The 60,948-nt window shown below is 44.3% G+C and overlaps 3 protein-coding genes across 9 annotated transcripts; 2 read left to right on the top strand and 1 right to left on the bottom strand.

Annotated features, from left to right (window-relative positions):
- Positions 1–17,347: 17,347 nt before the first annotated feature.
- On the bottom strand, positions 17,348–27,363 carry ZNF596 (zinc finger protein 596). 6 transcript variants are annotated; one of them, XM_080660741.1, is made up of 9 exons: positions 27,142–27,360; positions 26,020–26,135; positions 25,462–25,556; positions 24,350–24,507; positions 23,063–23,150; positions 21,109–21,235; positions 19,847–19,942; positions 19,367–19,449; positions 17,348–18,923 (listed from the first exon to the last, which is right to left on the bottom strand). In XM_080660741.1, the coding sequence occupies exons 5-9, from the start codon at positions 23,072–23,074 to the stop codon at positions 18,276–18,278; spliced, it is 966 nt and encodes a 321-aa protein (XP_080516867.1). In that variant the 5' UTR covers positions 23,075–23,150; positions 24,350–24,507; positions 25,462–25,556; positions 26,020–26,135; positions 27,142–27,360; the 3' UTR covers positions 17,348–18,275. The 6 variants fall into 6 exon arrangements, with proteins under 6 accessions (XP_080516867.1, XP_080516871.1, XP_080516866.1 ...); XM_080660745.1 differs by having other exon boundaries at positions 17,348–18,920; positions 27,142–27,344; XM_080660740.1 differs by lacking the exon at positions 25,462–25,556 and having other exon boundaries at positions 27,142–27,349.
- Positions 27,364–27,512: 149 nt separating this feature from the next.
- Positions 27,513–38,175, top strand: DEFB108B (defensin beta 108B). Of its 2 annotated transcripts, none has more exons than XR_013960177.1 (3): positions 27,513–27,645; positions 34,747–34,977; positions 37,890–38,004. XR_013960177.1 is itself a non-coding variant. In XM_080661068.1 (3 exons), exons 2-3 carry the CDS (start codon positions 34,780–34,782, stop codon positions 38,051–38,053), a joined length of 333 nt encoding a protein of 110 aa, XP_080517194.1. In that variant the 5' UTR covers positions 27,513–27,645; positions 34,747–34,779; the 3' UTR covers positions 38,054–38,175. The 2 variants fall into 2 exon arrangements, 1 of the variants encoding a protein (XP_080517194.1); XM_080661068.1 differs by having other exon boundaries at positions 34,747–34,948; positions 37,890–38,175.
- Positions 38,176–48,537: 10,362 nt separating this feature from the next.
- On the top strand, positions 48,538–53,477 carry LOC308244804 (beta-defensin 109-like; the record flags this gene model as incomplete). Its single annotated transcript, XM_080661069.1, has 2 exons — positions 48,538–48,622; positions 53,272–53,477. The coding sequence occupies 2 exons, from the start codon at positions 48,538–48,540 to the stop codon at positions 53,475–53,477; spliced, it is 291 nt and encodes a 96-aa protein (XP_080517195.1).
- Positions 53,478–60,948: the final 7,471 nt, after the last annotated feature.

Genomic DNA, 60,948 nt, shown 5'->3' on the forward strand with positions numbered 1-60,948 from the left:
ATTTTCCAAAGGAATACTGTAACCCCACTTTTGCCTCATCCTGTATTGTTGGGACACATGAAAGTGTAGGCCAAATAAAAGGCACCAAGAAAAATGAATTATGAAATTACACTAGAGAAAGCATGTGAGTTCCTGTAGAACTTTCACCATTGCCTCAGAGAGAAGACAAGGAGGGAAGTAGGGTGACCCTGATGCAATGAAAAGCCCAGCACCTGGGGACACTCATGCTCACATCGTCACAGGGTTCTGTCTCTTCCTTCCAGTTTTGCTGGGGCCTGCGTGTGGGTCTCCAGGGAAGTCTCCAGCATGGATTCTGTCTCTGTTCTTCATGCCTGCAAGACAGAACATGATACATGAGACACTCCATTTCTTCTCTCCAATGAAGGCGATCCTTTCCTGGCCCACACCCCTTCCCACTTCTTGTGATCCAGGGAGCGCAGCCCAGTGCATTTACCATACTGGCCCCTGCCTCATCTCAGATTCCCTCCCCAAGGAACCCACCTGGGTTTTTCATGAAGGACTTTCCTTCATTCCGTTTCCTCTCTGCCTGACACCTTTATAGATTAAAGATGTTCCCAGCACCAACCCTACTACCATTCACCCTCATTGGTTGCCAGGAATTCTATGAAATTCAGAGTGTGACCGATGAAGACATGGGGATTTTTTCTCTGTGTATCTCTGACTTTGAATGGAGATGGCAAGGCATACAGTGTAGAGGTAAGGACACAGGCTTCATAGATTCTGCCCCAATGTTTTCTCCAGCCTCCCACAATGCTCACCATGCTCTCTGCTCAGTCTCCCTAGCAGCCCTGTTAAAGTGTCCTGGGTTCTGCTGGACCTGGGGATTCCATGGTTTCAGGTTCTCCTTCATCTTATTGGAGCCCATGGCTTGGGGGGCTAGGGCCCTATTCCTGCACTTCAGTGGACACCTGTGGCTGCTTGCCTTGTGCCCAAAGGACTTGCAGTTCCAGCATCTCACCTGCGGGGAGAGAAGGAGGTCAGTGAGTCAGCCCAAAGCAGGGACACATTTCCAAGCAAAGAGGGGGACAGATTTATGGAGGTGCAATATCGGTTGCAGAGACTGACATAAACACGGGGCTCACCTGGTGCCTGTTACTAAGATGTTGTGGTGCATGCCAAAGCCCATATTAGTTGGGCAGGAACATGGGGAGAAGGCATACACTTCTCAGCATGCATACATAGACCCACATGCAAAGACTTGGACACAAAACAGGCTGCACAGGACTCTCACTAGGGAGTGAGGGTTCTCTGAGTCCCAGGGGAAGTTTGTGACCCTGATGCAATACAAAGCCAAGAACCTGGGGTCACTTACCCTCACGTAGTCACCGGATTCTGTCTTGTCCTTCCAGTTGTGCTGGGGCCCTCCTGGGGCTCTCTGGCGTAATTTGTGGCGCAGATCCTGTCGCTGTTCTTCATGCCTGCCGGACAAAACATAGTATATGAGTCCCTCCATTCCTGTCCCCAATGAAACAAGCCTTCCCATATAGTCCAGTCCCTTTCCCTGTATCAGTGTGATCCAGGACGTGGGGTGTGTGCATTTACTAGACTTCTCCTTGTCTCATCTCAGATCTTCCCTTTCCTGTGGGCACTCAAGGATTTTTCACAAAGGACTTTCCTTTCCCTCCATTGTCTCTCTGCCTGTCTTTGGCAGAGATCCACCATGTCTCACCCCACCCCCACCATCATTCACTCTCAGTGACTCTCAGGAAGGGAATGAAACTCTGATGCACCCTTGGAGGCCACGGGCAGCTTTCTCAAACTCTCCAGGTCCCTGTCTTTGCTTGAAGGTGGCAATGCAGATATTGGAGTGGTAAGAGGTGTGGGCTCCAGAGATTTTCCCCAAAGTTTGGCTGCACTCACCCATGAAACTCACCGAACTCTCTGCTGGGTTAACCTAGCAGCCTTGTTGAAGGGCCCTCGGTTCCACAGGTCCCTGGGAGTACAAGGATTCCGGCTCTCCTTCATCTCATTGGAGCCCAGGGCATGGGGGGCTAGGGCCCCACTGCAACGCTTCATGGGACATCTGAGGCTGCTTGCCTTGTGCCCAAAGGCCCCACATTTCCAACATCTCACCTGGAGGAGATAAGGAGGTCAGAGAGTTAGCTCAAAACACAGGCACATTTCAAAGGGGAACAGCGGGACAGCTTGATGGAGGTCGAATATGGGTCACACCAGGGAGGGCTCACCAGGTAGCTATTGTTTAAGGTATTAGGGTGGATCCCAAAGCCCAGGTTAGTGTGGAAGGAACATAGGAGAAAGGACGGAAGGGATGAGCATTCATATACAGAACCAAATGGAAAGTTATGGACAAAAAAACAGGCTGCACAGGACACTATTAAGAAGGGAGAAGCTAGTTTGGCTCAATGACTAGAGCGTCGGCCTTTAGGCTGAAGGGTCCCAGAATTGATTCTGGCCAAAGGCACATGCCTAGGCTGTGGGCTCGGTCCCCAGAAGGGGGAGTGCAGGAGGCAGCCTATCCATGATTCTCTCTCATCATTGATGTTTTTATCTCTCTCTCCCAGTCCCTTCCTCTCTGAAATCAATAAAATATGTTAAAAAACAAAAAGACATAGGTTGTTCCTGCAAATACGAAGGGACCAGTCAGACAGGTGAGGGTGTCCTAGGTTAGGGGTCCAGTGCATGTCACAGGACACCCCAGTTATGGACACAGAACTTGCCTTGTCCAAACCCTGTCTCTGTCATCCAGGCCACCACTTTCCCAGGGTCCCCACAGAGCCAGGCTGCTACTCACCCCGGGATGCTCCTCCTCTGGTGGGGGAGCCTTGTGTGCCGCTGGGGCCCTCTGTGGCTGCTTCCCTTTCTGGGCCATAAGGTCTGAGGGCGCACGTTCTGGGTCACGACCTGCCTTCTGTCACACCACCTACGACCTTCACGTCTTTGTGTCTCAGCTATGGACTTGCGAATCTCCTGAGGAAAAAGGAAAGAGAAACGTTTCAAAATCCCACACAGAGCTACCTCCTCGGTCTGCTTCAAATCTGCTGAGGAGACCTCAGGACCTCAGGAAAAACATCTGCCTGCCCTGTGATCCCTCCTTCTGAGTCCTTTGTCTGTCCTGTCATGATTGCCTGTCCCCAGGACAGGACTCTAAGGCGACACAGCTGAGACTCAGCTGGTGAATTGGATGTGCATGCACAAAGGAGGGATTTCAAAGCGGAGATTGGGATTCATTCAACCCTCTGTGTCCTAGTAGGTGACAGAGAAAGACAGTATTTCTCGGGGCTCACACCACCATCAATGCATTGCGTATTGTGGGAGACTTACTAGAAAATCAAAGTAAAATATGCTCCCCTCTGGGAAATTCAAAGATCCCATTGGACAGAAGAGGAGGCAAATTTCAAATACAAATTCATCCAGACGAAAATATATTCTCCTCTGCTCACCTGGAAGCTTCACAGATGAGATTCTGGACTGTTTTTGTGTTTGTTTTCTTTATTTTGTCTTTTAAAATAATTTTATCTTCAGTTTCTTATAATTATATAGTTTCTAATAATTGTGAAATGAATATATTTGAACCAAGTCTGAATAAATCAAATATTGAAGTGCCCACAGCTCAATGTACCATGTTTCCATAACTGTTACCCAGCAGTGCCCACAAATTACATTGCTGTGGTACTTTTTTTTTTTTTTTAATTTATACCTGGCATAATAATGAGCATGGATAAGGTACAATTTGTCCATGTCTTACAGGATTAACTGTGATTAGGAAAGAATGCTGACCCACTGCCTAAAGTCCAATCACTTACAAGTTTTTTTTGTTTGTTTTGTTTTGTTATACTGTCTGTCTCTGTGACGGACAATCCGAATGAAAGGACGCAAGTGAAATGAAACCCGCCAAGCAGGTGTCGCTCCGTCGTTGAGCATCCAGCCAGGAACCAAGAGGTCACCTGTTCGATACCTGTCCTGGCACATACCCGTGTTGGGGGCTCGATCCCCAGAGGGAGGTGTGCTTGGAGGCGGCCAATAGATATTTCTCCATCATCAATGTTTCTGGATCTATCCCATCCCTCCCTCTCTCTCTAAATCCAAGAAAACCTACTTTTAGGAAAAGGAAAAGGAAGGAAACCCACCCGCAATCCCGCTTAGCTCCTCAGTCGGTGAGCAGATCCTCAGAACAGTGGGTGCTCGACCAGCGCTCCTGGGTCCGCTGCTGCTTCCAAGGTGCCTGTCTGAGGGAGACTGGCAGAATCACCAGTGCTCCTGGATATTTATGCTGGTTCAAGTTGACGTCACATGTAGGCGGAGACTATCAAATTAGCATAATCTCGCGGGGGGATACAGGTCTTGGAGGGGTGCACTGTTCTGGGCCCTTTAGCGTTTTCAGTCAGTTTTTACTTCGATCCGTTTCTTACACTTAGGAAGATGTAGCTTCTGTAAAAACCCAACATTTCCCCTTACCCTGCCACTTCCTTCTGCTCTTTGCCCTTTTTAATGTGATGACCTGCATGCGAGATAAATCAACTAGTGACACACCCAGCGTAGAGTTCTTTGGCATGAATTCCGCCCACAGTGTGTGCAACCAACGACCACCCCCACCTCCAGAGCTCTTCATGTTTCCAACTGAAGCTCCGATTCTGTGAAAATTCTTTCTTCTTCCTAGCCTCGCTGTAGACCTGATCCCACCATTGTTGCCTCTGTGTCTGGGAAGCCGACCCTCTAGGGAACTCACAGGAATGGAGCCCCCAGTTTTGTCCCTGTGGGACTAGCTCACTTTGCACTTTGCCTTTGACTCAAATCACTGTCCCTGAGTCATTCCATGTCGGCACAACGAGCTCTATATCCTCGCAGATCACCGTGTCTCCTGGGCGTGGATGCACATGAACTGGGACGTGTTCCTTTAGTCTCTTCTCCTTCTCCTTGATACTTGGCACTTTCTTCAGTTACTCTTCCACTGGCACCTGGCCATAGAGAGTTTGAGGCACATTCCTAGTGTTTACTAAGAGGCTTTGAGGAAGCAAAGGCAAATAATCCCATTTGGGCCTTTTGCCACTTCCTTCCCCAGAGAGTTGTGTTCAAAGCAAGTCAACCAATCAGGCCCAACTTTGCTCCAGCACAGGTCGGCCTGTCTGATTTCAAAATGTGGGCATTCTGGGTAGTTTCCCATTTTATAATTTGCATATATATATATGAATTCCCACTGACCTTCTCATTGATCTATCCTCTATTATTGATGAATGTGCCCCCATGGTGACCCTGGTCATGGACCTGGAACTGTGGCCCCACCCTTGATGTCCCTCCACCTGTGGCTCAGTCTGGACAACCAACTTCTTATGGGATCCTTGTCCCTGCTTGTCCTTGCATTGACCTTAAGTTACCCCTGACTGTGCTTGTTGGGAGGAGCACAGATCAGCCCAGTGGATCTGCTGAGGGCATCTCCCCTTGATGTTTATGTTCAATATGAATGTTTGGTGAAGGACCACATTCTTATCTGGGGGGACATCCTTTCATTTTGCCTTGAGACAGCAAATTTTGTTCATTATTAAAAACAACAAAAACAGTTTAAGAAGGAGTGGTAACAAGATTAGGTATTTTACCTGATTGCAGCTTTATTTCCTGGGCTGCTCCGGGGAGTCGGAGAGAATCAGCTAAGACCCAATCTGGAGTCAGTGTTGAGCGCAAATGTCAGGATTAACCCTTTCCTTCCTCCCTGCCCCCACCAACCTTTAGTTCAATTCAGAGCTTTTAGAACAAAAGTCAAAGAGTCCCCCACTTTATAATTTTCATATATTTTATCTCCCAGTGAGCTCCCTTGTCTTTTGTCTATAATTGATAAGTTCTCTTCCATTGTGTTTATGCTCAGGGCCCCACCCTTTGGGTCTCTGCACCTGGAGCTCAGCCTGGCCCCTGCACCTCCCAGGGTCTGCCTCTCCAGGCTGGTCCAGCCCATGACCTTAATTCTCTCCGGTCTGCCTCAGCCCAGAAGTTGTTGTTTTGTCCTCTCTTAGGTTCAGCCTCAGAAGTCGGAGTTAACTGTGTCATGTCTGAGAAATAAGTCCATTTTACTGGGGGAATTATATGGAGCAGCATACACCACCCTAGTCTAATTTTTTAAATTATTAATTGTTCAATTTGCTCCTTATCTCTTCTGATTGGAACCTGTTGGAATTTTGAATGCCATCAGAAGTATTTTCTCCTGAAAATCTTTGACTCTGAGTATGTGCTAACTACCCCGCATTTAATGTCCCGTATTTCAGTTATGGCTGTTTCCCATTTTTTCTAAAACACTGTACAATGGCGTTTCTAATTAAACACGATTTTCTAATATGACACCAATAACTTTCCAAGATCTTAAGGTTTCCCGCCATACACAAACAGAAACGAGTTTGAGGTGATGTGAAGGGATGGATGTATTAATGACCTTGATCCTGTGGGATCCTTTCCCAATGAATATGTAGAGCAAATCACCATATTGTGCATCTTAAGTTGTCCTATTTTATTTGTCAGACATAAAATCAAAATACCTGAAAAAATAGATTCTCTCATTTTGGAATAAGTCAACGGAAGCAATAAGGAAATTAAGAAAGTTTTCATGCCTGACTTATCCATTATTTTTTGCTGTTCCTTTGAATCTGGGCAAATTACTGAATGGGGATCTGGATAGATCTCTTGTATGTTGCCATCACGGTGAGATCTCATAAATCCACTGCTGCTGTCATTTAGATGGAAGATGTCTTGATTTGGTTCCTACATTCATAGGCAATATTGGGTTATATATTTTCCTTCAGCTGTACCCACCTCTTCCTGATGCTATGGAGAGTTTTATCCCTCTTTTCCCAAAGGAGCATTGAGGTGGCAGAAGTGTGCCCCTCAAAATGGTTCACATTCCTGGAGTACATTAATCTACACTTAAATTTTAAACTTTCAGTTTTCAGTGACAATTTCAAGAGTGACATTGTCTAAAGGTAGCCATCTTAAAATGGGTTGATTTTCTTTTGGTTGGCTCAGCTGCTGGGATCCTTTATCTGGAGCCCTTGGCGAGCCTTCCATCTCAGGTCATGGTGGGGGAAGAGACAGGATCCTGGGCAGGTTCTTAAGTCCTATGGGTCAGGATTGCTCCCTGGGGAGGGGGACAGGGACTCAGGGCACCTGGGAGAGGCACTGAGGCTGCTGAAGGATCCTGAAGGAGGGACACGTTTGGAGGGTAAAGCCCTAAAGGTTGTTAGTGCAACTTGGAGAGGGGATGTCCTTGATTAGTGGAAGGGAATATGCAGGGACCCACAGGTGGGGCTGAAGCTCTCAGGAGGGGGAGGGGAAGGGTCTCTTGATATTCACTTCTTCTCAGTCCCTCAGTAGGTAAACTAGGCAAGAAGAGCAGGGCCCTAGGGCAGGAGTCTGGATTTTGACCTGATCAGACAAGAGGGAGAGGGTCTGGGAAGGTTGGGAAACGAGAAGGAAGAAAGAACAGAAGGGTGCTGGGCCCAGGTGTGGAGGGGAGAAGGGGGCAGGATATGGGGGCCCTGGGCCTGGGTGAGGAAGAGGGAAACTGGTAAACTGTTGAGTAGGGACCATTTCTATTTCCCAGGAGAGATGGAAGTCCAGCAATGGTCTGTGAGGAGAGCATAGATCAAATTAGGGGGGAAACCAGTGCAGAGGAACCAAGGGACCGGGGGAGGGGGGTGGGGGGGGAGGTGGGGAAAAGCTGAGAGAAAAGAGGGTACAGAAGCTGACCCAGAGAAGAGCAACTCATGCAACTCATGGAATGACGGAGGCAAGGCAGGGACCCTGGGGACAGACAAGCTCCTGCTTTTAAACCACAAGACAGGCAGGATTCAGCTGTTGCCCGTGTCCCTTGTTACGGTGTCATAAATGTTGGGGTTCTTTTCCCAGCCTTACAAAGGGTTCAGCATTCTGGAGAAAGGGGCTGCGTGTAGATGATTAAAGAGTCTGGAGACGAAAGATAGTTTTGAAAGGCATTGGGGGTCAGAGGAGCTTCAGCTGAAGGAGCTAGAAGACTCTCCTTGTCTCAGGACCCCATGCTTTTATTAAACACAATTTGTCCTAAGGCAAGGTGGAAATATACACTTCAAAGGGTAAGTTATCAAAGGGTACAGAAGCATTATGGTTTTGGGAATAGCCTACAGCTGTTCAGGTGTTTGACCAACAGGAGGCAATAAAATGCCCTGAGCTGTCTGGCAGCTAACAATCCCATTCAGGTTTGGGGGAAGTGCCTTAGCCATTTCCAACAGGTAAATTACATATGTGGCTCACCCTTGTTGAGCCCCCCAAGCCCCATCAACCTTTTGACAGAACTCTTGTAATTATTACATGATGGAATTGGTTCTCAGCATCTCACCCTTTTTGATTTTTAAAATTTAACAAGAATGTATGTTTTAAGATTTTTTGTTATTATATGTTTATTTCTAGTCTGCAGAGGCAAGATTTTTTAAAGGAAAGAAAAGGGGAAAAAATAGATACAGAAGCAAAGAAGCATTGAACAGACTGTCAAACTACAGCAGGAAGGCAGAGAAGGTTTTGGGGTGGGGGGCTGTAAGAGATCAACTGAAGGACTTGTACGCATGCATATAAGCATAACCAATGGATAAAGGACACTGCGGGGGGGGGCAGGTAAAGGCATGTACTGGGGGGAAGGGGAGGGTGGGGGGAGGTCAATGGGGGAAAAAAAGAGACATATGTAATACTATTTTTAATACTTCACACAATTAAAAAAAAAGAATAAAAAAAAAGATGATTGATTGTTTACATGACATCTAGTCACAGGTTAAAACGCCAGATGAAAAGAGACATAACATAAAAAACCTATTTAGTGACTAAGTTAAATAATAAAAATAATTAATGTTTTAAAAAAAAGATTTTAAAATTCAATGGAAAGGACAGAGTTCTATCAAGTCCCTTTAAATTGCTGTCAGGCATTAAAGGAATTAGCTTGCAGTCAGTTTCTTTCTGGGACAACAGTTCTTTGAGTCCCAATTTCAATGTCCAACAGTTCCTTATGTGTACATGTCAGCAATGATATTTTAGTTCCGGATGGTGGACAAATGGTGGCAATGCAGGTCCAACCCTCTCTGGTTTGGTCCTGGGCAACCTGCAGCAATGCACAGCTGCTGACTGCTAGTCTTCACCATCTTCATTTCTGGACTGTTTCTCCTCTGTTCTTGGGGGCCACTGCTATCTCTGTGGCTGGAGCAGTCCTGTCAATTCCTCGTTGTTGCAGGAATCCACATGGTCTTGGAGTTGTTTTCTGGAAATATATAAACATATTCTCGACCAAAGTTTAATAAAGGAATCTTTTTCTATAAATTAGACTTGGGATCCTTTTTTATTTTTTGCCCAAACAATTTTCCTTTGGCTTATGTTGACACCATGTGATTTTTCATGGGTGTCTTGCTATTATCATTAAAATGAAAAATAATTTTCCAAAGTAAAAAATTTCTTGATGTAATTTTCCCACAATGTATTATTTTTCTTACAGGATATTATTCTACTATCCTCCCTTTTTTATTTAATTATAGGAGGCTTTTGGAAATTTTACAATGCAGTCTTGATAACTTTTAATTTTTCTCTTGCACCAAAATATGACTGCTTTGTATTAATTGCATGTTAAGCAATTTTATTATGAGATGAATTATCAATAAAAATTTTAGTTAATACTTCAGGAGTAGTTTTTGTCTAGTACAATTAAGTTTTCTTAAATATTCATTTGTTTCAATTAGCCAATTAAATTGATTTGAAATAAAGTTTATTTTTTTAACTTTACTTGTCCTAGGTTATGGACAACAAATGACATTAATTAAATCTCTGCAATTAGTTTTTAAATAACTTTAACATAAACTTTACCAGAGAGGCAAAAACACAAATTACTTACCTCAGTTTATGAGACCAAATTTGTTGACTTTTGATTACAGTTCTTCAGATGTTTGGAGAAAACCTCTCTTTATTTCCTTCCAAAATAACTTCCTGGTTACAGAGTCTCATTTAAAAATCTTTGTCTTTCCTTACACCAAGCAACCTACAGGGCTGCTGCTTAATTCCAGCAGATATTGCCAGGCCATGTCATATGAAACAATTTCTCTTAAGGTTATGGTGACCACTAATACAGATCAGATTTAATATTTTAATAATGATCTTTACTTTACCCTGTAAATATTAGTGGAAGAGATTTCAAAATTTTCAAATTTCTCCTTTTTATTAAATTTAGAATATTATTTCTAAAGAGTATCCCCTTAGGCTTATTTGCATACACAGAGGGATCATGGGAGGTCTCAGTAACTGTCTTAGAAGACTTAATCAAATTGCTTACAAAGACATTGGCTTATTCAAAGGGAGGGGTTGGCCTTTGCTGTTTTAAGATGGCGGCCCCCAGGGGAGCGGCAAGCCATGTGGCCATCATGGTGGCTTTATTAGAAGCAAAGCAAAGCAAATTTAGTAAATGTTTACGTCTGATTCACAAGGTGCAAATGTTGCCCCACCTCTAGCCTAATTAAAAATGCAGGTGGCTATGGGCTTGTTATTATTTTAAAATTTTGCTGTTAAAAATTTGGCTTTATTTAGAAATTTTGTTTTGTCCTCCTTAGAGGCCAAAACCTTCATAACATTTATAAGTAAAATATAGTTATTAATTTTTATTTGATAAAGCTTTCCATGCGATTTCAAGTATATTATATTGGTTAAAGTTCAAAATATTTCCCTTAAGAAGAGAGAATAACTTCTTGAAAACATTTCAGGGCCCATGAAAATGTCACAAATTATTATCCCTTGGCTAGAGCCTTGAAATTTTAACTTGGAAAAAACCATCAAATATATATGATTTAAAGATTATAATACTTTTTATAATTATCTTAAGATATCAATTAAATTTTAACTGGTATTTATATTAAAAATTTCAGTTGGGATCACAAAATTAATCCTCTTATTTAATTAGACCAATAAACAACATATTTTGAATTCCTGATTATCAGAGAAAACACAACGTTTTATTTTCTCAAAAATAAATTTAGGCATTTAGTTACAACAATTATATTTTCTCCTAATTAAATTTGAACCTTGAACTTTTAGAGCTGGCAAGTCAAATATTTAGCAGTTCTTAGATTAATACTTTAATAATAATACTTTACATTTTTAAGAATAAATTTCAAAAATACAAGACATGATCAATTAATAGATTTAATACTGTCCTCTAGTTTTTTTCATAAGGAAGCAAACTTCCAAAATTTTAAGCCTCCAAACCTACTTTTCTTAATGATGGAAAAACAGGTTTGGTCTATTCATATGTAAATTACCACATTCCTCCTTAAAGATGGCTGCTGGCGGGAACTGATTTACCTGTCTGCTGGGGGAAAGGTGACCACCCCTCTCCTCTGTTAACAAAGGGTGTAGCCAGTCTTTACCTGGGCTATTTAGATCTTTATAATTAATACATTATTTATCTATATTTCAGTAATTTCTTTGAGATTCTAGAGTCAATTATAATTATTTTAAAGCATTTTCTTTGGCAAATTTTTTGTAACAGAGAATTTACTGATTTTCTTGGAGGGCTTAAAATTAACTTTTAAACACGCTTCATTAGCATTTTAAAAACCACTATTTATTATGGAAATTTGAATCTCGCTGCTAGAACCTAGCCTGAATTTTTTCCTGGGTCAAATTCGCCATTTTTCTTAGGAAAAAACGAGTCTTGGGTTTTTCATTTCTGTAGCCCTTGTAAAGAGTCAAGTCCAGCTTACGACCAATCTAATATCCGAAATCGGACCGTGCACACGTTTTGTCCCAAACTAGCTTTTCTCTTTACATGTGCACAGATATCCCAGATGCATTTCTAAATTTTGTAAAAGTTTTCATGGCAAAAAGAGTACTTTTAATCAGCATGCTGGGAGAGTGGGCTTCCATATTGGCTTGCCATGTGTCTCTCTTCCCCCACATCCTGCTTGCTCTGTGGGAAGTTTTAGTAACAGATCTGGCATCATATCTTTTCATGCTTAATAGATAAAGACAGATCTTTCATTTTTTTCCTTTTTCAATTTCCGAAGTAATTACTAGCACCCAAGGTGACCTTTGCCAAATTTTGCATTCCCCTGAGAGTTCTTCTATAGTTTTTGAAGTAAACATTGAGTAATCTCCTGGGGAGAGAGCTGACAGATTTAATCTCCCTAGCTGACCAGTCTCTCCTCTCCAGGGGCAGAGGATCTGGTGACTTTTTTAGAAATTACAGATTTTCGATCCTCAAAACAAATTAGGTTTTTCATGATTTGAACAAGAAACCATATTAAAGATGACCACAGTACTCTTTTTTCAGCCTGATTTTAAAAAGTATCTTTAGATATTCCAATTTCTTTATGATTTTGCCTTTTGACCAATTTTCCCCCATAATAATCTGACTTAAACACAAAGAATCACTCATGCACTTGCGGACCCATGGCGTTCCGAAGCTGACATGGGCTCTACGCACAGTGAATCTTCCACCACCAGGTCCAGTGATATTTTCCACTCAGGTGAATCCTTTCTCCAGAAGCGCTCCATTAATATTGGTACTTCCAGGGTTAGGTCCCACGTTCAGGCGCCATAAATGTTGGGGTTCTTTTCCCAGCCTTACAAAGGGTTCAGCATTCTGGAGAAAGGGGCTGCGTGTAGATGATTAAAGAGTCCGGAGATGAAAGATAGTTTTGAAGGGCATTCGGGGTCAGAGGAGCTTCAGCTGAAGGAGCTAGAAGACTCTCCTTGTCTCAGGACCCCGTGCTTTTATTAAACACAATTTGTCCCAAGGCAAGGTGGAAATATATACTTCAAAGGGTACGGTATCAAAGGGTACAGAAGCATTATCAGTTTGGGGAATAGCCCACAGCTGTTCAGGTGTTTGACCAACAGGAGGCAATAAAATGCCCTGAGCTGTCTGGCAGCTAACAATCCCATTCAGGTTTGGGGGAGATGCCTTTTAGCCGTTTCCAACAGGTAAATTACATTTGTGGCTCACCCTTGTTGAGTTTCCCAAGTCCCATCAACCTTTTGACGGAACTCTTGTAATTATTACATGCTGGAATTGATTCTCAGCAAGCTGTGTGTCTGACTGTGTGGGAACCTTACTGAATCATCATCAGACAAATAGACAACTAGCTCTCAGAAAAAGTCTACTTAATGCTTTATAGAAAAACCCACAAAAACATTCCTGAGCTCAGTTATCATAAAAAATAACGACAAGGACCCAAAGTATTGACCATGACAGAAAAATTAATTTTCATAGTGCAGTTAAAATTCAACTACGTAGTTGGAAAATGAACCCCCCCTAAGTGGATGACAGTGGCTCAGTTGGGTGACTCCCAAGGTCCTTGGATGCAGTGTCCTATGATGGCACCATGCCCCGTGTTCCCTGAGGACAAACGGAAGCAGCGGGATGGTAGAGTCAGGCCCTGGAGAACCTGTGTGATCAGGGCAAGTCCTGAGCAGTTCCTTCAGGAGAAGTCTAGCAGGCAGAGAGGAGGGACACATCCCTGTCCTGCCTTCTTTGGACACTCAGAGTTTTCAGCATTTTTAAAAGGTTTTTATTTTCTTTTTAAGAAAATTTTTATGACGTCTCCGAGTCAAACTAACGAAATATGCATGGGAGCAAGGTCTCAAGTGCTCTCCAAAACTGAATGTTCTTTATTCTGTAGTTGTTTTTGCTTAGTTTTACATGTGTCTTCCTAATGTAGGTCCATTTGAGCTATAAAATGAGTAACTTCTCTGAATTCTTCCAGCAAGATCTCTACTAAATTGTAGTCTCCAAGTAATTGGAGATCATGGCACCCTCCAAGGGGTGAGCTCCTGTGGTCCCCTCATTCTCTCTCTAGTTTCTACTCTTTCCTTAGATCTCTACTCGCTCCACTGTCTCTGGTCTGCAGCATCATTTCCTTAACCAAGACACCCTTTTCCCATGAATGTGAGGTCTGCATAGTTCTCTACATGAAAATTTCTTCCTTGACTAACAGGCACGCATGTTACTGTTAAGGGGAGTTGGGGACCACATAATTGTTTGCAGGCATTAAGCAAGTGTAATTAGGAGCCCAAGAACAGAACATTAAACAAGTTCTAGGAGCCCAAGAACATACAAAGAAAGAGTGAGGTAACTGTAAATGTATTTTTGCATACTCCGGGGTTTTAACGTGATAAGCAATGATCACTATTAATAATAAAAAAATTTTTATTGCATTTATGTTCACAGTACATTTTAAAGATTTTATGGCAACAAAATGATTGAAAACTTAAAATTGACAAACTTCTATCCTTCTCATTTTTAACCTTCTTTAGGTTAATTCTTCCTTTCTCCAAATCATGTAAACCTTCAAAAATTCTATTACTATTGAATAAAGGGAAATGTTAGAAATAAAAACATAGTTTAAAATGAATAGCTGTGCTACAAATGACCTCCTAAATGAGGCATAACTTTAGAGACAGCACAGTCACTCTGTACTTGAAAATGATGCCTGTTGCCCATCTGGCTTGGGTCAGTGGTTGAGCCTCGACCAATGAACCAGGAGGTCACGGTTCAGGGGGCATGCCCGGGTTTCAGGCTTGATCCTCGTGGGGGGAATGCAGGAGGCAGCCAATCAATGATTTTCTGTCATCATTGATGTTTCTCTCTCTCCCTCCCTCTCCTTCCTCTCTATTTAAAAAAGAAAAGAAAATTATGGCTGTTATTTTATTATCACAAAGGCAAGAACTCTCAGCTGAGGCTCAGCACCAAGTTATCTCAGTTGTCTAAACCCGTGGTCGGCAAACCGCGGCTCGCGAGCCACGTGCGGCTCTTTGGCCCCTTGAGTGTGGCTCTTCCACAAAATACCATGGCCTGGGCGAGTCTATTCTGAAGAAGTGGCGTTAGAAGAAGTTTAAGTTTAAAAAATTTGGCTCTCAAAAGAAATTTCAATCCTTGTACTGTTGATATTTGGCTCTGTTGACGAATGAGTTTGCCGACCACTGGTCTAAACAATTCCTTACAGAAAATGAGAACCAAGAATAGCAAGTACAATATGGAATTCTTTTTTGTTTGTTTTGTTTTGTTAATCCTCACCTGAGGATGTGTTTCCACTGATTTTTAGGGAGAGTGGAAGAGAGAGGAAAGAGAGAAACACCGATGTGAGAGAAACACATTGATTGGTTGCCTCCTTCAAGAGCCCCAACCAGGGTCCAGGCTGGGGAGGAGCCTGCAACCAAGGTACATGCCCTTGATAGGAATCAAACCCGGGACCCTCCAGTCCACAGGCCGACGCTCTATCCACTGAGCCAAACTGGCCAGGGCAAATATGGGATTCTTTTATAAAGCAAGGCTGGATGATCTCTTCCATGTTGCCCAGCATGCCATCTTCACAGCAGACCAGGCCCATTAGTTCAAAACTCACTAGTGCCAAACTCCAACTGTTACTCTCTGAATTATTCTAAATATAGCTCAAGTTAGCATATGTACTAGTAACCATTTAGCGCCTGCCTGCTGATCATACCCTGCTAAGATGCACCCACCATTGGCAAGCCCTAGATGAGGTAAACTATGGACTACACAAGTCCGCCAAGCTGCTGCTAGTCCTTTGTAGTTCTCTGTCCCTGAGACACCTCATCTATTGCAGAGAGACTACTTCTGGACAAGGAAGCACCCTCTCCCCAGGGGTTTCCCACACTCTATTAATAACCAAAAAGTTCCCTTCCCTCTGAGTGGGGGCCCTGCACTGTTGCCTCTGGAGGGAACCATCCTGTGAGGGACTTCCCTTCACCAGCAAGTTATCAGTGTGGCACCCAAATTAAGCTAGTTGTGTGATTCTGTCACCTGGCAGTCATATAATTGTCCTTTATCTACTCCCAAACCCCTTGATCTCACTGCAACTGCTCAACATACTTATATGCATAGGTTAGTGGAGATAAATCCCACTGGGACGTGCTTCTCTGAGAGTGTAGACATCAATCCTAGGGATCCCAGCACCAGCACAGGTAGCCAGACCTGCCCCTTCCCTCCTGGGGACCCCCTGGGAAAAGTGTAGTTCCTGGCTAGGCCACCAGATAGGTCTCAAATCCAATTCTTACCCAGGGCCACACCTGAAGTCAATTACAGTTGGGAGATAAATTATTAAGTAGATTAGTTATGTAATAATATCTGACTTTTAGAAAATGATTATAAAATATTTCAATGTAAAAATAAGATTGAGTGATGTACCCAGATAGCAACGTAAATGGTAAAAAAATATATTTGTAATTGAATTTATTGTGGAGCAGGTTTCAAGGGTACACCTGGTAAAATATTTTTATTTGCAAACACAAAGTGCCCACCAGCTGTAATTATTTGGTATATACAGTATCAATACGTTAGTTCTCACAGCAACTCTAAGATAAAGACACTAAGCTACTTCCACTTTTGAAAAGAGGAACCTTCACAGAAAGGTTCAGTTACAAGGTCTCATGGGCTGTGACAGTGGAAATTAGAACCCCTGGGGTGTGTCTCCATAGTCTGAACTTTTGCCCACAGGTTTGTTCTCTTTGACCCTTGTTCACACTTCCATGTGTCCCTGGCTGATCACAACCCATGCCTCTACAGCCAGAGGGCCGAGATGTTGAATTGTGATTGCTAATCTCTTCATGCATGACTTGACTGTCCCCCACTCCAGTGGTACAGAGTCAGTTGTGGAGCTTTCTAAAAAATAATGATGTATTGTCACGCAGAGAAGTGCTCCTTTCACTGGTCTCAGGCTATGATCTGGGATTGTGCGTTTTGGAAGAGCACAAATCAACCCAGTTATGTCTTGAGAGCATTTCTCCTTGAGGCTTGGGTCCAGCACTGGGGTTGGTTGAAGGGTAATATACCTCCAACCCCTGGGGCAAAGTAATTCTTAATTCTATCTTGTTGGAGTTTTCTCTCTGGGCTGCTGTGGGGACACACAGCACTGGCTCAGTTTGGGGAATGAGGAAGTGCATAACTCAGGACTCATCTAAATAAGATGTGGGATGAACTTCTGCCCCCATTAGTTGGAGTCAGAAACATCATAGAAATAATCCAGAAGTTCTTGGCCCGGAAGGGCAGAGCTGCCCAGGGGCAGGGGCAGGGGCAGGGGCAGGGGCAGGGCTGGAGCCTGTTCTACTGTTTATACTAGATGTTTATGACACTGCTCCCATGACCCTGCTGGGCCCAGCTCACATTGCAGAGAGACCTATTAAAGGTCCCTGCTGTGACCACCAGGACACTGATGGAGACAGACGGCGGTGAGCTGTATGAAAGCAGCTGTGGGAGAAAGGAATACTCAGAGAGACAGGCTGAACCTCTAACCCACATGTCAAGGAGTGCAGACTCTCACATTTGTATTTACAACTGTGTAAAAAAAAGAAAACTAGGATTTCAGCAACATAGATTCTTTTCAGCAACAGTTTATTGTTTAATAGCAATAATCTGTTGAAAAAGTTTAATCTAATTTCTTACAAAATTCTGCATTTAATATTCTCAGGTCACTCTATCTTGCATTTACATGCCATATTTTCCCCAGAAATAGTTTTTTTTCCTCAAAATTATGAATCATGTGCTAACCCTAGATTGTTTTCAGGTATGAAATCCAGCTGAAGCTTTCTCTGAGTTTAGAACTGCTGTCTCCTCAACGTGAGGACTGTAGTGCTAACTATAAATGAGTGACCACTGTCCTTATTTCATGACACAGAACGTGTTTTGTATTCTCCGAATTCTCATACGAGCCATAGCATTCCTCTCTGAATAAAAGACTTCTCATAAGTTTTCACTGAATCATTTCCCAAGGAAAAATTATTGGTATTCCTTAAGAGGTTTTAGCCTCCTAAATACTGTTCTAGTGGTTATTTCATCACCGAGTTTTCTTGTGCACACCATGCCTTGAGCTTGGCTGAATATCTGTTCACAGCAATTACAGACCTAGGGGTTCTCCCAGGTGGGGTTTGCTCACATTGTTTACCATGAATTATAAATGAAAGCATTCCCACAGTGACTGCAGACTGAGGGCTTTCCCCTGCGTGAATTCTCTAGTATGAAGCTGAGAGCTGTTGCTGCAGACTTCTGCTTTCTTTATATTTCCAGTGTGAGTTCTCACATGTCACCTATGGTCAGATGAGTGACTGAAGACCTTTCCAAAGATTCCACACAGATGGATTATCTTCCATCTACATTTGCACATGGAAGATGAGTAAGGATGACTGCAGGGTCTTCCGCATTGATTACAGACAGTGTTTCCTTAATGTGTGAGTCATTGCTGTTTTTAAATGTTAAAACTATAATTGAGTTTTCTTCTACATTCATTACTTATAATACCATGTTATCTCAGGTCAGAATATTTACTGAAGGCATTCATAATTTTCTCTCCATTGTGGGTCCCTTCATGTCGTCTAAGGGCAGAACACTGACTGAAGGCTTTCCCACACAGATGACATCTATAAGGTTTCTCTCCAGTGTGAGTTCTCTCATGTCGTCTCAGGGCAGAACATTTACTGAAGGCTTTCCCACACTGACAACACTCATACGGTTGTTCTCCAGTGTGTGTCCTTTGGTGCTGTCTGAGGTTAGACGACTGACTGAAGGCTTTCCCACATATATGACATTCATATGGTTTCTCTCCAGTATGAGTGAGACTATGTTTTCTAAGGTCAGAGCTCTGAATAAAGGCATTCCCACAGATGTGGCATTCGTACGGTTTCTCTCCAGTGTGAGTCATCTCATGTCTTCTAAGGCTAGAGCAATTACTAAAGGTTTTCCCACATAGATGGCACTCATATGATTTAACTCTGGTGTAAAGTTGCTTATGTTGATTAACGTATGACTGGTCACTAAAGGATTTTTGACATTGTTTGCTGATACAGGGTTTCTTTTCCATATGAGTTAACACATGTTGAGTCATTTTGGAGCTATGGGTAAAATTTCCCAAATCATTACATTCATAGGGATCCTCTTCAGTGTGAAATTTCTGCTTTGGGGAAAAAGATGAAAGGCTGTTAATTGATTTTCCCACATAAGTTCATACATTCACTTCTCTACATATGAGTACTAAATTAATATTGCAGTGATGATATCCAATTAAAATCTTTCCAATGATACCTGCATATGCATGGTGTGTTACTCCACTCTACACACAGATTTTCTCTTGGTAGCATCCCAACTGCAGAGCTTATTGGTTAATTTTGAAAACTTCAACATGTTTCAAAGACTAGGTATGCAAACAATGTTCATGCAGTTGTCCTTTTTATTAATATCTCAGGTTATAGTTATGAACTTAGGTTAATTCATTCTCTAAATTCAAACTACCCCAAGTTATTTGTTCAGAAAAAGCTTTATCCAAAATTAACATAAATCACACTATTGTACTCACAAGTTTTAATTTAAATGACCAGAATGAACACTCATGAAACTTACCAGTTGCATGATTGTAAATGTGTCCTTTCCATTGATATGCTGTGTGGCTATCATTTCTTCATTTTGAATGGCACTTTCCCTGCCTAAAATAATTAAAAAAAAATTAGAACAGCTTTAGGGGAATGAACATATATGTCTCAAAAATTGGCATTCTGATGGGGAATACTCTAAGGAAGTAAGAACACATCTAAAGGCACTGACAATTCGTAAACATTTTCAGGATTGAAATATGAAAAACGTAAAATAGATGTTGGGTAGCAAAAGAGAGGGAAAACTTTCAAAGGGGAGGATCAGAACAAGAGTTATTATGTGAAAGTTTTACTTCAATAATGACAATATCAGAATAATTTTGCTTCATTGTCCATCTACATTTTGAAAAATGTCACTCAAACTTTCCAAAGCCTTCACTTGATAGTCTAAAGACTTACTCAGTCACTGAGCAAACATCTCCACACTGAAGCCCTGACCCCCGCTGCTCACCTGCATTCTGGCCTTGGAGAAACCCAGTCCCTTCACTCCATAGCTCTTCTCCTTGCTCCAGCTGAAAAGTCACATCTGATTTGCAGATCCGATATCCTATTTGTGAAAGAAAAGTACATGGATTTGGAGATATCTATATATAAAAAAGGATAAGTGACCGTCTGACCGCCCGACTGGCCAGTATGATGCACACTGACCACCAGGGGGCAGACTCTCAATGCAGGAGCTGTTGAGCTGTGGTGACTTGGCAGCGGTGGTTCTCAGGTCACATGCCCCAGAACCAGAGAGGAGGGAGCCCGATTCCAGGGTGCGTCACCTGAGAACTGCCCTCTCACAATCTGGGACCCCCCCGGGGATGTCTAAGAGCCGGTTTTGGCCCGATCCCCACAGGCCAGGTTGAGGGACCCCACCTGCTGGAGGGGCCCTGCTCACTCCGTAGATACCCTGTGAGCCGTGGCACTGCCCCAGGTGCGGCTGACTGGGGAGGGACAGCGGGAGATTGCCTCTAGGGTGTGTTCAGCCCATCTCACCCAGTCCTGCTCTGCTGTCCACCTTCTAATTAATTTCCTTTCAACGTGCACGAATCTGTGCACTGGGCACTAGTGTGCTAATAAAAGTGCATTCTCATCAAGTCCACAACAGGCTACTGAGGAAAAATAAGATCACTGAACGTCACCCCAGGCACCACCACTTTTAACAAAGAAAACAGGGAAGTAATCCAGGTCACATGTCCACAGTAGTAAGACCTCTGGGTGCTGATGTCCACGCTCACATTCAGATGGAAAGCAGAATCCTCCATCTTTTCAAAAATGGGGAAATTAAATGGCTCCAAAGTTGCTTGAATATTATTTTCTAACGTAAGTTTCATAAGAATAATCAAGTCTGTCATTTTCACTACTCTGGTCTTAAGTTCAGCATAGTGACTAGAACAAAATAATTATTTAGAAAATTTAATCAATTTATTTAAGCATTCAAAAATATTCAGTGAGCTCCCAGTTCTGTTCTGAGTGTTAGATATTGAGTAGTAAGAAAGACATTCAATTGGGATCAAGATTGCTTTCTAGTAGGGTGACAAACTAGGTGTAAGTAAATGAAAAGAGACAACTTTTACTCCATGTAGTTTTAAGGTCTATGAAAGAATCATGGTAGAGAGAGAAGTAGGCTGTGGAAGCTATTCTAGATACTTGTTGAATGAATGAATGAATGAATGAATGAATACTATTTACATACTTACATACATACATAAAAACTGACACACTCACCCAGGGAGACCAGGTGACTGATGTTCTCTAGCATCACATCTCTGTACAGCTTTCTCTGGGGTTTGTCCAGCAGGGCCCACTCTTCCTGGGTGAAATCAACAGCTACATCTTCAAATGTCACTGATTCCTAAAATATCATGGACATTCTGGTTTAGACAGACTAATCCCAGCCAATGTCCAGAGTAGGAGGGTGGAGAGGGCAACCTAAGGAAGGGGGCTGAGGAGCTGGGTATATAGCAAGATCAAACTGAAGTTGGGGTTCTCAGTGCTGAGCTGGTATCTGCCTTTCAGATAGATCACAGACATATTCATAGTCTGAATTAATAAGCCTTTGTTAAAAAGGAACATCATATGAAATATGGTGTCATATAACCTTGAAATTTTCTAGAACTGATCAATTTTACTTCCAGACACATGATTATGAAAAGTACCCTTAAAAAGTTAAAAGTAAAAATCACCTCCTGGTTAATGTCAAGTAACTTTCAGACTTATAATTAAGGCAAACAATAATTATGATTTGCCACTTTTGAACCATGACTATAGTTACATCATTCCCCTAGATCAGTGGTCGGCAAACCGCGGCTCGCAAGCCACATGTGGCTCTTTGGCCCCTTGAGTGTGGCTCTTCCACAAAATACCACGTGCGGGAGCGCACGTACAGTGCGATTGAAGGAGTACCCTAATTAAGTTAATAACAATGTACCTACCTATATAGTTTAAGTTTAAAAAATGTGGCTCTCAAAAGAAGTTTCAATCGTTGTACTGTTGATATTTGGCTCTGTGGACTAATGAGTTTGCCGACCACTGGCCTAGATGAACCTCAGACTCCTTGTCTATGAAAGGGTTTAATAATGTGTTAGGAGTGTTGAAAGATTCAATGAACTAATTTTTTCTATGTAAACATGTATTAAATACATGCCATTGGTCTGTAACTCACTAAAATGTCCAGGATCCTTGAAGCAATCTCCAGCATTCCTCAGAAATGAGTAAGTTTCACACAGAACTTAGTACCAGTAGGTGCTGTCTGTCTCATTGCTAGAGGACTCAGGTGTTCATAACAAACAACAGGTCAGATGGTCAGCAGCACAGGCCAGGGCTGTGAGAGGCTGTGCTGAAGGACAGTCCTAATCTGACCGTCCTGCAGGATGAGGCCTTCCCTTCTTGACTTTACCTGGGGCCTCAAGCAGCAGTTGTCACTGTGTCCTTTGTAGCTTTATCTTGTCTCCAGCTACAGGATAAAAGAAGCCCCTGGATTGCTTAGGTCTATCTAATTTTCCAACGATTTCCCAGGGTCTGACATTTGACTCTGCTCTACTCCCTGCCCTGCATGCACAGCCGCCGTTAAGGAATAACAGTGCCTGGACATGCATTCCAGCTACCAAATATGAAAGAAAGGTCAATTACAAAGAAGGCAAAACGTGTGATTGGGGACAAGAATGATCATGAGAATTTTAGTTGTCTTAAGAATTTTCCAAAAGTGAAAATATATTCTAGCAAAACCTTCTATTTAAAATGGAAAAAAATAAATGAATGATTCCTCACGCTCACCCAGGACCTGTAACGTTCAATGACTGGCCTCCCTGATGAAACCACTGCCTCCCCACTGTTCTACCCCTTGTTCATCTCTACTCACCACCACCCACACAACACTGTATGATTAAAGAGTCAATTATTTCCCAGTGAGGCCATGGACTGAATTAGAGAAAGAGCTTCTCTCATCTCTTCTGTACATGTACAATCTGCTGGAATAAATCAGTGTGATGTTAGGAAGAATGTTAGTCATTGGGGCGTTCCTGACCCATTACAGCCATCTCAGAGTCCTGAGGAATTTTCCCTGGAGCTCAGGGATCTCTGAATACCTCCTGGTTGCTTAGGACAGTGATGAAGTAGGAGAAACCTGCCCACTGATGTCAACAGCAGAGTGATTTCAGTAGAAAGAGGCATTCCTACTTACCAGCGGCTGCATGGTCAGTGACTCAGTTGCCAGGTGTCTTTCTCTGGGTTTTCACTCACAGACAGTCTTAAGGTCTAAACAGGCAACGCTGGGGATAGAGAAAGAAGCCGTGAGACTTCAGTCTTGTGCACAATTTCCAGACCCTCCTGTCATGAAACTCCAGTGTTCAGCTGGGTGTGTTCCCCACTCCCAGCCTAACCAACAGACAGGCAGTGAGTCTTCAGGAAATGCAGAGGACTCTCCTCCTCTCCTAGGGCCACAAGAATGAAGACTACGGGTAATAATAAAAAGCACAGAAATATAGAAATCTTATGGATAAGAATATCAAATGTACTGAGCTTTATATACTAATTTGGCCATGGCATTCCGTTATTCAATTCCCTCCCTGATTTCCAAGTATAGTAATCCCTGACTCACACCATATGTAGACATTGGTTTCCACCTGCAGGTAAGCACTGTGGAATTTCTCAGGTGTCAGTACTGCTTTATGCACTAGCAGGGATTCTCTAACCTCCACGTACTCCTCTTGACCCTCATTTCCTCCTGCTCAAGCAACTAAGAACCTGTTTTTTGATAGGGTTAATCAATTCACCAACTTATTCCATTTGGAGGGATCAATGGCACCCATCCCATCAGTCAAGTCCTTAAAATCTCTGCCATCAGAAAGTGGCAGGAGGACATACATGAGTCATGGAGGCACGGTCATGTACTGCCTCGGTCCTCTAGATCAAGGGTGCCCAGATAATACAGAATTGCTGAAAATCTACTTGGTCCATCTCATATTTTCATAAGGTGGTAGTAGAGTGTGTGCTACAGACATATATTTCTCTCAAAACAATCACCATGAATTCATGTGATTTAAGGAGAACTAAACTCAATGAAAATTACTTGAAAAAAAAGATGCAGTAGCTATTAAAAAGGCTAAAGTATAAAAGAGGTAGGAGTGAAAAGTTATTGAAAGTTAATATTCAAGGAATCCTTTGCCTTGTACCAGAACATTATTTTAAAATTATTCAGTAATTTCAGTAATGGACAGCCTACAAATTACTAAAACCCCCCATGGCCCAGGAATAGAGGGAATAAGCTTAGAAAGCTAGAGAGGAGGTCCAAGCCTTCTGGAGCCTTTGCAGTATTTTCTAAGTATACTACAGAACCCCAGAACTGCTCATGCTGCTCCACAGACCTGCGGAAATGGAACAGGGCAAGGATGGGCCAATGCAGGCTCCCACAACAGCTCAGCTCCCACCAACAGCCCAGGCTCAGCAGCAGGATGCCAGAAGTGCATACCTGAAGGTGGTAGGGTGGAACACAAGGCAGACAGTGCAGCAAGACAGTCAGGGCCAGGAAAGGCTTTAGCCTTACTGTTCGTAGTAGGTGGGGCTTTGGGGGACTGGTGGGCAGGACATGGTCCTTGAGTCCAGCCACCTTCCCGGAGGCCAGATTCCCTGGAAGGCACACACAAAACAATTTAAATGACCCAATATAAGAGTTGTCTCTGAATGGCAGATAGTTTTCCAGATATATTTTTATATTCTACTAGAGGCCCAGTGCATGAAATTTGTGCACTTGTAGGGTCCCTAGCGGCTGCTGGCCAGGGCCTCCCTCCCTTCCCCCAGCCACAGGCCAGGGCCTCCCTCCCTTCCCCTGGTGGGCCCCACCCCCTGGTAGAACTCCTGGTCAAGGGAACAATTTGCATACCACCCTTTTATTATATAGGATCATTTTTTACTCATGTGTATTTCAGCATTTTGGAACAATTAACACATTAAATAAAAATTCATTTAATATGTTTTTTTAAAGAGAAAGGATGACAATTGCTACAACATGAGTGTAGATTACACAGAAAATTCAAATGATGGCTTATTCTAGAACATCCTTTTGGTAATAAGCAATATGTACAGTCAACAAATAATGAGCCATTTTGAAAGTCATACAGTAACTAGACAAAGTCCAGGCAAGAGGAGGTTTTTTTACATTAGCATATATGTTTTCAGATATCATGCAGACTTTTGAAAGAAAACAGACGTTTCGTGAGAGTTTCTGCTGGGCCTACACACATTTGCTCCTATTGGATGCTATTAAGAGGATATTAATATCGTCTAATAAAGTTTCTAAGACTCACTCAATATTATGAACTTAAAAAAAAACTCCTTGCCACAACTGTTGACACTAAGCATTTCACAGATATCCTCGCTTGAAGAACAGCTCTAAAAAATGGGATTATTTCCACTCTAAAATACTGCAAGAAGTTTAGTAAGGCCAAGTATGTACCAAGCAAATTTCTCCTGTTTCTGAGCATCTCTGTCTTCTTCCCACTCCCTGATCCTCATTCTTATTCCTTCTCCAAGCTCCCTTCACACAGTCTGCCCTCTCCTCATGGGGAGATGCTTTTGACATACCCTCAGTTGTGACTGTGGAGCAGGCAAGGAGGTCAGCAGGAGAGGCCAGTAGAGAGGAGCAGAGGAGCAGCACTGGCCTCACAGGAAGGACAGACCTGGATGGGAGAGTGGCAGGGTTTTCCCTTCTCACCCCTGCCCTTAAAAAGTACAGCTCAGCCCCCGCCCACTGGTGTGGCTCAGTGGTTGAGTGGCAATCTATGAACCAGGGGGTCACGGTTCAATCCCGGTCAGGGCACATGCCTGGGTTGCAGGCTCGATCCCTAGTGTGGGGTGTGCAGGAGGCAGCTGATTCTTTGATGTTTCTCTCTTCCCTCTCCCTTCCTTTCTCTGAAATCAATAAAAACATATAAAAATTTTTAAAAATAAAAAGTACAGCTCATATTTCATACCACTGAGCAGGAGCCACCTCTCCATCATTCATGGCTTTAATCACAATGATGTCAAGTATTTAATTCCTCTTTTCCAGAATATCACATAAGCTATCAGCCCTAGCTGATCTGGCTCAGTGGATAGAGCATCAACCTGTGGACTAAAAGGTTCCGAGTTTGATTCAGGTACCTCAGTGGCAGGCTGGATCCCTGGCCCAGGACTGGACGCATGCAGGTGGCAACCAATCGATGTGTTTCTCTCGCATCGATGTTTCTCTCTGTGTCTCTCCCTCTCCCTTCCACTCTCTAAAAATCAATGGAAAAATATCATTGGGTGAGGATTAACAACAACAACAACAAATTATGACTGTTAGCAGACCTAATTACCAGCACCGGAAATCATGAAAATAGCTCGGAGCAATGTAGAAGCCCTGAACAGACAAGCTCCCTTCCCACAGAATTCCATGACAACCCAGCCCATCCTTGCTCATTTTCAGAAACAGGACACAGAGGACACAGACTTCGCTGGAAATTTTAGTTCACAGCCGGCTAACTTGAAAGATTACATAAGGGGAGAAAAATGTTGAACGTTGAACTAATTGGTTAAACTAGGTTTTGACTGTTTATATCAAATAAATCACCAACATTCCCACACATTGAAAGAGCGTACAATGATCTGTTAAGCACCAAACAGTGTGTTCCAACCAGAACCGCCTCATCTGAACCGGACAAAACACATGCAAATGGGAACATAAACTGCTAATTGACAACAGAACTCTAATGAATCTGGGCTCTGCCTTCCTTGTGCCCCGGGTGGCGACTCTTGGTCAAAACCCCTCCCCCGGGCCTGTCTGCTTCCACCTCCCTGCGGATGCCCTGTCTCTGGGCCTCTCCAGCGCTGCTTTCTGCCCAGGCCGCTGTCTTTCACTCTCATGGCCTTTCCCAGGCCTCTTCTTCTTCCTGCTCCGCTCACAGGCCCCCAGGGCTCCCTCGCCGCCCACCTGACCCCGCGGGGACCCCATGGGATGAGGAGGTCCCTGCGCAGGAAGCGCACTTCCCGGTGGGGCAGGACTGTAAACACAGCCTGACAGCTGGGCCGGTGGGCGGGGCTCGAGGGCCCGGGAACCGAAAGTGCCCAGGAAGCTGCGGGGTCCCGGAAGGCGCCGGATGGGGAGGGGACTCGGGGGGCCTGCGGGCTGCAGATCCCCAGGGTGGGGGCCTGCGGGGCGGTGGCGCTGCGCGGGTGCGCAGAGGAGATGGTGAAAAGGGCCCCGGCAGGGAGGGCGGGGCGGGGCGGGGCGGGGGGCTTTACCTGCAGGTGAGCGGACCCGGGCCCGCAGCTCCGCGGCTGCCGACTGGGCGGGGCTCCCCGCGGCTGGGGCGGGCGGGCGCAGTTCCACCAGGTCCCCGGATCCCGGGCTGCGGGTGTGGAGGACGCGGCGCTGGGGTATTCACCAGCGATCCTGAACTAGAAACACCAAAACCCGCTCCCGCAAACGGGATCCTGGAGCTGGGAATCTGCTTCCGGGTCGGCAGGAAACTGCGAGCCGAAGGGGTGGGGCCTGCCAGGTCAAGCTGCGCTTGCAGCGCTTGGGGGCGGGGCCTGGCGTCCCTCAGTCCCGCCCTGCGTCCAGGCATTTCCGGGCGCGGAACCTGAGTCTCCAGTCTCCTTCCGGGTGAGGTGGTTGTCCCTGGGGCCAGCCACCCACCCTGCTTCCGGTTCAGTGATTCACCTGCTTTATTATAAAAACTTGGAGTTGTGGAGCCACTTACACCGAATGCGGAGGTACTTCCTGTTCAACCAGCCGAAAACGGTGTAAGTCAAAACCCTCTGTGAACAGGTGCCATCAGGGTAGGGCGCTGTGGGTGGATCCTGAACGTCTGAGGTTCCCCCCACATAAACTTTTTTGTTCTCCCTTTTTATTTTTATTTAAAAAATATTTTTATTGATTTCACAGAGGAAGGGAGAGGGAGAGAGAGAAACATCCGTGATGAGAGAGAATCATTGACATGCTGCCGCCTGCACGCCCCCCCGCTGGCGATGGAGCCCGCAAACCAGGCATGAGCCCCGACTGGGAATGGAACTGTGACCTCCTGGTTCATCGGGCAGTGCTCAACCACTGAGCACGTGGCCTGGCTCTTCTTCCTTTTTTTTTTTTTTTTAAAATATATTTTATTGATATTTCACAGAGAGGAAGGGAGAGGGATAGAGAGCTAGAAACATCGATGAGAGAGAAACATCGATCAGCTGCCTCCTGCACACCTCCCACCGGGGATGTGCCCGCAACCAAGGTACATGCCCTTGACCAGAATCGAACCCGGGACCCTTCAGTCCGCAGGCCGACGCTCTATCCACTGAGCCAAACCGGTTTCAGCTCTTCTTCCTTTTTTAAGGGGAAGTAGAACGTGAGCGCCAATTGAAATGCGGCATTTCACACTGACAACCACAGAACTTGGTTTCCAGTAAGGATGGGGGAGGGGGTTGAGCAATTGCTTTAAAAGAGCAAAACCCCTGCCTGTGTACGAATATGTATGTGTACATGTGTGTGTATGTATGTATGTATTGCTTTCTCCTTCTTTACATTTAATGTTATAGTTCACAATTCTTGAGATTTATACATTCAGATATCTTTGAGGCAAATATAGATGACATCCTACAACTTGCACAAGTTCTTATTTTCTAAATATTTGTAATTTCACATTTTCCCTTATTTTTACTCCCCGTTATCTGAAAGTGTATTTTTAATTTGAAAGGTGAGATATATTAATCTATGCTTTTGTTTTCTTTTTCTGAATGTTTCATGTTAAGGATGGATCATGAGGCCTGTAAAAAATGTGCTCCTTAGGAGATTGGTAGATTTTGCTTTCAACAATGAGGAATCCATCTTTCCATTCCTTTTAGACACACCCAATCGGAATATCTACTTTCTCACATGAACAGTTGAAAGCAGTGTAAAACTGGATTTTCACATTTCAGTTGCCTCATTTATGCCTTTAATAAATTTTAATGTAAAATATGTGAGTTAAAATTTCCTGTGTAAATTCTGAAGTTTGGGGTAGAGGAAATTTGGCAAGATTACACATCCCAGCTATTCATGCTGCAAAAATATCTTAAGGATATTTCCAAAGAAGAACCCTTCTGGTTTTCTACTGTCTAACACAAGTTTCTCCAGCTTTGATTTTAAAAAAATATTTAGACTCATATGGATTTAAATTCTGGAAGACAACATTCTCTTAGGCAGGGGGACAATAAACACTCTGTGGTCCATGCCACTGCTGCCCCAGGTCTCCAGGTCTGAGGTCCTTTAACCTGACCACATCTCACTCCTCATCCTCAGGTCTGTGGGGACCTGAACACAGATTAAGGAGCCAAGACTGTACATGATTTGAGTTCAAAGAACCCAGATATCTGAAGTCTTCCCCCATTTAGTTTTTCCTCATCCGCCTCTTTCTTTACATGGGAGTCAATTGACATAGTTCTTCCCGTGTAAAGCCTTCAGCCTCTGACCCACCTTCTCCATCAAACTTTCTGTGTTTCTGGTTTATACACAGTGTGAGCTTTGTGAGGCTAACAGCCAACTGAAGTGATTCCTCTGGGGTGCACATGGGCTGCGTAGGTATTGTTTGCAAGGTCACTGATTAGAGAATTAGAATGATCTAGAACGTGTTTAACAGTCCCAATGCTCAGGACTCACACAAGAACTCACTGAACTTATACTTCTGAGAGAAGGATCCAGACATTAGTAGTTTTTATCTCTCATCAAGTGGTTCCAGTGTAACCCAAATTGAGAATTGATCTAAATGCTGTGCTGATCACACTTTAATGTGTGTGCAGACTGTGGAGACATTGCTGACATGCATGTAGTGATGCAGCAGAGCTGGGCTTGCCTGCGACTCTTTATATCTAACTAGAGGCCTGGTGCACGAAACTCATGCACAGGGGTCTTCTCAGCCCAACCTGCACTCTCTCCAATTTGGGAGCCCTCATGGAATGTCCTACTGATGGCTTAGGCCAGCTCCTTATGGTTCTTTGCTCTCTGCGGGGCCTGCCTGCTCCACACTATGGTGATGGGCAAGCAGGCCCTGCTGGGTGCTGTCTGCGGGCTGTGATTGCCTGCTCCTGGGTCACCTTGGCAATGGCCAAGCAGGCCCTGCTGTCTGCTGTAAAGCTCTGTGGCCGCCCTCGCCTCTTGGGGCCGGCCATGGTCCCGGGAGGCTACGGGCTTGGCGCCCATCCCTGGGACCCAGGCCACTTGGCGCCTTTGTATGCATATTAACCCTCCATCTTTGTTGAGTTAATTTGCATACTCCTGATTGGCTGGTGGGCGTTTCTGAGGTATGGTCAATTTGCATCTTTCTCTTTTATTAGTGTAGACTAGAGGCCTGGTGCACAAAATTCGTGCAAGGGGGGGTGTACCTCAGCCCAGCCTGCACCCTCTCCAATCTGGGACCCCTCAAGGGATGTCTGAACACCCATTTAGGCCCGATCCTACCCCCATGTAGACACTGGGTTCGGGCCTAAATGGGCAGTTGGACATTTTTCTCACAATCCAGTACTGCTGGCTCCCAACTGCTAGCCTTCCTGCCTTCCTGATTGCCCCTAACCACTTCTGCCTGCCAGCCTGATCACCCCCTAACCACTCCCCTGCCAGCCTGATTGATGCCTAACTGCTCCCCTGCCAGCCTATTTTCCCCTAACTGCCTTTCCTTGCAGGCCTGGTCACCCCTAACTGCCCTCCCCTGCAGGCCTGGTCCCCCCAACTGCCCTCCCCTGCAGGCCTGGGACCCCCCCAACTTCCCTTCCCTGCAGGCCCAGTCGCCCCCAACTTCCCTCCTCTGCCGGCCTGGTCACCCCTAACTGTCCTCCCCTGCTGGCCTGATCGCCCACAACTGCCCTCCCTTGCAGGCCTGGTCCCTCCAAACTGCCCTCCCCTGCTGGCCATCTTGTGGTGGCCATCTTGTGTCCACACACGGGGGCAGCCATCTTTGACCACATGGGGGCAGCCATCTTGTGTGTTGGAGTGATGGTCAATTTGCATATTACTCTTATTAGATAGGATAGAGGCCTGGTGCATGGGTGGGAGCCAGCTGGTTTGTCCTGAAGGGACTCCTGGATCAGGGTGGGGGTTCCCTTGGGGCATGGGGTGGCCTAGGCGAGGGGCCTGTGGTGGTTTGCAGGCCGGCCACGCCCCCTGGCGACCCAAGTGGAGGCCCGGTATCTGGGATTTATTTATCTTCTATAATTGAAACTTTGTAGCCTTGAGTGGAGACCAAGACAGGCCAGGGCTGCGAAAGCTTGGCTTCCTCCATTGCCGGGGGCAACTCAAGCCTCCTGCTCTCTCCAGCTCCATGGCTGCCACCATTTTTGTTGGGATTTATTTATCTTCTATAATTAAAACTTTGTAGCCTTGAGTGGAGGCCTGGGCCCATCAGGGTGTGTGGAAAGCTTGGCTTCCTCCATTGCTGGGGAAACCCAAGCCTCCTGCTTGCTCTGTGGCTGCAGCCATCTTGGTTGGGTTAATTTGCATACTCACTCCTGATTAGCTGGTGGGCGTGGCTTGTGGGTGTAGCAGAATGATGGTTAATTTGCATATTACTCTTTTATTAGATAGGATAAGCCACAGGTCCAACCAAGATCTTCTTTATGCTCTGGTGAATAAACTTGGATAAATTAATATTTAAAAAGATCAGCAATGTTTAGAAATCAAAGTTCCTGTATAATATCATATTTGGGAGAACTTTATTAACATTACAACAACTTTAAATACATTTACAGTGGCCAACAATAACTAAAATGTATAAGGCCAAGAGAATATTCCCTATAATTGTTTCCACTAAAATATTTCTATGATATTGAAAAGTTGCATTTCAGGTCAATATGCTGCTGGAAAGATGCAGACTCTCTAGGTGGGTACATTACCCAGAGTTTCCCTAGTCATTTACACATGTACACATTAATCTCATAGCTTCTGGTTTACATTATATTTTGATAGTCCTGTGTTGGACTCAGTTTCTTACAAAATAAATTACAAGTTCAAACGCCAGTTTGATACTAGTAAGTCCCATTTTAAATACATATTAACTTGACATAAATAGAATAGGCTATGTCTACGTGTCATTCTTCAGCATTGTCTAGAGTTCCACGTTTTTACACATCCCACAGCTGGAAGTGAGAGTCACCAGACATAGCCTGCCCCTCCATCTTTCCCCTCTTCAGTCCAGCTCTCAGGAGGGCATGGTAAGCATGGGGTCTTGGGCATGAACCCCTGGAAGAGAGGAATACTGGACAGAGGTCTGAGGACTTTAATTATGCATGCCACAGGGCACTGGGCAGCTCTCAGTACTTCCTCCAGCTGCCTGGTTGGCAGAGCTCCCTGTGAGGAAGGCAGGTGCTCCAGAGCCACATCTGTCCCACACAGCAGCGTTGCCTTCAGGGAACTCTCAGCCCCAGAACAACCTTCTCCCCCCTGGTGGATCTGCCAGGCCCTGTCAGGACAGGTAGGTTCCACCTCTCTGCAGGGTCTGTTCAAGGTATGGTCTGTGTGCCGTCTGGCCAGCAGGGAACCAGCAGCAGTGGTTCTTGCTGTCACTGGGAGACAGAATTTGGCTGTTGCTCAGGTGGTGGGTGACCTTCACTGTGCCTTTAGTGCAGCTGAATAAAGCCTTCCCTGTACGCTGGAGGGGACTTTCACCATTCCCGGAACATCAGGCATCTGAAGATGCTCATTGTCAATAATGGCAGCTCCCAGAGTGTAAAACTGACTAGAAAAATTGGAGGATGGGACTCCCTCTCCTGTCATTCCAAATAGGAACCAGTGGTCTGGCCCCCCAGAAGTGTCCCAGATGCTATTCACTGTTGTCCGTGCCATCCCAGGAGCAGTTTCTAAGGTGACTTAGAAAGTTTTGTGTTGGCTCCTGCAGGGCAGGGATGCCCTCGCTTTGGCCACAGGCCAGGGGAAGTGGTTGCTGGGCCCTGAGGGCACTTCTGAATGTTTGCAGAGGCTGAGCCTAAACAGAGATGCTCTCCCTGAATCTGCCCTGCGAATCTGCCCTGCGGACCTGAGCTCATCCCTGCCTCCAGCGAGGACTTGATCATTCCAGGAAAGTCATCAGTTTCAGGAGCTTTGTCAAAGCCAATGTGTTTCTAGTTCAACTTGGCGGCCCAGGTCCTGGAAAGACTGGAAAATTTTCTACCTCGGGCCCCGTGGACCTGATGTTTTCTAAAATAGGTGTGCAGTGATGGCTTCCCGAGCCTCTGGAAGGTTCTACATTTCAGTGGGTGCTGCAGAAATGCTGGTGCTGCTGGAAGGCACAGAGACAGGGATTGGGCAGCCCAGTTTGGCTTGGTCTGGAGGATCTTCCTTTTGAGATGTCACACTCAAAAGTCTGTTAGCAAGAGCCTTTAGTTTCTAACCATGTGAACACATCCACCATCTTGCTTGAGTACCTTCATGATAGGTAAGCAGATTTCACCCAGAGGGAGGGTTCCCGTAGCACCCCTGATGACTGAGCCTTGGGACTGACACCCATCATTTGGGCACTATTCCATTGGTTACACGTGTCATCTTCAGTGCGAAGGGGTGACACAAGGGCATGCACACTAGGATGGAGATTAGCGAGAGCCGTGTTGGGGCTGCCACCAGGAAAATGCACTCACTGTTCCAGATCTGAACCAAAGCTGTTGCCCTATATCTCGGCACTCAGGGCAAGCAGCCTGGGTTATTTGCATGGGCCCACTTTTTTCATATGTCATTACGCCCCTATAATTTGTATTGTAAACATCTTCTCTCCCTTCTCTCTGTACAGTTTGGAGACTCACTGAACCTTGATTACTGCAATAGCCTTCTTCCAAATTGGTCTCTCTGTCATCTTATTCACCCAGGCCAATCCCTGACTATTCCTTATAAAACTAGAATCCAAATTATGGATGGATTAAGGTGTGTGCTTCCCCTTTCCATGCTGAAAACACACACACACACACACACACACACAGTGTTCCTAACACTCATACTAGTAAAAGCCAAACATGACATTTATTCTAAGTCAGAGAACTTAGAATATGCTAATATTAGAGATAGAAAGAAGCCTAGAGATTATCTAAGTTAACATTTTCCAGTGAGTATTCAAGAATAAATTGCAGAATCGCTACCTGGGAAATTTGTTAAAATGCAGACTTCCAGGCTTCCTCCACCTGACCAAACTAATTTTCTTAGAGTGGATCTAAGTGTGCATTTGGAAGCCACTTTCCCAGTTGGTTTTATGCACAGTAATGATTGAGGGTCCCCTGATCTACATTCAACAGATGCTGCTGAGATTTGAGGAGGACCAGACCTCTCATTAGCAGCAGGTCTAGAGAATTAGAACTTAAATCCAGAATCACTGCCTCCACGTTCATCATCTCGCTGCCCTGCATCTTGACAGCTGATGAGGAAGACCTGGGAGGATATGACCGCAGGATGCAACTGTCTCCTCAGCTCTGGGAAGCAGAGCATGGTCCTGGCAAATAAGAAGCTCACACATTAGGGGGGAGGTGAATGTATGTTCAGCAAACTAACATGGTACAGTGAGCACAATATGGGAGCAGAGCACCTGGGCATTCAGACCAGGAGTATTGGCGGGTTTGGGGGGGGGGCATTAATTATTCTCAGGGCTAATAAATCCCAGGAAGTGTTCACTAACAAAGTATCTAGTCACTGACTAAACTGGCTGGTTTCTCAACATAGTCTGGCTCATTGTAACTTAATATAGAGAGCTCTTAGTTCATAGACCTTAATCTGTTGCCAAAATGTTTGTACCTTATGTTCCCATTTCACAAGGATTTCTGGTCAAAACTGTGCACCCACATCCTCCTAATGAACCGAGTGTCCACAAAACAAGGATGTTTGGTCTCCTTATGAAGGCCATTGTGTCTTCATAGGACCTCTCTGTCCAGGAACATCCCTAATGAGGTATGGAAAGGCACTTATTACCCAGACACAGACATTCTGCTGGTGTGATAACTGCAGACGGAAGTTTTCTCTGCCTCCTGGAAACGAAGCCAAGCTTTCTCCTCTCGGAAGCCATGAGGATTGCTGTCTTCCTCTGTACCCTTCTTCTCTCTATGACCCAAGTTCCACCAGGTAACCAAATCAACTCTGCAGAAGCCATGGTAAGGGCGAAGTGCCTGGACCTCGTGGGGATCCAGTGCTCAGAGCAGAAGTCTGTCACCTGTGCCCTGAGGAGGGTCTCATAGCAAACTTGGAAGACCTGTGGCTGAGAGCCCTCAGCCAACTTATCTGCAGCCATGTCTCCTTAGCTCTTCGTAGCCACTCTCAGATGAAATGAAATTGAGGGTGTTTCAAGTGCTTGAAACCTTATCTGCTCCGTTTCTAAAAATAAAATTAATTAGGCAAATTTACTAGCAGTTTCTAGACCTAGATAACAAACAAAACAAAAAAAATGGTGTGTTATCCTACTAAACTTGACCTCCAAAACTCCTCCACTTACTTTCAGCAAAAGATCTGCAGAGGCCGAGTTACCCTAAGAAGCTGGCATGAGAGCTACACCAGAGCTGTAGGGCCCCAGGAAGGGATTAGTGAGGGGGTGGGGGGCGTAGTATTTGAAAGGTGTACTGTGCATCTAAGAATTCTCCAACTTGTGCCTCCATAATGTTGGTCCCCTGGGCTTGGCTCTGCCTAGTGATGCTCCATCTCCACCCTTGGCTTTTCCTCTTCTTTTTCAACGTCTAGTCTTCTGAAGTAGAAGTTAAACAAAGGGATCAGAGACGACACCGCACTAGAGTGTATCTTCCCGCACTCAGCATGCACAGGTGCATCCCAGGTGTGAGGCATCTGTAGGCATCTCCTTGCTTTCACCCAAGGAGATGACCAGACACCCAAGATAGATCAGAAAATTTCCTACAACTCCTGGGCGTGTAGACTTCTGGATGTGTAGATCCAAAGAGGAATAAGCAACCTATTGTTCTACATCTAGTGGAATAGCTTATCTTTTCCTAAGAATTCAGGCCCTCAAGGGTCAGGGAGGAGTATCCAAGTAGTCAGACATGTGGAAATGTGGACAATCCTCTTATATTTTAAGGATTTGTTAGTTGCAATGCTTTCTGTTGTTTGAAAAAGGAAACTTCCGCAATTTTTCAACAGAAAATATACTGGGGGGCATGCCTATTCTTGGTGAATCCAGACTTGCCTGTCTAAATCTGTGTTTTAAAGGAATACTTACTGTGAACAGGTAGATAGTATTTCAGGTTTAGGGGGTTGTGGGTGCAGCTTGTGAGGCAAATTTCAACTCCATTTTAGAACTACTCTGGAGGAAGTAGATGGGGAGGTTGCAGTTGGGGGAGACTGGAGGTGGGAAAACAGTTCCATTTCTCAAGTATCTGCTAATTAAGCATCACTGTGCACCCTTACTAGGAAGCAGCATATGAGGGAAAAAAGATGTGATGGCCCTTCACTTCCACAAAGTCATGGGTCAGCCGCCTTCATTGCCAGGTAACAGACAACAAGCCCCAAACACAGCATTAGCATGTGGTGGAGGAGAGGTTTCCTACATGGGATCTATGAGAAAACAACTAAAAGAAAGGCAAATCAAGAGCAATGCGATATTTGAGAGCCCAGATCCTGAGCCTTAGGGGACCCAACTGGGAGTCAGAACCAGGCCATCTGTGTAGTACTAAGAGTGCTTGAGGCTCTCTGTCCATGGTTTCCACCTGACTCTTTCCCTCAGTGACAGTCTGCATGTGTGTCCATGCATGCATGTGTGTCTCGGTATATGTGTGGAGTATGCTGACTACCCCACACTCTACTAGTATAAGGGAATGAATGGCCAAAAAAGTAAGAAAAATACCCTGAATGTGACTTGGCTTCTTACACACACGTAACAGTGGGTCATATTTTTACAGAGCTCCTTTGTGATTCAAAAGGAAATGTTCAGTTATCAATTGCCACAAAACTACACACTTACCTCCAAGATGTGTGCCATCAAAGTGACAACACATGTCTGTACCAACATGCTAAAGGATAGAAATAGCTCTGCATTAACCAAGTTTTGCATAACCGTTTGCTGAATGCCTATGATATGCCGAGACTTGAGCTGGGCTCTGGGATATACATACAGAAAAGAGTAAGGTGTTCATCACCCAGCAGTGGGGTCAGGTGGAGGCAGGACAGCAGAGTAGAATGCAAGATGTGCCCCAATAGAAGGACATCCCAGAGTGACTTCTAACAGGTCACAGGACCTGCCAGTGCTTCATCTTCTCATATACTAACCTCAGATGACCTTCTAGTGGCAACAGGCCAGTTCTAGCCCAAGGGACCAACATTATGGAGGCCCGTCTACACAGTAGTTGAGCTGGTTGCAGATAGAAGGAAGAGATGTGCAGCCCAGGGAATGAAAAACTCCGATTCCAAGTGATTTCTACACAGTGCTCAACAGTGACAATGGGCACTGATTTAAAAAACAACCACATACCCTTAAGGTATTTCTGAATTCGTCTACAAGGTAAAAATATGATGTTGCATATTTGATCTTCATAGCCATTAACCGATTGCTTTGTGAACATTGAAGAGTTAAATTCAATGTATTGCATCTGGGTTTCAAGAGGCATTTTCTGGATGTATATAAATGCTCTATAATGATTAGAAGCTATCCAAGAATTGGCCTTTGGTTCCAGAATAAAGAGACCTAGGCATGCTGGCGTGGATACCTCTTACTATCATTAGCAGTCCAGGGCTGATTTGAAATGAAACCCAACCTGTGCATCAGCATGAGGAGCTACTCGGGAGTGAGAAGGGCTGGGAGAAGCTGGTGCCTCTGCCTGGAACTTCCAGGGGCCGCAGCTCCCCAGCCTGGCCTGTTGTTACACCCAGCATTGCCACATTCCCCCAAAATGCCAAGAATCCGAATCTTTGTGTGAAAGCGGATTTTTAAGCGTTGGCTTAAGGAATCAAAAACAGCAAGAGCAATCCACACAATATTATTTCCAGACACGCACCCCCTCCATGTGCTTCAATAGACATTCGGGGAGACGAATCAGTAGTTACAATAACCCTCTTCTCTGTGCAGCCAGGGGCAAATTCAAGGAGATCTGTGAGCGTCCCAACGGCTCCTGCCAAGAATTCTGCCTCGAAACGGAAGTTCACGCTGGGAGATGTCTAAGCGGCCAGCCGTGCTGCCTGCCCATGGGGCACCAACCGCAGATCGACCCGACGACACCCCCTCAGTACTGAGGCCTCTCAGAGGCTCTTGCTTGTTTGGATGTTTCATTCTCTGGTTCTCCATCTCCATCTCCCGCGCTCTGTCTTGTCTTTCACAGGGATTCTCGCTGAGTCCTCAATAAATAATAAAGAAGCACTCGCAAACGCAAAGCCACGGTGCACACCCATGTGCTCTATTTCGCTGCATTGCTGTCTGGTTGCATCTTTCTGTCTGGTTTTCTGGTCTTCATGAGCACCTGGTTGAGCTCCAGGCTTCATGGGGACACTTTCATTCGCCCCACCCTTTGTGCCCGGCCCCGGCACCTTCAGCCTTCGCTGGGGTGGCTGCTTTTGCCTTGGGAAGATGCTCAACCTTGTTCCATGGGCCTCTGTCCCTGATGAAGGGCAGCCCACAGGTACCCTGCAGTCAGACCCCCCCCCTCCCGCCCCCAGTCAGTGAGCATCATCAGAATCCTGCACCAGGGACAGAGTCACAGCTGAGAAAACACCCTGTCCTCATGCTTCCCCAAGGCAGTGAGCACTCAGGGCCTCTCCATGTGCTCCTGGCTGAGACTGGATTTCTTGGGTCCCACCTTCCACCGGGCTTGGTCACTAAGCTTCCCTCCCCCTGGGAACCAGGGCCTCAGCTTCCTTTGCCCACTCTGAAAATGACCACAGACCCAGGGGCTTGAGGCACAACAAGGAGTTCTGTAGGGCAGAAGTCTGGCCTGTAGCTCAGGGCTAAATTAAGGCTAAGTGGTCAGGGCTGCATCCCTTTCTGGAGACTCCTTCCTCCACATTCTTGACATTAATGGGGAGTTGCTGCTTTTCGTCAGCAGCCACCAGGCTTCACCCCTCTTTAAAGCCAGCAATGGGTACCCCTCCTTCTCACCTCCTAACACTCCTCTTCTACCTCCACTCCCCTTCGGGACCCCTGTGTTGCCATCAGCCCATCTGGGTAAGCTGGATAATCTCCCTGCTTTAAGGCAACATGATTGGCAACTTTAATCCTACCTTCAACTCCTTGGCTATGTCAGGTGACATAGACATAGTTCCAGGAATGAGAATATGTCCTTCTTTGCCAGAGGAGGTGTGACACTGTTTTACCGATAATAGCCACTGAAGGTTTGCCCACATCAGTCACCCATTTGTTCTACTTGGAGATGATTTTAGTTACTTGGTGTAGAGAAACCATCATGGTTAGAGTTTTCTTTTGGGTGAAAAGTCACAGAACCTCCCTTGGTCCTGGGAAGAAGATAGAATCAATAAATATTTTTTTCTTCTGTCTCCAGAAGTTAGCCATCTTTTAACTGAGAGTTTGTGCCCTTTGACCACCATCTCTCTAATTCCTACCACCCCCACCCTCACCCATCCCCTGCTCTCCTCTCTCTTACTGTTTTAGATCTTGCATGTACGATCACACAGTATTTGTCTTTCTGGGTCTGACTTAGTTCACCTAGTATAATGTAAAGTACATCCTAGGGAATCTCTCTATATAAAATGCTAATATGCAACAAGGAACGGCATAACAACCAAACAACCTGTCGCTATGACATGCGCTGACCACCGGGGGTGCACGCGGTGGGTGTTGGCAGCAGAGTGTGGAACATGGTGGGTGTCGGCTGTGGTGGGATGGCAGAGCAGGTGAGCAGGGGCACCAGACCAAGGCGGTGCGCCAGTCACTGTCGTCGGGGTGAGCCTCTGTTGGTTACTGAAAATTCTTTGCTCCTGCGTGCCATGGTCCTGCCCAGTACTCAAACCTGCTTCCAGTGATGGCCCTTATCACTTGGTGCCTCAGGGCTTCTCCACCTCCCTCTGCTCCTGAGGGGCAATCGGGGCAGCAGCCGCTGCTCATACCCGCTGCTGGCGCCGGCCCCAATCACTCCTCACTGTGAGCAGGTGCAAGCGGGGCCAGCGCCGTCAGTGTGTGGGAGCGGCAGTGGTGGGAGTAGGGCTGTCGGTGGGAGGGACCAGCTGGGGGCACCAAGGATGGGCCGAGACTCTCCCCTGTTCCCACTGCAACCTCAGGGCTCACAGTTCCTTTCAAGGTGCAAAAATTCATGCACTGGGCCCCTAGTATAGTCCATAATACTTTATGGATGATTCCAGGTGGGTACTAGACTTCTGGGGGGGGAGGGTGTCACTTGGCACATTATATAAATGTCTAATATAATGTGCATCTGAAACTAATATAATGTATGTCAACTGTAATTGAAAAATTAGAAAAAAAAAACTAAGAAAAAAAGAGAATTTGCTATATCTCTTCAACCAGAACATGGCCTTCCAGAGTAACCCTAGCTTCCACCCCCATACTTCCCTGTACCTTTGCAGCCTGAAGGAGGTCCAGTCATGCAGAAAACCTACACTGTTCTCTCTCTCAGTCCCAAGTGTAAATCAACAGGCACTGTTCCCGAGACAGGAAAGCATCCGGTCTGGCTTGGCTCCTGATCCATGTATATAACCCAAACTGTCCCCAGGTTCATTCAAAGTCAGCTGCAACCCGATGGCCCTAGAGCCAAGCCTAAGCCCTAAGAATTGTCCAAAAAACTAGAAACAAACAAATAAAGGAACTCTGCAGGAGGATTTAGATGCTGTAAACCATAGTTCTCAACTGGAGATGCTTTTGCTCCAGCACCTAATTGGTAATGTCTGGAGACACTTTTGGTTGTGACAACCAGAAGGATGCTAGTGGCATCTGTGAATTGAGGCCAGGGATGCTACCAACCACCCTACAATGGGCAGGCATAACCTTCAGGCACAATTATCTGCTCCAAGTGTCCACAGTGCTGATGTCAGAAAACTGCTCCAGGCTGTGACCCATGAGAAGAAGCAGAGGGGACAAATGCCTGGCCTCGAGGGCATTTCTCCTAGGAAACCCATGTCACCTCTGCACCCCTCCTCCTGCATCTATGCCCCAAATGCTTCACCTTAACTCAGGGACAAGCCGCATCTGACAGTCACTCTTGGACATTCCAGCATCATGGTTGATGTCATTTTATGTACTGTTTCTCTCTTGTTTTTGCTTCTCCCCACTTTTCAGGGATTAACACACATCTGGGCCAATTACCATCAGATCCAACTGTCCAAAAGAATCTGATTTAGTTCTTCCTCAGGTCCAGACCAACTCACAAAACAGTTTCCGTGGGTTACTTCAAACCTGCCAAAGAAATCACAAATGAGCTTGCAACTTACTCACGTAGAACATTTGCATGTCAAAAATAATTAAGACCAAGTAAAACATTGCTTCCACTTTGTCACTTTGCCCTTCTTCTACACTATGCTCCTTGGTGACACGGGGACCAGGACCCTGCATTTATTTCCCAGGCTCGTTTGCGGAGTGGCTGGGAGAGCTTGAATTCTAGAGATGAGGGAAGGGCCTTCCTTCCTCAGTTTTATTCCTGTTGCCATTGTCACAGCAGTGACTGCTCACTACAGCCACCACAGTCGGCTCCTGTCCACCTTCTCATGGTGCTCTACAACTCATCTCATGTCTTTCGAAAGGTCTCTTCTCAGAGCACCAGAGGCACCGATCACAGTTGGGAAGGTGGCCTCCCCAGGGAGCCCTCCCAGACAGCATGGAGGGCTGGATGCTGCCGACAGCTGTTATCTCCAGGTTACCTCCGCACTCCCTAACTCTAACCCTAACCTCAACACCTGTGCAACAATCCTGACTTAAATCCCCTTTGTTCTGACCGATCCAGCTGATACCCCTCTGCTTCTCCTATGGCCGCTGCTCACACAACGACTACCATCATACCACCGTGTGTAGGACACACAGCTCTAGTTACCTGTTGAACAGGTGGGCGGGGAGCAATGTAGACTGGAATGCACCACTCACAGCTGATAGAGCGGGTAGGTGTGAAATACATGAAGACCAACTCTAGAGGATCTAAAACAATAAACCGTGAGGCCAAATTTGGAAGACATGTTCTACTCTAAACATCATACATGTGACATATAATTCAATTTCTATTTTCTTCAGAGCATAAGAACAGACTGCATATTTCTTCCAAGACCCTCAATAATTCTAAGTGAAAAGAGCACAGACAGGCATATTTGATCCTAAGGCAATGCAAATGGAATTTAATAACAAATAATAAAATACTTAAAAACATTCTTAATAATTAGAAAGGAAATGATAAAGAACCTACTTCATATACTGGTTTGCTGATCAGATAAGCTAAAGTTAATCCTACCAAATAGGTAGAGTTATTATCCAGGGGTCCTCAAACTTTTTAAACAGGGGGCCAGTTCACTGTCCCTCAGACCGTTGGAGGGCCGGACTATAGTTTTTTTTAAAAAAAACTATGAACAAATTTCTATGCGCACTGCGGGCCCGGGATGAGTCGGCTGCTAAGCGGGACAGGCAGCGGCACCCAGCGGGCTGGATAAATGTCCTCGGTGGGCCGCATGTGGCCTGCGGGCCGTAGTTTGAGGACCCCTGTTTCAACTTGTGTAATTCTGACAATGACTGTGTTCCACAGTGTATCTATTTAAACATAATTTCCACATTTCTCTCTCCTTTAATAACAAAAGATCATCATCCCCCCCCACCCCACCACCACACTTACAAACACAAAATTATTTTAGGGAAAAACAGGGGCTGAAAAATGAACTCATAAAGATTGAGCATTAACCTAAAAGAGACAGAAATCCAAAAGAATTTGCTTTAACAATAAAAGACTGAGATAGAACATACATTTTCTTTATACATATGAATAAATTTGCCTTGCTAAAAAATGCTTTAAAACATCTATCAGCACATTGCATAATAATGAAATAGAAGAAGCTAGTTTTAAAATAAGGATTTCCTATTAGATACCATTATTTAAAACTGTTCTAGAAATTCTAGGTCCCAAAATTAGTCAATAGAAGGGAACAAAAATAAACAAAAAAGTAAAAGCTAAAATGAGAAGACTTTTTCAATGTTTGATAATGCTATTTTGTTTTTAATCCTCACCTGAGGATATGTTTTTATTGATTTTTAGAAAGGAAGGGAGAGAGAGAGAGAGAGAGAGAGAGAGAGAGAGAGAGAGAGAGAGAGATATCTCAGTTGGTTGCCTCCCGTACTCACCCTGAGTAGGGTTCTAACCAGCAATCTTTTGTTGTATGGGATGTTGCTCCAGCCAACTGTGCCACCTGGCTAGGGCTGACAATGCTATTTTTTAACAACGGAAAAATATCACTGAAAATCTTTATGACCCCTAGAGTGGCAGCTTCTGACTTGGCTCCCAAGAATCCCCATCTCCAGTCTTCTTGCCCTTGTATCATCCCCTCCCCTGGAGTGTGGGGTGGATCTAGCAGCTTGCTTCTAATGAACAGATTATGGCAACCGTGATACTCTATCCCTGACCTGTGACTGAGCTTTAAAAGACTGAGATTTCCATGCTGCTCACACTCCTCCCTTTCCTGTTTGCTCTGACCCATCCAGCTTCCATGCTGGGAGATGCTCCATGGAGAGGCCCACATGGCAAGGAGCCGAGCATGTCCAGCTGCCCAGAGGTGGCTGAATCCTGCCCAGAATCACATGAGTGCCTTAAGACAGACCCATGCATCAGGACACCTGACCTACAGCAACTCTGAGATAGTGAAAGTTGTCTAAGCCACTATGATTTGGGGTGATTAGTTATGTAGCAATTGGTACCAACATACCGACGGAATTGAGGAAGGTGGTTAATTTAAGATTAGTATTGAAAGCCAGACCCACACCACCCAGAACACATATCTTAAACTTGACCTACTTAAGAGATGGGAAAGGGGGAAAATTTCCAGAAAAAGGTGAAGTGAAAAAATGAAGCTTAGAACATGGGAAAATACAACAATTCTCCATTGTCAGTATCTAATGTGTTTTTAAAGTATGATGAGAACTATATTTTTAGACAACTGGAGCCTATATTCTATGGTTACATCTTGAAAAACAATGAATGAGTTACCAGATCTTTTAAATAACCCTAAATTTTCATATGCTATTAAGCACTTAAAATGTTAACTTCCTAATTATGTACCACATAACACATTGATAAATATATATACCAGAGGCCTGGTGCATGGATTCGTGCACCGGTGGGGCCCCTCGGCCTGGCCTGCAGGGATCAGTCAAAACCAGCTCTCCGACATTCCCTGAGGGGTCCCGGATTGCAAGAGGCCAACAGTGCCCCAGCAGCAACCTAACCCACGGCCAATTCTGTGAGGAATTGGGCTCCCTCCTCTACTGGTTGGAGTGTCTGCCCCCTGGTGGCCATTGCATGTCATAGCTACTGGGCGAATGGTTGAACAGTCAGTCACTTAGGCTTTTATATATAAACTAGAGACCCGTTGCATGAAGAGATTTGTGCAATAGGCCTTCCTTTCCTTGGCTTCCAGCACCAGTTTTCCTCTGGCACCCAGGACCCAGGCCATCGCTCAGGCCAGAGTCTTCCTTCTTCGTCTTTGCTGCAGACTCAGGCCAGAGTCTGCCTTCTTTGTCTTCGCTGCAGACTCTGGCCAGTTCGTCTTTGCTGCTTCACTGCAGACTCTGGCCAGAGTCTGCCCTCTTGTCTTTGCTGCAGACTCCAGCTGGAGTCTGCCATCTTTGTCTTTGCTGCAGACTCTGGAGTCTGCAGTCTTGTCTTCACCGGGGCACTCCACTCCCGTAGATCCCTTAGCCCCCCACCCTCCCTCTCATAGCAGGCATCCTGGCCCGCCTGGCCACTCCGGGCCTGGAGCAGCTGGGCGACCACCATCTTTGGCCTTCTAATTTGCATACTCACTCTGATAGGCTGTGGGCATAGCGGAGGTATGGTCAATTTACATGTTTGCCTATCATTAGGTAAGATATATGAATATATGAATATATGAATATATGAATATATGAAAGTATATATATATATATATATACATATATATATATATATATGTATATATATATATATATATATATATCTCCTATATAATAAAAGCCTAATATGCTAAGTGTCCAGTTGTCCGGTGACCAGTTGACTATTCAACCAATCAAAGTGTAATATGCTAATGATATGCTAAGGCCTCTCAGCTGCTTGCTATCATGTGCACTGACCACCAGGGGGCAGATGCTCTGACCAGTAGGTTAGCTTGCTGCTGGGGTCTGGCCAATCAGGACTGAGCAAGACAGGCCAGACATGGCCTGGAGCCCTCCTGCAGTTCCTCCCTGGCTGGCCAACCTCCTGCATCCCTCCCCGGCCCTGATTGTGCACCAGTCAGGTTCCTTGGCCTGGCCTGTGTCCTCTAGCAATCTGGGACACCTCAGGAGATGTTGGAGAGCTGGTTTCGACCCGATGGCGGAACGACCGGTCACTATGACGCGCATTGACCACCACGGGGCAGACGCTCAATGCAGGTGCTGCCTCCTGGTGGTCAGTGTGCTCCCACAGGGGGAGTGCTGCTCAGCCAGAAGCCAGGCTCATGGCTGGTGAGCACAGCAGTGGTGTCTCCTGCCTCCACGGCAGCTCTAAGGATGTCCGGAGCGGGCCTAAGCCTCAGTCGGACATCCCCTGAGGGCTCCCATACTGTGAGAGGGCTCAGGTCAGGCTGCGGGACCCCCCTGAGTGCATGAATTTCATGTACCAGGCCCCTCTAATATATATATATATATATATATATATATATATATATATATATATATATATATCCTTCCTTCTACACTACAATCAATTCCTGTCGGGGTGTAAATAAAGATACACAATAAGAGAAAATGACATTTAGCCAAGTAAAAAATAAGGAGGCAGTATTTTTAATGGCCAAGGCATGGCTGCCTGGGTGTGGTTTGATGGTTTACGGGGCTAGGTGAGGCAGCATCCTTGGGTTGGGGGAGGGGGAGTTGAACAAAAGTGAAATGGCAACATTGTGAGTCAGAAAATGCACAAAATTCACCAATATTCAAATCCAAAGCACTGGCAGACAATCCTCTCTTTCTGGCTCTCATATTTCAGGGTCATATGGCAACACACCATTATCTGAAGCTTTGGATGAAGCAATGAATGGAAACATATAAACAAACAAACAGACATGCTAAGTGGGTACTTGTTTGCTGTCTTCCACTGTGATGATGACAGGAGATGTGAACGGAAACTGAATGTTGTCATTGTTTCTGCCCTAATCCCCATTACCTTTATTACCAGGAGCAATGACTTTTTTATCTGAAGGATATGAAATGTCTCTTACATCTTCATCAGTGAGTATTCCTTGTTCTTTCTTCTTCCAACAAGGACCATAAAGTTGAAAAAGAAACATCAAGTGATTGTTTATCAAAGGGAACACTCTTGACCCAATTACTGTTGGGTGATATTTCTTTATTTTCTCTCTCTCTCTCCCTCTCTATCTCTCTCTCACACACTCAGTAATGTAACTATATGCCCAGTAGATAGGATCATTGGCATAGTTATCTATCTATCTATCTATCTATCTATCTATCTATCTATCTATCTATCTATCTACCTACCTATCTATCTATCTATCTAAGCGACCAATACGACTGGACAATCAGAGGACTGGATGATCAGAGGACCGGACGACCGATGGTATCTGTGATGCACAATGACCACCAGAGGGCAGCCGTTCAGTGCAGGAGCTGCCCCCTGGTGGTCAGTGGGCTCCCACAGCCAATTTCCTGTGGCCAGCCAACCTCCCGCACTCCCTCCTCCCGGCTGGCCAGCACCAATCGGCCCCCATCACCAGCCAGGCCAAGGGACCCCACCCATGCACGAATTCGTGCACTGGCCCTCTAGTTTAAAATATTTTGATACAATCACCTCTTTGACATAAACTGGAAAATACCTGAATACAACTGTGACCCCTTCTTCTTCCCCCAACCTGTGCCTGCCATATTAAAGCATGCTTGCTTGAGGAGCAGGGAATGCTTGTATTACCAGGTATTTACTGCTGTATGGCACATGGCCAGAATTTAGCAGCTTAAAACAATAACCATTTTTACTATCTATCAATTTACATGGTAAGGCTCATTTGCACACCTTTGGCCCAAAAGCTCTTCTGAGGCTGCTGTCAAGCTTTGGCCCAGACTAGAGGTTCATCTGTAGGCTTCCAGACTCACTCCTGTAGTGATGATCAGATTAGGGTCTTCACTGGCTGATCACTAGTCATCTATACCTGGTCCCAGGGGTCTTTCTGTAAGGCAGTTCAGAACATGGCAGCTGGCTTTACTTAGAGCAAGAGGACAAGAAAGGGAGCCCAAGATGGAAAAGTGGTCTTCTTATAGTCTAATCTAGGAAGTGGCATACCATCCCACCTGCTGGATTCTACCCCTTAGTCCAGCCCACTCTCGGGGAAGGATATCACACAATGGCATGATCAAAAGGAGGCAGAGGTCAATGGCATGATCAAAAGGAGGCAGAGGTCATTGGGGGCCATCATAGAAATTGATGATTCTAGCATTCAATAGAGTAGATTTTTATCCAGATAGTGCAATTTAGTTTTAAACAAAGGACAATTATTATAGTGACTATTCTGCTAAGATAGCAAAAGATACCTATACTGGGAAAAGTTTTCTAAAATGTATAGTTATGATTAAATTTCAGCAGTGGAATTCCAAGAACTTATTTTTTTCCATGTTTTCTACATTTTCTGTAATGCCAGGTTTTAATTAAAAACAAACATTTATAAAAATAATAAAAATATATTTCCAAAGGCCACAAAGTCTACAAAGAGGTTCAAATATGCTTTCAACATAGTTTCTATAAGGATGAAATACCAAACTATTTTGGAGCATGTTCTTTTTTGTTGTTAATCCTCACTGAGGATATTTTTTCCATTGATTTTCAGAGACAGTGGAAGGGAACGGGGAGAGACACAGAGAGAGAAACATCTATGTGAAAGAGACACATCAATTGGTTGCCTCCTGCATGCATCCCAACCAAGGCTGGGAATCGAGCCTACAACCGAGTTACATGCCCTTGACTGGAATCGAATCCAGGACCCTTCAGTCCATGGGCTTATGCTCTAACCACTGAGAAAAACAGGCCAGGGCTGGAGCATATTCTTGATCAACTTTTTCATGAAGCCTTTCCCATCCTCCCTTCCCCTTGGTATAAAGAACCACTATCTCCTTGGGCCTATTGTGTCCTTTACGTATATTACTGCTTCCATCCATTTTATTGTTCATCTCCCATGATCTGATTGATCCAGCTGGTGTAACCTAGCTTTACAACACCGCCTGGCACACAGGAAGTCATCACGTATGGCCAGTGGTCACATATGCACGTGCCTAAGGAAAGCAGGAGAGAACACGGCTTACAGGGAGGCTACCCCGACCCCTGGGGACATGGGCAGCATTGACTTTGGCTTTCTCGTCCATTGAGTTGCCAGCACAGTGTGTACTTTTGCGCCTGGAGATTTCCTGTGGGAGACTGAGTTCTTCAGGCTTTGTCAGGGTCTACTACTTTTGGCTTTGTCAGGGTCTACTAACCAAGAACAAACCACAGGCCCCAGAGCATCATAAAAAGCCTGGGGCCTGCCATCCTCAAAGACTCCGGACTCTGACTGTTCTGATGCCTTTCCTCTTCACTGGCTGGCCAACCATGAGGCACCATGTGCTTCTCTCCACTCTCCTCCTTCTGACCCTCTTACCCCCAGGTAAGGTGATGGCTGACCACTGGGGTCTGCGGTTTAGAAGGCTATCTGGCAGGTACAACAAAACCCTGGCATCAGTCTTATGGATTCATAGACCTAATATCAACAGCTTCTCTGGGACCATAACATGGTAGGATAGGAACGAGAGCACTCCTTTGCTATTGACCAAACTGCCTGCTGAGGTCACTTCTGCTTTCTCCATACTTTGTATCTTGGGGTGCCTTGATGAGGCATGATCACTGATTTGTAGGCAGGTGAATCTGAAAGGCTTCAATGGCAGTGGCTTTTCAGATCTATCATTATATCTACTCACTAGGTCAAAGGAGATGGACAGAATCCCATCACTAGCAGCTGGTGCTAAGGGCATGTCTTGGGGAATCTCTGTCATGATGTGTTTGACACCTGAATGGATGCAGATGTGCTCTCATTGTGGAAGAGGTATGTCCATGGTTGTAAGAAGAGACTGGGCATATACCTAGACACTTCTGGAAAGTAAAGGGACCCCTGTTATAACTGCATCGGAACAAACAGGCAAAAAACAGAACTGTCGCAGCCAAACTGGTCACTGTCTCTAAATGGCACACACCCAGTGTTGGGTTTCAAAAGGAGGAGGGGTTACTGAGAAGATGATGTCATCATCCACATTCAAGCAAGGGATTCTTATGGTAAATGACAGCTGCAAAAAATAGGTTCCCAAAGCCTAAATCTGGTCCTGTGACATGAGGCTGGAGCACACACTTTGGAATACTAATGCATTCGTGATGCAGGAAGAAAGCAATTGTGCTGGGGAGTGGAGAGGGTAATACAAAAGGTGATGTTCTACAGTCACAAATCCTTTGTGTTATCAGGTTCAAACTCATCATTTTCAGAGGCAAGGACTGAGGTCTGTAGCAGTGCTCCGCAAGTCTGGAACTTAAATATTCATACGTGTACCTGGAAACAATGCTCCGGGGCTTAAGAGGCCAAGAGGCCACGGTGTAGAGAGAATGTAGTTTGTTCGTCAGGCAAGGCAACTCCATATCAGTGGGACAGATCATATGTAGAAGACACATATTACACCAAATAGGCTTTATGTTTGCACCTGGAAATATTTCAGTTTGGCGATGAGCTCTCATTATGGAAGAGGTATGTCCATGTTTGTGAAAGGAGGCTGCACATATACCTTTTTATCCAAACTAGACACTTTTGGAAAGTAAAGGGACCGCTGTTAATAACTGTATTAGAATGCTAAATTAAATCCTTTACTTTAAAGAAGGATTTGTTAGATTGTGCTAACTGCTAGGCACTCTTCTGAATTTCACCCTGGGAAGTATGATATCAATGGGGACTATTGAAGGTTATGGCTCAAATACAGAAAAATCTGCTGCCGGAAATGCAGCTGCCAATGTGAACTCCACGCTGTTCCCAGGCTGCTTATTTGTCAGCCTCCGCTGAACTGTGGACAATGCTGAATCAGACCATGCGGATTCATGAGTTTGTGGGCATTCATGTGCTCACGATGGAAGCAGGTGTCAACAACGGTCAGAGCTGTGTGGGGGTTCTTCCGTCTCCACACCCCTGTCCAGGAAGGAGCTTTGAGACTCAAGTGGTCCAAATACTCCCTCCTTGCTCAGTGGTCTCAGCTCTGTTGGCCCACCTAGTCCTTGCCTTTTCTTCTATGTCCTTATCTTTCACTTTGATACCTCCTTCTGGGCCCTCTATGGAATAGGCTGCCGTTTTGTAGTTTGCCACCTCCTTTTCTCCCATACCGGAGAGATCCAAGGCCCAGTTCCTGGTCCTCTTCTCTTCTCTTCTCTTCTCTTCTCTTCTCTTCTCTTCTCTTCTCTTCTCTTCTCTTCTCTTCTCTTCTCTCCTCTCCTCTCCTCTCCTCTCACTCCTCTCCTCTCCTCTCCTCTCCTCTCCTTCTCCTCCCCTCTCCCCTCCCCTCCCCTGCCTCTCTTCTCTTCTCTTCTCTTCTCTTCTCTTCTCTTCTCTTCTCTTCTCTTCTCTTCTCTTCTCTTCTCTTCTCTTCTCTTCTCTTCTCCCCTCCCCTCCCCCTCCCCTCCCCTCCCCTCCCCTCCCCTCCTCTCTTCTCTTCTCTTCTCTTCTCTTCTCTTCTCTTCTCTTCTCTTCTCTTCTCTTCTCTTCTCTTCTCTCTCTTCTCTTCTCTCTCTTCTCTTCTCTTCTCCCCTCCCCTCCCATCCCTCTCTTCTCTTCTCTTCTCTTCTCTTCTCTTCTCTTTCTCTTCTCTTCTCTTCTCTTCTCTTCTCTTCTCTTCTCCTCTCCCCTTCTCTCCCCTCCCCTCCCCTCCCCCTCCCCTCCCTCTCTTCTCTTCTCTTCTCTTCTCTTCTCTTCTCTTCTCTTCTCTTCTCTTCTCTTCTCTTCTCTTCTCTTCTCTTCTCTTCTCTTCGCTTCTCTCTCTCCATCCAGTCCTTGGGGCTAGTTCCGTCCTTTTTAAATCCCCCTCCTGAATCTCTCTTTTGAACTCCAGTCTTGTAATGAATATCCAACAGTGTGTAATTTATATCATTATATGGATGTTGAATTTTAAAATTAATATTCAAAAATGAGCTCCCAAGTTTCCCTCCATGAATCTCCTCCATAGAGTCTTAGCCCAGCACGGTGGGCTGTGGCCAGCATTCCATGGAGCCCCTCTTGGCTCTTCTACACCATCTCATGTTCAGTAGTTTCTACATCTGCACCCTGAAAGTATCTCTCTGGGCTCCTGTCCCATGACCAGCCTCAGAGAACAACTGCGCCATACTCAGTGAAACGCCAGAGTGTTTACGGGATTTCTCTCTTTGTGGCAGAATAATATTCCATTGTTACACATACCACATTTTCTTCCTCCATCAACAGATTCAATGTCTGTCCTGATGATGGACTCTTAGGATCTTGGCTATGGTGAATATTTCTACAATGAACAATAGTGCTGATATCTCTTTGAGATAGTGATTTCTTCTCTTTTGAATATACACCCCGAAGTGGGTTTGCTGGATCATATGGTAGTTCTGCTCTAAAATATTTGAGGAATCTCCATATTGTTGTCCATAGTGGCTGCACTCATTTACAAACCCACCCCCCAGTGTACCAGGGCTCCCTTTTCTTCACATCTTCACCAGTACTTGTTATCTCTTGTCTTTTTTATAGTAGCCATTCTAACAGGTGTGAGGTGGTATCTCATTGTGGTTTGGATTTGCACTTTGCTTCAGTTTAGTGATGCTAAGCTAAGCACCTTTTCATGTCCTTGTTGGCCATTTGTTAGTCTTTTTTGAAAAAAATGTCTACTCAAGTCTTCTGTTCATATCTTAATTGGATTACTATTATTATTATTATTATTATTATTATTATTATTATTATTTGCTGTTGAGTTGTATGGGTCCCTTATATATCTGGATAGTTATGATTTGCAATTTTTTCCCATTCTGTGGGTTTCCTTTTGATTTTGTTGATGGCTTTTTTTTTTTTTTTGCTGTGAAGATTTTTAGTTTCATGCAGTCCCAGTTATTTATGTTTCCTTTTTTGACTTGTTCTATTGGTGTTACATCCAAAGGTCATTGCTAAGACCAATGTCAAGTAAATTCGTTCTCATGTTTTCTTCTAGGACTTCCATGGCTTTGGGTCTTATGTTGAAGCTTTTAATCTACTTGAAGGCAATTTCTGTGAGTTGTTTCATTGTTTTGATGTGAATATCCAGTTTTCCCAGCATCATTTATTGAAGAGACAGTCCTTTCCTCATTGGGTATTCTTTGCTTGTTTGTCAAATATTAGTTGACCACAAATACATGGGTTTATTTCTGGGCTCTCATTTCAGTCCCCTTGGTCTATTGAATGTGTTTCTAGAGCAGTATCATACTGTTTTGATTAATGTAGCTTTGGAATAGAGTTTGACGTCAGGAAGTGTGATACCTCCATCTTTGTTCTACTTTCTCAAGATTTCCTTAGCTATTCAGGGATTTTTTTCATAGTGTCATATGAATTTTAGAATTGTTTTTTTTCCCAATATTTTCCATATACACAGGTCTTTCTGTTCTTCAAATAAACTAAGCCAGGAGAATGAATGTCTTTTTATTCTCATCATTCAGATGTCCTTTCAAAAGCTACATCCTCCTCAGAAAGCCTCTATTTTATCAATTCCATCATCCAGACCTTTCCATTATCGCATTATTTTGTTCTAAACACTTGCCACTTTCTGGTATTATATTATTCATTTATTTTTGTGTTGCCATTATTTCCTTTATTGAATATAAGTTCTGTGAGAATACAAACTATTTCAGCTATTTTCAGTGTTCTATTATTAGTATAAAGAAAAATGACTGACAAAGAGAAGAAGTTAGTAAATCTTGGCTGAAGACCCATATAAACAAGTAAATGAAGAAAACAGGTATATTTAAAATGTATATTTTATCCATCCACCTGTTGTTCCATTTTGCCATTTACCAAAGTTCTTACGTTAGCAAGAACAAGAACTTACAAGAAAAGGAAGGGCATTGTGAACACTCAGGCTGTTGGGTGAACAACAGAGACAGTGAGCGTGGTGGGGACGCTGGGCAGAGCCTTCATCCAGCTCCTTCTCTCCACGTAGAAAAGCTCAATCCAGAACTCTTCTGTCCTCACAGGCAGAGTGGACTCACTCATGGACTAATTACCTCATAGACTCTCTTTCTCTGCAGTAAGAAGCGGTTTGGGTGCTGCTGAAAACCATTGTCTCAATCTGTCCGGCATCTGTAGAAGAGACATCTGCAAAATCATAGAGGATACCATTGGTGGCTGCCGAAGAAGGTATAAATGCTGCAGAGCATGGTGGATCCTGATACCAGTCCCCACACCAGTTATATATTCAGAATACCAAGAACCCCTGAAGCCTAGAGTGAAATGAAATGAGGAAAAGAACGCATCCAAAGGAACATTCCTGGCATCTAACATTAGAATATATATATTTTGATGTATTCCAACTTTATGACCAACTTTTATTTTCCCGTGTCACTAAAAATAAATACATAATGATTTAAAATCTACCCACATGCTATTTCTTTGGATTCCTTTTCAGATCCAAAGAATGTATTTTAAAGTGAGAAAGGCCATTTATTGAACAATAAATGCATATATATATATTTTAAATTTGTCACAGAAAGACCAAAAGGTTAACAAACAAGTTGCAACGGTGAAACTAATTATACAAAACATCATTAAACAGACATGCAGAGAAAATGCAAAGGCAAAACACAGAGGAAATTCAGAAAATATAAGGAAAGGGAAGCGATGTAGATAAAGAAAGGGGACGAAATAGAAAGGGGGAAGAATTTGGGATAAACACAAAGATGGTGACCACACAGCAGATAACCATAATGAGATGAGAACGAGAAAGGACAGAGAATGAGAGGTTGAAGATAAACAGAAATGTATATTAAGTACCTAAACGATAAAACTTCAACTAACAAAGAGATTCTGATGTTACTCCTATGAAAGAACATTATGCTCATTTAGATTCCCAAGGTTTTACTCCCCTAGACACATAATTTCTTCATGGAACTGGAATTTCATGGTGACTATATATTGACCTCTTTGAAGAGTTTGCTGCCAGTACTCCTTTCACATAGAGATTGGGTTACTTCGGAACTTCTGATTTCAAGTTCATCTTCCCTCCTCTTGTCCGAAGTTCTCACTTTCCTTTCCTGATGTCACATCCCTCAAAGTAGATCTTAATAATTTTAGTTTTCACTCATGTATTAAATTTCGATGATTAGAAAAATGTGGCGAGGACCCCATTTTTCTTTCTATAATGCAATATTTATTTTTTTATTCTCAGTGTGTGCACATTTTCTACATAACGTGATACCATCTTGACAAGGGTTAGGGCAAAATTGACCTTAAAAGAGTGGAGCTAGGCTGTAGGTCAGGAACTAAGTGCATAAATGGTGGTCAGAGAGCTCCTTCACCCTCTCCACTCTCTGGGGATATCAGGGACTATTCATGTTATCGATAACTTCTTGAGTAAGCTTTGGTGGTTTGGGTATTTTAAAAAATTTGTCATATTTTAAATAAGATATATTCACGGTCATAAAAATGTTTAGGAATACTATTTAAGTTATGTTCTATTAGGTTATTTATTTATTTTTAATATATTTTTATTTGTTTATTTTTAAACTATTTTTAAATATATATTTTTATTGATTTTAGAGAGGAAGGGAGGAGAGATAGACACACCAATATGAGATAGAATCATTGATTGGCTGCCTCCTGCACCCAAAACCTGGTCATGTGCCCTGACCAGGATTTGAACCATGATCTCTTGATTCATAGGCCGACACACAACCACTGAGCCACACAGGCTGGGCATGTTATATCAGTTTAAAATAAAGTGCTAAACTTTAATATACTTTATGTAAGTCTCATGGTAACCACCAGGGAAAAATCCTGTAGTAATTATACAATAGAACATGATGTCCAAGCATACTGATACTAAAAGAGATCAAACTATAAAAGACAGCAAGATAATAAGCAAGAAATAATGGACTTCAAAATTGTCAGAAATTTAACAAAATAGCAATAGTAAGTTCTTATCAATAATCATCCTATATAATAAAAGCCTAATATGCAAATCGACTAATGGTGGAACGAATGGTTGCTATGACATGCACTGACCACCAGGGGGCAAACTGTCAATGCAGGAGATGCCCCCAGCCAACAGGCTCCAGGCCGGCCAAGGCAGGTGCCAGCACCACCCCCTCCCCCCGCCGATCACCCCACCGGTTGCACTGTAAAGGGAGGTGACTGGCGGCAGCAGGGCGTGGGGCCAGCGAGTGGGTGGCGTTAGGCTGGCCAAGGCGGGTGCCCTCCTATTGCCCCCACTGGTCTCCCTGCAGATTCTCCCTGATCGCTGGCCAGCCTAGGGACCCTACCCAAGTTTCGTGCACCGGGCCTCTAGTGTTAACATAAATGGATTAAATTCTGCAATCAAATATACAGAATGGCTCTATGAATTTAAAAGACAATATCCAACAATATTCAGTCTACAAAAGACTCATTTCAGCTTTAAAGATACACATAAGCTTTGCAGTGAAGGAATGGAAAAAGATACTTCAAGCAAATGGTAACCAAAATAAACAAGGTTAGCTATTCTTTATATCAGATAAAATGGACTTTAAACTAAAAGTGGTACAAAGAGACAAAGAAAGTCATTATCCTATCTAATAAAGAGGGGATATGCTAATTGACCCTCACCGTTGCAAAGAGGATGGTTTCCATAGGCAATTAGGAAGGAATATGCTAATTGACTGCCCCACCCTCAAAGATGGTGGTGCCCACAGCCAATAAGGAGGGAATATGCTAATTGACTGCCATGTCTTCAAAGATGGCGGCGCCCACAACCACAAGATGGTGGAGCCCAGTCCGCTCAGCCCTGCCAGGGTGGCAGGCAAACGGCAAGGCTGGGCCCACCCCCCAGGCGGGCCCGGCTGCTCCACATGCCTGCCTCAGCGTTCCCCAGTCCCCTCAGCCCCCAAGCCACCCAGCCACCCAGCCACCCAGGGCTGGCCCGAGGCGCAGGAAAGCCTCGAATGGCAGCTGTCCAGCTGCCCAGGGCCGGCCTGAGGCACAGGCAAGCCTCAGATGTAGGCTGCCCAGCCGCCCAGGGCCGCCCAAGGCTCAAGTAACCAGGGCTGGCCGAGGCTTGCGCTGCTGGCAGTGGCAGCAGCAGAGGTGTGATGGGGTGTTGCCTTCCCCCGACCGCCGGGTCGCCTCCCACCCCTGAGGGCTCCTGGACTGGGAGATGGGGCAGGTTGGGCTGAGGGACCCCCCTTCCAGTGCATGAATCTTCATGCACTGGGCCTCTAGTAGAATAATAAAAGGGTCAATCCATCAATAAGATATAAAAATTGTAAATATTTAAGTACCCAACATCAAGCACATGCATATACCAGTATAAAGCAAAAACTCATAGAACCAACAGCAATAATACACAGTAATGCAACAGTCATTTGGATCTTTAATGTCCCTTCTTAATAGATCAATCATCCAGACAGAGAACCAATGTGAAAACAGCAGATGTGAATAACATCTGTACCAAATGAACATAACAGATATATTTAGAAGATTCTATCTGACAACAACAGAATACACATTTTTCTCAAGTATACATGGGACATTTTCTAGTAGAAATCATATTTTAAGCCACAGGGGGCGGGGGAAAGTCTTAGCAAATGTAAGAGGATTGCAATCATATCAAGTATTTTCTTAGACCACAATGGTATGACACTAGAAATCAACAACAGAAAGAAAATTGGAAAACCTATGAGTATGTAAAATTAAGCTATACTCCCCTAAACAGATCAAAGGAAAAATTAGTTAACACACATCAAAATGATGAAAAGTCATCAAAATAGAAGATACAAAACTATATACATTTTTTCCAAAAAAGCTGATATTGCATAAGAAAGTGTATAAACAACAAAAAAAGAATATATATGAATGTGTTATTAAGCATTGATGACTTGATTTTAGGCCAATCAATTCTTGGCCAAAGGCATTTCTTAAGCTTTTAATACCTTGTTCCAATATGTTGGGGAAGGTTGGGAGGATAGGGAGTCTCTTTAAGTTGGAGACATACAGTCTCTTTTTTTTTAAAATCAATTTTTCAATTACAGTTGACTAGACATACAGATGGCTATTGAGGAAATATTGTGCTCTGTATTTCTGATATTTTAACTCACCCAATCTCACTATCCTTGCCATGTGGGACAGTTACACAAAAGATTGATAAAAGACAAGAAAATGTTAGTTTTCTATGTGAATTAAGTATCTTTACCTTTCAGATGCTATTAAGAACATTGCACATATGTGACACTATCCTCTCTTTTAAAAAATAATTTAAACTTGCACTTCGCTTAAAAAAAAAAAAAAGATCCTTTGGCAATCTCTTATCCCTATTGTGGAAAAGAGTGTGTTGTGGAAGAGTCCCCTTTCAAGCCAGAGGACTTTTGGTAAAAAAACTTTACACTAACAAGCCTATCTCCTGGTCTCCTTCAAAGGACTGGCCAAAGGTACTGGCCTCTGAAGAATTGGAGTGTCCATAGAAAAAGTGAAGGGTTGGCCATCTGGTTTCCTGTAATTAGGTTAATTTGTCACCAAGTTTAAAGATTCCACATTTTGGAGATATTCCAACAGAAGCTGTTTTATTTTCTTACTTGTTAAGCTTCACTGACCAAGAGGAATTTCAGTTCTCCAGAAATTAATAAAAGGCCCTGTGTTCCATTACCCCTGATCATTCACCTCTCTACTGGGCATTCAACCATGAGACTCCCTCCCCTGCTTCCTGTGCTCCTCTTCTTTGTGACTATAATACCGAAAGGTAAGATGGTGAATATTTATAGAGCCTGGTTTCTCAGGAAGCCCACTAGTATGCTCCATTTTCCCGTGGCCTTCTTCACTCAGACCCTAATGCACAACCTTTAGGAATTCAGAATTGCAGCATGCTCATCTCCCTTGAATGGATGAGGACAGCGTGGCAAAGCAGGGCAAAGATTTCCATCAAAAAACAAGACCCAAGAGCTCCATGATTATAAAATATGGCCCAAGTAGAGAGAGAGGTAAAGAAGCTTGGATATGTGACTTAAGAATTAGCATACAAATCAAATAGCTATTACCAGGGCCACAATCCCTCAAAAGGAGAGTGAAAATAGCAGCTATTGGTTTAGTGAATGGAAGATGTAGAGTCAACTGGTGAGGAATTTTTGTGAAGGGTAGAAGTTAGATGCATAAGACAGAGCTCAACAAGAGAGGATTGTGTCAAGTTATAAAAAACAAATAAGTAGGGAGCGGCAGAATTTGGAAAAAGCATCAACAGAGGGATAAAGCTTCACTGGCCAAATTTTAAGCAAAATACAAAATCTGAAAGATGAACTTTGAGAATCTGAGTTACATCCTAAGGATCCATAGTTCAGAAGTTTGACTATTGACATGTAGAATCTAAAAGAAAAGGGAATGTGGTCACCTTCAACCAGATTTTTGTAAGAACTGACAAAACCCTTTTCTCCACTTTTAGTGACAGGATAATCACATCCTTCAAAATAATGTCTGTGGCCACTGAGCATAGACATAGTCTGGATAACTCTCTCTCTTCCTTGGTTCATCTCTAAGATCAACTTAAATGAAATCAAAGATGCTCATTTGTTTGATCATTGCCTCATCCATGAATATATTGGGATCTATAAGACATAATTTTCTCCTCCTAGAGTTCATATGTTTCTCCTTTGGTTTTCAATTCTGTCACAAGAAGACACAGTTGTGGAAAGACGCACTTGTAGAGACACCTAATGTAAAATTATGTGATGTTAATGACTTAAAACTAGAAAGCAATTTAATAATTAATCCTTTAATTTTACAGATAAAAGAGTTCTTGTACACACAGAGAAAATGACTTTATGCAAGTCACATAGGTGGCAGCAAATACTGAGGCTAGAACCAAGTATCTTTAACGTGGGTCAGTGCTGTTTCCACTAATCTACAGGCGTGTGTACGCCCATAAAATGGTAATCCCAATTTCTGTCAGGCCCTTTCCCCAGTCCCCTAATTAGATGTGGAGGAACCTAAGGGGATTTTCAAGTTTTCTCTTTTAGAAGACACAAACACATCTTACTTCACATTCCTCCAAATTCCTTTCCTTCGGTGTTTCAGGTGAGCCCGTTGAGTCGGCTTCATGTTCTGGTATTATTATTGGACTGTTTTATGCTAGTCTTTAGATTTTCCTGATCTATGTTCCTGAAAATCAGATAAATGGCTATTAATTTTTAGATAGCTGAAAGCACTTGCCCAAGATATATATGTCAGCATGGCTGATGAGTGTATATTTTTGTCTCTACTTGCCCTCCACGACCTAAGCTAAACTCAGCTCAGCTTAAATTGTTGTCTCTATCCAAAGTCACAGCCCATGTTATCAGTCTGGTCTTTCTTTCTTTTTTTTTATTTTTTAAAAAAAGGTTAAGGAGTGATAGATTGGAAGAAGTAAAGGTCTAGCTAAGACCCACCCTTATGGTAGAAAAAGAGATATGGCAATAGTTCAGTCCCAGGGTGGGAAGAAAACTGAGATAAAAAGGTGGTTCTAGAGCAAAGGCCAGAAATAACTGATGGGAAAATAGGATTCTAGGAAATCTAGGTCTAAGATTGAGAAGAGCTAACAGTCATAACCAGACTGGATACCCACAAATAGAATAATCCACCCAAGAGCAGGGACCAGACTGTCAAAACTAGGCTGAAGCCAAGAGGTTTTAAGAAGGAATAAGAGAAAAAATGTGGAGGCGGTCAGAGTAACTGCATTCAACAGCAAGAAACATTTATTGAGCTTCTGTTATTTAACAAAGACTGTGTTAGACCCTGGGACCCAATGGGAAACCAAATGAAGTGACTTTCATGATACAGAAGACAGATGTTAGTCAAATGATTGCACAGATCAGCAGGTAATTGTAGATTTGAATGAGTCAACGAAAAGGAATGGAGGATTGCACATGGCCATTGTCTGTGTTCAAGGTTAGAGAAGACTTCCTTGAGGCATGCCTTTGGCGTGAAAAACTGAGTCTACGTGTTCGTTCATGAACCCTTTGAAAGAAGGAGGCCAATGTCACATCCCTGATGCAGAAGGAAGTCGCGAGCTCTGGGACTGTAAGATGACCTTCTCATGAGCACGCGTTCCCATGAGGAAATGTGCCAAAGCTCTTATGAAATGATGCCCAAGAAAAAGGTGTGTGGCACCAATGCTGAGTGGGGGAAGGTGTGCATTTAAAGGACAAGGAGTGCAAGGCAGTCAGACTGTATTCTGTGTGTGGGTAACACACACAAAGCAGGACTGTCTGCAGATTCCAGGCAGCCCACAAGCCTGACAGGTGGGTGTCCTGGATGGTCTTGCCCTTTGTTTCATGACTTCCACTATCTTCTCGGTCTCTCTTCCTGGCTCCACCACAGGAGTTGTTTCAGGTCTATAGTAGCCTCCTTCTTTCCTCATCTTGAGATAATCATCTTTTGAGGTCAACACGTGGAACTGGGTCTGAGAAACCACCCACAACCAGGTGAAAAGAGAGAAAGGGTCTAAGAACAATCACGCGGACTTAGGAAGTCAAAACTCCTACCTTTGCAATCTGGTAATTCCCGTGATGTAAAGGTAAAGAAGCCTGCTCCAACGCTGCATGGGTTCGCTGGGTCAGCATCACGTCTGCATTGAAAGCGTGTACTGTCCCAACCCTCTGCTGCCCCTGTGTCCCCACCTCTCATTGGATGAGGCCTCTTCTCTAGTCTCCCAAAGGAAGTTTCTACTCTAGGCACCCAGATCCAAACCCCACGAAAGTATGGTCCCAACACAT

This window comes from Plecotus auritus, assembly GCF_963455305.1.
Source record: "Plecotus auritus genome assembly, chromosome: 3".
NCBI lineage: Eukaryota > Metazoa > Chordata > Mammalia > Chiroptera > Vespertilionidae > Plecotus > Plecotus auritus.

Bases quoted from the DNA above. Each gene is read 5' to 3' on its own strand.
- ZNF596 (XM_080660742.1), bottom strand. The intron at 19,943-21,108 runs GTGAGTGTGTCA...TTTCACAAATAG, and splicing joins CAGTCACCTGGTCTCCCTGG to GATATCGGATCTGCAAATCA. The intron at 19,450-19,846 runs GTGAGCAGCGGG...TAATTATTTTAG, and splicing joins TCTCCAAGGCCAGAATGCAG to GCAGGGAAAGTGCCATTCAA.
- DEFB108B (XM_080661068.1), top strand. From the start codon at position 34,780: ATGGAAAGGCACTTATTACCCAGACACAGACATTCTGCTGGTGTGATA. The intron at 34,949-37,889 runs GTAACCAAATCA...TTCTCTGTGCAG, and splicing joins TATGACCCAAGTTCCACCAG to CCAGGGGCAAATTCAAGGAG.